Source organism: Lactuca virosa, chromosome 9, assembly GCF_052849685.1.
Source record: "Lactuca virosa cultivar CGN04683 chromosome 9, Lactuca_virosa_CGN04683_v6, whole genome shotgun sequence".
NCBI lineage: Eukaryota > Viridiplantae > Streptophyta > Magnoliopsida > Asterales > Asteraceae > Lactuca > Lactuca virosa.
In genome coordinates, this window is record NC_136434.1 from 10,866,015 (window position 1) to 10,938,103 (window position 72,089).

At 39.3% G+C, this 72,089-nt stretch overlaps 3 protein-coding genes and 1 long non-coding RNA gene across 4 annotated transcripts; 2 read left to right on the top strand and 2 right to left on the bottom strand.

Annotated features, from left to right (window-relative positions):
* Nucleotides 1-20,944: 20,944 nt before the first annotated feature.
* On the bottom strand, nucleotides 20,945-23,382 carry LOC145136498 (uncharacterized). Its single transcript, XR_013720492.1, has 3 exons — nucleotides 23,231-23,382; nucleotides 21,418-21,517; nucleotides 20,945-21,044 (listed from the first exon to the last, which is right to left on the bottom strand). It is a non-coding gene; the product is annotated as an uncharacterized LOC145136498 (long non-coding RNA).
* Nucleotides 23,383-23,728: 346 nt separating this feature from the next.
* LOC145136497 (uncharacterized) lies at nucleotides 23,729-28,911 on the top strand. Its single transcript, XM_079070625.1, has 10 exons — nucleotides 23,729-23,927; nucleotides 24,277-26,375; nucleotides 26,460-26,583; nucleotides 26,671-26,753; nucleotides 26,845-27,083; nucleotides 27,178-27,364; nucleotides 27,459-27,645; nucleotides 27,744-28,305; nucleotides 28,382-28,663; nucleotides 28,762-28,911. The coding sequence occupies exons 2-8, from the start codon at nucleotides 24,288-24,290 to the stop codon at nucleotides 28,283-28,285; spliced, it is 3,450 nt and encodes a 1,149-aa protein (XP_078926751.1). The 5' UTR covers nucleotides 23,729-23,927; nucleotides 24,277-24,287; the 3' UTR covers nucleotides 28,286-28,305; nucleotides 28,382-28,663; nucleotides 28,762-28,911.
* A 32,278-nt stretch (nucleotides 28,912-61,189) lies between these two features.
* Nucleotides 61,190-62,598, top strand: LOC145140896 (small ribosomal subunit protein uS13z/uS13y/uS13x). Its single transcript, XM_079074283.1, has 4 exons — nucleotides 61,190-61,297; nucleotides 61,414-61,574; nucleotides 62,053-62,241; nucleotides 62,325-62,598. The coding sequence occupies exons 1-4, from the start codon at nucleotides 61,295-61,297 to the stop codon at nucleotides 62,428-62,430; spliced, it is 459 nt and encodes a 152-aa protein (XP_078930409.1). The 5' UTR covers nucleotides 61,190-61,294; the 3' UTR covers nucleotides 62,431-62,598.
* A 3,732-nt stretch (nucleotides 62,599-66,330) lies between these two features.
* LOC145138930 (late embryogenesis abundant protein D-34-like) lies at nucleotides 66,331-67,586 on the bottom strand. The gene is made up of 3 exons (XM_079072926.1): nucleotides 67,266-67,586; nucleotides 66,719-67,222; nucleotides 66,331-66,569 (listed from the first exon to the last, which is right to left on the bottom strand). Exons 1-3 carry the CDS (start codon nucleotides 67,584-67,586, stop codon nucleotides 66,411-66,413), a joined length of 984 nt encoding a protein of 327 aa, XP_078929052.1. The 3' UTR covers nucleotides 66,331-66,410.
* Between the last annotated feature and the right edge of the window lie 4,503 nt (nucleotides 67,587-72,089).

Consider the following 72,089-nt stretch of genomic DNA (forward strand, 5'->3'; position numbering starts at 1 on the left):
AAAATTCTAAAGCTTAGATCGAGAAATGTTAATAAATTTAGTCAAGGATACATAGTGCATTCTCAAAATTCGATTATGATTACGGCATCCCTCTTCATAGTTCGAATTGTGGGAACATGGCACATAAAATATTATGGCAGAAGGATGATAAAGTATCACGTCTTTATGTGAGACATTATGCATCGTGTCCAATACGCTTCGGGTATAGGATCGATTGCATATGCTACAATATTTGACCATTCTAAAATTTTCCAAATGCCTAGGGCATTAAGAAGGAAAAAGGACTAGAATTGGTTTTGACTAAAATAATTAAACAACTATCAAAGGACGATCTGAGGTTCACTAAGGATTTGTCGCTTGTGAGTGGTTGGAAGTATAGTACTGGATGGACTATATTGACATTATTATGAATAGATAAGATTCTATTAAGAATGAGTTGTCATATGGCAAATATGGAAATGTTTCCATTAATGGGAGTTGGATATTAAGAAATATGTCTAGATTAGAAACTTTTATGCAAAAAGGATGTTCAAATGAATGTACTTTGAGTGAGAGACATCACATCTATATAATTGTTTTGTAACAATTTCTGATTGAGTACCTTGTGATTTCATTGGCCGAATCTTTGTGACTGTTGTGCTGTGACTTCACGAAAGGACCGTTGCATAAAATGTTAGAATCTGACATATTCTAAAAGTGGCAAGAATTTGGTATTCTTACACTAATGATAAGGATTGGGAATTGTGAAATGAGTTTCATTGGAAATGTCTTCAATTGATCTATTTCACAAAGTAAGGATCATAGGAAACCAAAGTGCGCATGCTTGGAGCATGGGACAATTGTGGTTATAATTCGAGTAATAAGTTGATTTTCTGAAACAGTAAATAATGAATAATGAGTAATCAATATGGTGTTTAAATAAAAGTGTTTTTATTTACGCTCAAAAGTTTTGGGACCATATAGGATTAAGTATTATTTTTGTGTTTCACTTTGCATGTTTTGACATCTAGAATAACTAGGTTATTCAAACATCCACAGTCGGTCATACGTTGGGAGTAGGTGTGAAGGAAGACTGTCATGAATATGTCTGTAGATTGTCTAGAGTGTTTAGACATAGCACAAGTTTGCTGTAGAGTTCATGAGTGCTTTGATAAGATTAAAGTATTGGATTAAACCCACGCTCACTTGAATCACTTCATGGATTTATCACGGGTGATTAGTGAGATGATAACATTGTATATTCTTGAAACCGAGACGTGTGAGTTGTTATTTGCTGGGCGGTTGCACATTGATGATAAGTAAACGCACCACTAACTTGGTGTTATAAAACTTATTGTTGTGTGTGATTCGAGAAGTAGGTGCAAGCGAGCATTTGAGTCAAAGTTTATCCATTCCTTTTACCCAAAGTGGGATAAAAGCGATATATGTGGGCCCCTCGATGATTTAGTGATGACACCTAAGCGCTTGGCCAAGCCGGGACTAAGTTGATGTGTTTAATTGTAGTCTGTTATCGGTCGTCATAAATCGGAAGTCGGGAAACAGTATAGAGAGAATGATCGAAATTCATGTCTTGTGTCTATACGATATCTTGAGAATGGAGGAATATATGATCCCTTATCTATAGGACACGCGTATCTGATAAGATCAGAGTTGACATCAGCTTTTGAAAGCTACGATTGCTGATCAGGTTCTGAAGTTATGTAAAATAGTTATTAGACTTATCCAAGTGGGAGACTGTTGGATTAGTGTCTAAGTCCATAACTATTTTGGTATGTACTTGACCTGATTATGTGCATGGTCCTTTTGGGTTGCCTTCACCATAGCAATATGTAGGATGAATTAAGGAGAGAAAGGTTTAATTATGATTTATTAATATATTAAGAATAATATATTAAAGGAGAAATCATATTGTTTAATTAATATTAGTCAAGAATTAATAAAGAATTAATTTTGTGACTAAAAGAGATTAATTAAACTTAAGGGACTTATTGTGTAATTATAAGATAATTACATAATTAGGCTATGGATCACCTTGGAATAATAGGTTGGACGAATTCTATGGGGAAGCCCATTAGAAATCGTCCAAGGCATGTTCCAGAAGGGGTCCATGGGCTGCTTAGGGCTTAAGCAGTCAGATTAGGGTTTCCTAGCTGTAAACCCTAATAGCCAACATATATAAGGAACCCTTATGGCCCCAAAAACGTGGTGAATACTTCCTTTAGGGTTTCCAGCCGTTTTTGGTGCCTCCTCTCTCCTCCCTCTTCATCCAAGTTGCTTAGTGGTGTTTGTAACTCCATTAGAGGTGCAACACTTGAGGCACTAAGCTTTCTGAAGCCAAGGATTGATTGTTATTGCTATATAACAATCAAAGGTAATTACTAAACCCTTATTTCAGTTCTTATATGTTAGATCTAGGGTTTATAGCTTTGGATATTCGATTGCATGTTCATTAGATAAACTAGATCCAAAAGCTATTAGGGTTTGCATGTACTCCATAGGATTGACGTAGTGCTCAAAACCCATCACATTGAGTATGTGCGGAGTAAGAGTATCCAACAAGAATCTTTTAGAGAGAACTTTGAGTAGAGGAGTAATCTAGGAAAGATACCTATATGAGCATTTGAGGAGTCTACTGAGGGAGTAGTGAGATACCCGCGAGAGGTAGGGTTGCTTGAGTTTGGTGATACCTTTTGAGTGTGAGTAGAGCAAATGGAGTTGTAGCCTAGAGTGGTTTTACGTGCTGGTGGAGATTATCCGATGCCTGAATGCTGCTTGCTTTGTGCTTTGTGGAACTCTCGATGATGGGAGTCAGCTACCGAGTGAATATGACGATATTCGGGAGGTAGATGGTTGGCATCATGAGGAGTTCTTCAACAGCTGATGGCGAAGAAGTGTGAGAACCTAGGAAGAGCCTGGGGAGTGACTTTAGTCAGAAGAGTACACTGATAGAGGAGAGTATTCGCTGGATAGCGACCAGGTATATCAGGATTGGTGATCGAGGAGGTTGAGCAGCTACTTAGGAAATATGGGACGATCTGTGTGGAAAGTATGGGTAGATGTGACAGGTAGTATGGGCCTGTACTACTGAAAGCAGAGGACCCGTACTCGAAACAGGGAGAATTCCAGAGGTTCTAAGTAGCAGATTGAGAGGAGATCACATGGTTCGAGTACCATGATGCGTAGCAGATTGAGAGGAGATCACATGGTTCGAGTACCATGACGCGTAGCAGATTGAGAGGTGATCACATGGTTCGAGTACCATGATGTGTAGCAGATTGAGAGGTGATAACATGGTCCGAGTACCATGATTCGTAGCAGAGTGAGTTGCCATTTTTACCAGTTATCCGACGATGGGTGTTCAGACCGCGAATGGATATGGTAAACTGTGGGGCCAGAGGGCCATGTCGGTAGAGCTTCGATAGAGTGTACCTTGTGAGGGGATTGAGTTTAGACCCCGAGGAATTGACTAGTGGGCTGCCAGTTGGAGTCGCAGGACTTGAGAAAAAAAAGGAGGATTGCGTTCTGGGTTAAGTGATCGACCGATGGTTGAGATGTCACATCCTGTGACGAAGATTACACAATTTCCACTTCTCGTGTGGAGCGAACGAGATAACGAGCTTCCGGTTCCAGAGTTTGGAGGTAATTCCGTGGGGCATCATATAGTTGCGATGTTTTCACTAGAGTAATTGGGATATGTTGCTGCGAGGTATTTCTTATACCGTGAAAGAGTCGTTGGTGGGGACTGAGATAGAAGAGGACAAGGAGTTGCCTTAGTTGAGTAGGGCATACTTATTAGCAGCAGATTCAGGCAATCAAGAGGAGTGTACCGGGGCGTCGGCCCTCATTGTCTACGTTATGTATCGACTGTGAGAATGAGGTCTCTTGCTTCTATGATGATCCACACGATGGAATGTTCATTGAGGGACCGGAGACACGGTGTGTAATAGTGCATTACTTCCAGATGGAGAGTCATGGCTAATTCGGAACGGTTGAGATATCTGGCAGTGTGTCGGTATGAGATTTCGGGATAACTAGAGGCGGTCACGTGGGGAGGATTCCGAGGATTCCATATGAGATTCGGGATTTTAGAGTTGCTTGGTCTATATCGGGAGGATCATCGAGTGTTACTTGATACGGTTCCAAGAGTCAAGTGTGATGTACCTGGTGAAACAATCTATAGAGTAGATTGTGGGTATGCCAATTGGTGATGGTTCGAACCCTAAGTGGGAGAGAACTGGGTATTCTGTTGAGAGGATCAGCGATCTGTTCAAGTGTGGTTAGAGGACTGGTTATGGAGATCTGTGGTACGGTCACATGAGACCTGGGTTATTGGTAGATGAGGCGAGGTACAGAGTGAGATGATGCATGATGTACGTGTTCAGGATAGGATGAGTGTGTCCACATCGAGTAGCTGTTGGTCAGGGACCTTATTGCGGTTAGGGATTCTTCAAGTTTACGAATGTTGAGTTCGAGGTGTTTGGGTCGCTGAGGTCTGGGTGCAATAGCTGAGATTTGCGAGGATAAGTATAGATTGTGATCTATACTCCAGGAGGGGAAGCAGTTGATTTGTCAACCAATTTCAGAGTCGATATGAGTAGGCTCATATGGGTGGTGACCAGTAGAGGATGGAGCTTCGGATTTTTGTCAACGTGTTTTCAGTCATTGACGATTCTTCCATGTTTTAATTTATGAGATTGCAGTATTTCGAGGTGTCGAGTTGCGTAAGTGGAAGATCAGTGGTTGAGGCAAGACATCGTGAAAGGCTGTTATGGTGTACCGAGATACCCGAGTATGATGTCCTAATTTTTGGTCATGTTGAGACTCGAGTTGTGAGATGGCGAGTGGAGTACCGAGTGACTAGTGTTCCAGTGGGAACCCATCGGTTAATTGTCGCCGGAGTGGGACTATCTAAGGGTGTACCTGTGATGAGAAAAGTGCCTTGCCTATGAGTGTTTACATCAGGAGTGGTGGTGTATAAGTTGGGTGGGTGTGTGCACCTATCTATGTTGGGCTGTGGAGCATGAGTTAGTGAACTCAGTGTAGTGATGACTTGATGATGAGATTATGGGGTGATAAGAGAGCGAGTGGATCCGAGTGGGAGTAATCACTTGGGATTATCAGGGGAAAACCATGGAGCGAGCCCATGGTAAGTCAGTAAGTGAGAGAGTGTTGTAAGACTGCGGGGAACCGTAGCATCCATGAGTCAGTGAGAAAGGGTATCATGTGACTGCGGAGAGCCGCAACATACGTGAGTCATAGAAAGGGTATCGTGTGATTGCGGATAGTCGCAGCATACGTGAGTTAGAGAAAGGGTATCATGTGACTGCGGAGAGCCGCAACATACGTGAGTCAGAGAAAGGGTGTCGTGTGACTGCGGAGGGCCGTAGCATACACGAGTTAGAGAGAGTATCGTTAGACTGCGGGGATCCGTAGCATTCGTGAGCTAGCAAGAGAGAAAGAGAGAATATCGCAAGATTGCGGGGGGGGGGTAGCATTTGCGAGGCAATGAGGAAGTGCCATAGGACTACGGGGAGCCGTAGCACTTGTTAGTCGATGAGGGAGAGTGTTGTATAACTACGGGGGTGCCGCAGCCTTACTAGTCAAGGTGTGACGTAGAGCGGCTCGTAGGCTTGGGTAGCCTTACCAGAGGAGTCTGTGAGAACCTGGTGGCCGAATCAAGGACAAGACTGGGGTCTCAGAAGTGGTCGAAAACCGTTGTGTTTGAGTTAGAGAGGGGTTGTCGCCAATCGGATGGATCGAGGTGTAATGCACACGTATAATCATGGAACATAGGTCACGAGTTGAGTGTTAGATTGGGACGAGTGGTTCCAATTCTGTGTCGGACCAGACTCTGGTGGGTGAGTTGGCTCAATCTGTGTGAAGGATGAGCAGGTTGGGATTTCGAGTGGATCTCATTCTGAGAGGGATGTGTTTCCGTCTGATGTTTTATGCTTGAGTAGTCTAGTTCGTTGGTTTAGGAAGGACCGCGAGACGCATGGAACTAGTGAGTAGTAGACGAAAGAGGTCGGAAGTGAGGCGACTTCAGATGGGATGTAGTATTCACTTGGGGTAAAGCGAACTTCATGACTTGTGTGTCACGACAGGACGATATAGTCATTGTGAGAAGGAAGCCGATAAATCGTATTATTGGGTGTGCAGTGGGTAACCTTTGGAGGTTCAACTATTAGGTCGAGAGTTGACCCGGTGCTCAGTGTTGAAAGGGATATGTGAGAAGGAGCTGGGGCTTATGCTCATAGAGTTCGGAGGATACTTCTGAGCGGGCACGATCATTTTCTTATATTGAGAACAGAGTATTGGGTTTCGTTTTGTTCAGATAGGTTCTGATAGAAGTGTATTTGATGGGTCTCTGGTGAGATGTGACCCTTTCGCTCCTTTGGAGTACGATCTGGATCGACTGATATGTCAGGTATGAGTGTTCGATAGTTGTTATGGTCAAGGATCTGATTTCATCAGTCGTATCAAGATGATTAGAGTTGGGGTATGATTTTGAGACTGGTCATTCGATGAGCGAATGACATGATGATATCGTGCATGTGCGGTCGTGCAGGGAGTCAAACTTCTAGAGTCCCAGGTTCTGAAGAGTCAGAACTGGAACCAAAACGGCGGGGGGATCCGTTCTGTGGCGGGATAGAGAGTTTCTGTATGGGTTAGGTGTCTCGAGAAAAAGATTTTTGTATGACATGAAACAGCAGTGGTGCCATTGGAGGATATTCAAACTGATGATAGCATGGATTATTTTGAGAGGCCGATTGCGATCTTGCAACGGAAAGTGAAGGTTCTGAGGAACAAAAAAGGTACCCTGGTTCAGGCCCAGTAGCAACATCGGAAGGGATCCAAGTGGACGTGGGAGCCGGAGTCCGAGATGCGCGAGCAGTACCCATAGTTATTTCCAGAGCATGACTTCGAGGGCGAAGTCTGATTCTAGTGGGGGAGAATTGTAACATCCGGACTCCCAGGTATATTATTTATTTTTGGGGTTTATTGAGTAACTCGGCGAGTTGGTGCCTCAACTCGTCGAGTAGAGTTGTAATTGGCCACGGGGGTTAAGTGACCAACTAGACGATTCAGAGAGCCGACTCGTCGAGTTGGCGCTGTGAGATGAAACCCTAAATCCCCGGGTTTGGGGCCTATTTAAGAGAACTTATGTTCTCATATGCGCCTCACTAGTTGCCCAGCCTCCCCGTGTGAAACCCTAAACGAGTGTAGTGAGCTAAGAGAGTATCAAAGCTAATCTTGAGGAATTTTAGTGCATTTTTGAGGAGAAGGGGAGTTTGTCCGGAAAGCAACAAGGAGGAACTGTGGGATCCAGGGCCAATTCGTCCAAAGCTTCAAGTGGAAGGTAAAAAGCATGAACCTTTCTCATTTATTTGGTTAGATCTCATGGTTATGGAAGATTAGGGTTTCAACCACCTTTTAATTGGGACTTCGAACATACTGAGTTATCATGAGGTTTAGACCTCAGATCCGGACATTGTGAGGTCCCTAAAGTCCAAAGGTCCCAACTTTATTCATCCATATGAGGGTTATTGTGCTTAACACTTTGTGAGAACATGTATTGGTATTTTGGAGCAAAAGTACCATGCATGAACGTAAAGATCGAAGCTTTACGTAACAATCGAGTCATGGGATGCTAGATCTAGTATTTGGAGTGATAGATCTGCTTTAAAACATTTGAATGAGAAATCAGATTGAAGGGACTCGCCGATTCCATGAACTGACTCGACAAGTCGGTTAGGGTTTGTCCCGATGAGCTTGATCATGCGATAACTCACCGAGTTGGAGGTCAACTCGACGAGATGAGCTGGACTTTCATGAGACTTCTGAGGAAAACGAGTGGACTCGACGAGTCACATAGATGTACTCGGCGAGTCGGGTCAAACATAGACTGTTGACTCGGGTGTTGACTTCTGTTGACTTTAGGGGTTTGGTCAAGACAGGGTTAAGAGAGCTATAGAGGGGTAAAATGGTCTTTTACCCATTCCAAGAGTTTGAGAGAAAGAGAATAGCCTTGATTTATTTAAAGTTGTGAATAGAGTACTAATTAGATATAATTATCCTATGTGTTAGGCGGAGGCTAGTTCGAGATTCGTGTACGGGGTTATTACTTGCTTGCTTCGAGGTGAGTCTTCTCACTATACTTACCTAGAGTGGTAACCTTTGTGTGACTGGAGGGTCTTATGTGCTTATTTTGAGTATTTTGATATCCTGCATTATGTCTTTGTGTTTTATGATGTGTATTATCCTGAGCTTGCTGAGTTAGGACTGGAGGGTCCACCCGAGTTGTGGGACCAGAGGGTCCCACTAAGACACATTGACCGGAGGGTCTTATCTAAGCTTCGGGGAACTCACTAAGCTTCGTGCTTACCGTGTTATGTGATATGTGTTTCAGGTTCTTCTAAGGATCGCGGGAAGGCGCCGACTTGATTGTACACACCAGAGAAAGAGTTATGTTCTGAGGATCCTGGGTTATTAATTAAAAATTATGGAGATGAGTTTGTAAATTAAATAAATGGGATTTTTATGAAATGTGTTATGAGAATTATGTGATTTTGAAATGAAAATTTTGTTTGAAAATTTACGGTGTTACACTGAGAGTCATAAAGTTTCCAACTTTATGACTTTGCATGTCCATTGAGTGCTTAATACACAAAATCCCAACTTCATAATGCCTTAAGACCTTATAGAGCATGCATGGAGGAAAACTAAGCACCAATACCACATTTTTATGACTTAAGACCCCTCATCAGGTCTGAAAGGACGAATTATTTGGTCAAGAGCATTCCATGCTCAAGAATCACCATATTTGGGACCAAAAGTGCCATAAATGAAGAAATAGTTAGATCTACAAGATAGGGTGATCAAGCAAGGAGCTTTTTACCTTTTGGAGGTAGCTAACAAGTGAAGAATCCCAGATTCAAGCTTCTCCCAAGCTACAAGGTCCTTGCACCAACTTCTTCTTCTTCAAGAACAACACCAAAGCACACAAATGAGCTCAAAATACACTCTTCTCACTTAGGGTTTGCTAGAGGGGTGTTTTCTCAAATGGGTGTTGATGAGGGAATGATAAATGAGGCTATAATGATGCTTATATATGGACCAAACCCGTAAAATTAGGGTTTGAAGTTTCTCCATGTACGCCCTGTGTACGCGGTGTACGCCCAACGTACTAGGGTCATCCCTAGTACGCTTAGCATACATAACGAACGCCCAACGTACTACTCCACTGCCCAAAATCACCAAAATCCCACTATGGGCCATTTTGCACTCTTTCTTATACTCAAAGAGCAAAGTGCAATATTTATCCATACATAGGGCTAAAATTGAAATTACCTCAACATCGGGATGTTACAGAAACCGAAGTAGAAATTGGTTAATTGTTAGTAAAACCAATCTAAATGAGGGTTGGAGATCTCGTCCATATGGTTCTGTCGATATAAAGACAGTCGAGAACGGATATCATATGAGGAAGTTGTGAATTTTTAATGGACTTTAACAGTCTAAGCCTGTTAAAAATATAGCTTTTAAAATAAATTCAAAACTTTCCGACGGAGTCTAAACGAAAGTTGTAGATCTCGTCGAGAGCTTTCTAGGGATATAAAGAACGTCGAAAATGAAGCTCGTATGAAGAAGATACAATTTTCTGAAGTTTTCCGAGAAGCGTCATGCGTAGTTGGGTTGCACGGTACACACCTTCTAGAAGGCGGGGCGTGGACCACCATATTTGCGACACATGGCAGAAAATGGGAGGAGCAACGTCTTAGGTGTGCGCGGCGCGCACACCAGGTGCGACGCACAATTGTGTTATAAATAGGCTTTGATTGATCATTAGTTTCCTCACTCCCCATCCCCCCCTCTCTCGAAATTCTCTCGATTTTAGTCCATTTCCCTTAGTTATAGCCTTTGGCGAATCCCTGCGATCCCTGAAGAAGTAGTAGCTAGCGAGTAGAAGCTCTGTCGGTTCAATTTCCTAACTTCTGTCAAGAAGAACCTCTGTAAGCTAAGTTACACTTTAGTCTTTTCTGTGTAACTTATATTTATAGTTATAAGTCGCCATTATGAACCTATACATAAGATTTATCAGTAATTCCATGCCGTTATATTGATTCATCTACTTACAGGAGAGGTGTAACGACGTAAATTTTAAAACAATTTTTCATTTTTCCACATAATAAAACTCATATAATATTCTCAAAATCTCATGTATCAAATGTCATCATAATAAAACATATCCCAAAATCTCAAAACATAATCCTCTTCCAGTGTGTACAAATCATGTCGGCACCTTCCCGCGATCCTCGCTGGTACCTGAAACACATATCACAAAACACGGTAAGCATAAATGCTTAGTGAGTTCCCCAAAATACCACATACAACACATAAGCCACTCGAGGCTATAACTCGGTATGACCCTCCGGTCAGTGTGTCTCAGCGGGACCCTCCAGTCCCGTAGCTCGTTGGACCCTCCAGTCCGGTCTAGCTCGTTGGACCCTCTGGTCCGGTCTAAATCGTTGGATCCTCTGATCCGGTCTATATAGCACATAACATACATATATCACAATGCACATAAACTCAACATACACATAACACATAAGACCCTCCAGTCTGCACATAGCTACCACTCTAGGTAATGTATAGTGAGAAGACTCACCTCGGGTAACTCGGATAAACTCGAACTCGAAATACTGATCTAGCCTTCGCCTAATCACACAAAATAATTATCTCTAATTAATATGACTCTCAAAGGCTAGACTAGTCCCTCCCTATATTCTCTCGGAAGGGTAAAAGACCATTTTACCCCTCAAATGGCCCAAAGGTCCACATGTTGACTAAACCCTAAAAGTCAACGAAAGTCAGCCCTCCAGAGTACGCGGCGCGTACCAGCTCTGTACGCTGGGCGTACTCGAAGGCTTCACAGAATCGGGGAGCTCACCCCCTACGCTCCTAATCCATAAAGTCGAAGACTTTACGCCTTTGCATGGCTGTAATGGTCATCAACACCCAAAACACATCACTTCCTTCACTAAAGAGCTCATATCTCATGCATGGCTCACTTCTAACGTCCAAGATTGGATTTTTATGACTCTATATCACGAAATACACTAACAAGGGACAAATCTCGGATTCTTGGGGCTCATTAACTCATAAATTCATCAACTTTGGGGACAAAAATCCTAAAACACCCCATACAAATACAAAAGAAAAGAGTAGGAAAGCTTGAAGCTTTATACCTCCAAGTGAAGCTTCCCACACTGCTAAGCTCATATCCAAGTGCTTGAGCTCTCACTCCTTCTTCTCCAAAGCTTCCTTTCCACTTCTAATGTTCAAAAACACACCAACAAGCTCTCAAAGGCACTCTATAGCTATAAGAACAAGGATTAGGGTTTTTGGTGGACAAGTCTCTGGAAATGGTGGCCAACAAGGAGGCCATAATGTTCCTTATATAGGGCTCACCCCCACAATTAGGGTCTTAATCTGAACCTAGTACGCCCGGCGTACACTATGGTACGCCCAACGTACTGGGTAGACTCTGCGTCAAGAACACGCTCATGAGTACACGCAGCGTACTCCTCCTTACGCCCAGCGTACTCAAAAGCCAAACTTTTCTTTTAAGGGTTAATTTAGACAACTTGGGAAAATAAAATGGTCAAAGGAATATACCTGAATTTCGGGATGTTACAAGAGGCGTTGGATTTTTGAAAAGCTATTAAGCCAAAATGATCCTGCCTCCCAATTGTCCTGCCTGGATGATCCTTACTTGATAGATCTTGATGTAGACATTGAGATTAATAAGGATTTAGACTATTCTTAGTCTCCAGGATCATTAGACTAAAACTTTGTAGTAATTATACTTAGATCACGTCAAGGAATATCTGAGGTGTTAGATGTAGCTCTGCTTAGATCACCAATCACCCATTTTATCAAGTGAGTGCATAGTTACTTTCATTTTACACATAGATATAAAGTATTTAAGATAATTACATGCTATATGTGCCTATTATCAGTGTTCCTAATATCAATGCTAGATGAACAATTTATACATGTTTTACTCGATTTTAAACTGTATATGTATTTTACTACCTATAAATATGTTGGGTAAAGATGGGTAGATATAAGATTACATAGATGATGAGAGATGAAAGGTGATATAGATGATGAGAAATGAAAGATGATATAGATGATTAGAGGCCTTGACTTTAAAGATGATCCAATTGTCTAGCGGAGTATAGATAACGACCACAGACTATTCTAGACAGTCCAGTGGAACGCTAGCAGGCTCGTAACCTGTAGGTGTTTTTGAACTTTGTAACATCCCAAAAATATCAACAAATTTTCAACCTTTTAAAAATTCCCATTTACTAAATAGGTAATTACGAAAGCCATTGCTCCAAAAGATTATTTAAAATCGGAATCGTTTACAACATAGTTCTCAAAACATTTTCATTATCAGAGTTTCCCAGAAATCATAAGTTCCAAAACACGAGGATGTGTACGGTCATGTCTTCACCTTGCCACGATCCACTAAGTACCTGAAACCATAAACCAAAACTGTAAGCACGAAGCTTAGTGAGTTCCCCCAAAGTACCCACACAAACAATTAACACATACAATAACAACATGCAATGGGTCCACAGCTAAAAGATTGGATTACCCTTGATCCCACAGTATGAGTTTGGCTTGCCTATCGGGCCCACAACTCATATCTGGCTTGCTCCTGAGCCCACATCATAAGTATGGCTTGCCCTCGGGGCCCACAACTTATGTCTGGCTTTCTCCCTAGCCTAATCAATCATTAGACTGGCACACAAATGTTCAGCCCTCAGTATGAGTCTGGCATACCAACCGGTCCTCAATTCGTATCTGGAATGTTACTAAGCCCTCAGTATGAGTCTTGTATGCCCTACCCAGCCCTCAACTCATATCTGGAATGCTAATGATCCCTCAGTATGAGTCTGGCATGCCCTCATCGACCCTCAACTCATATCTGGATTGCTCCAGGGTTTGTTGGCTACCGCACGGAGCAATACAACCTCAACCCAACCCAATACGCTGACATATAACAGATAATAACATATACTGATAATCATACAAACAGTGTCGCAGGCAGTCCTACAGATCTACCGGACTAGCATATCAAACTAGCATTCATATCTATCCCATACCCAACATATCAACAAATATCAGGTTATCAAACTAATGGGTCGGCCTTGGTGCCTTCGACCTGAAAGTAAAGTGAGGAAAACTCACCTCTCGATCTGATCCATAGCTGATAAGGTCCCGACTCCGAATCTCAGCTCCAATCAATACTTATCCATCCATGTGACCAATAACCATCAAAATCCTAAAACACCAAAATACCCAAAATACCCCTTTAGGTCAACTTGGTCAAAGTTAAAAGTCAAAGTCAACAATCCATGTTGACTCCAACACGTCGTGTTGACTTGCAAACACACCGTGTTCCTCCCGCATCCAATCAGTCGGGAAAACTCCAGCCAACACGCCATGTTGACATGCAAACACGTCGTGTTTACCAGAGTTCCAGCAGCTTAATCCATTAAGTCGATTCCTTCGATTCCCAGAGCTCCAAAGCTCAGATCTGGACCAAAATGATAAGAAGAAGGATAAAGTTTCCAGCTTTATCCTGTAACGCCCCGTTCCTGGTATGCATTTGAAACATTATTTTTCTTTTTATTTTAGAAGCTACTCGACGAGTCATTGGCCCTAACTCTTCGAGTAGCAGCGAGTTAGCACGTGAAGTAGGCGTGGCGACTCGACGAGTCCATATTCCGGACTCGGCGAGTCCACCAGTCTGGATGAAGCCCTAATTTTAGGGAGTGTACCCTATTTAAACAACATTATAGCCCCAAACCAGCCTCCTTCACCTCTCAGAGATTTATTCCTGAAACCCTAGCCTCCTTGAAGTGTGTGTGAGTGATTTTTGCCCTTGTGAAGGAATCTTGGTGCATTGTTGAGCAAGAAGAAGAAGGAGAAGGTAGAAGAACTCAAGGAAGAAGAAGTAGATCCAGATTATACTCCTCTTTGGCCATCCTTTCTGGTAATAAAGCTTTCATCTTGGTTATTGTATTGCTAGATCTAGTTTGTCCCCAAATTGATGGTTTTGAGCTCAAAAACCCCAAATCCCTAGTGATGAAGCTTTGTAATCAAGCCATATCTCGGATCTAGCCTCTCTTGAGTTCCAGGAGCTCAAGAAGGCCACCTTTTGGCAGCCATGGCCTTGTTCTAGACAAGTAACCCCCATTATAGCCAAGTTTGAGTGTTATTGCTTCATTGCATCATAGATACACGTAAAGTTAGCAACTTTACGTGTTCAGATTGTCCCAGAAACCCAGATCTATGAATTGGATGCACTGAAACTGATTAGAATCGACTGAATAGAAATTGCATACAAAGGACTCGGCGAGTCGTTCTTCGGACTCGGCGAGTCCGGTCGCGAGTCTTAGATTCCCTGAGTCAGTAGTAGCGAGTTAGACCCTAGTCAGTTCCCTGAGTCGTTTTTCGGACTGGGCAAGGCCCTAGTCAGTTCCGGACTTCGGTCCGATGCAGTGGGCGAGGCCCAGTATGTGCTTTATATGTTATTGTATGGTATGTGGTAGTTTGGGGGAGCTCACTAAGCTTCGTGCTTACAGTTTCAGTTTTGGTTTCAGGTACTTCAGCTAGCAAAGGGAAGGGCTCGGGATGATGACATGGCACACACCACAGTTTTAGCCTGGGAGTTAGACTTTGATATTTGATATGATCTTGACACTAGTTTCGATTTGATAAAATTATTATGACATTTTGAGATACACGATTCATAGTTTTATCTTTTAATAATTGATATTATGGTTTAGTAAAGTTTTCAAACAAAAATTTTTGGGTTGTATTTTTGGGATGTTACAAGTTGGTATCAGAGCCTTGGTTTGAGGATTCAGGCGCACTCCCGAGTGTTTCTGAACTCAAACTAAGGAAGTGGTATAAAGTTTTCAAAAGAAAAGAGTTTTAGAAAAGCAAAAAGAATTTTTAGAAAGAAAAGAACTTTGAAAAGAGAAAAAGGGTGTGGTGCATGCAATCAGCCGAGCTCAAGTAAGTACTCCCAAATTATCCATACAAGTTTATGCTATGTTATGATTATCAGCTTTATTAGAACAGCATGTTAGATTAGGACTAAGGATCTAGGAAGGATGCCTTATGTGCCTGTTATATGTGTTTCAGCTCTATGAAAACTGCATGCTAGTACAGAATTGTCAGTATGATAGCCAGAGTAGTATATGATTGATTATGAGTACTCGATGCTCGAATGCTGCTTGCTTTGTGCTTTTAGGAGTCTTAGTTATATTTCACTAACTAGTAAATGAATATGTTATGTTACATATTGTGAGGATTAAATAATTTCAGAAGATTAGGTCTAGCTCTATTGCGCAGCTCTTGTCTGAGTCCAATCATTGTAGGGTAGGATCTCTCATTCGAAGAATTATCTAGTCTTAGTGATATGAAATAGTATTCACGAGCTAGTTAGCGGGAGGTAGCCGGGACTTCTTGTGCAGCTGATAGTGGAGAGTGGGTTGGTGATTACCCTAGGGCAAGCCTAGGATGAGTGTAGCAGAGAGCAGTGGTAGTAAAGGGGACTGGGTGGAGTCAAGGCAGTTCTTGAGGAAAGTACAGATAGATGTGGAAGGTAGTATGGGCCCGTACTACTGAAAGCAGAGGATCCGTACTCGAATCAAGGAAGGTTGAGATGAGACCAGGAAACTTGTAGTAGTAGCGATCCCTCGAGATATATTTGTATTCCTGACATTGTCATTATGTGTTTTCAGAATGGTGGTTTTACGCCCTAGACCAGCAGTCGGCAGTTCAGGTGTCGGTGAGGGATCGGGATCAGGCTCGGGATGTTACATATCCTCTGGGACTACTCTAAAGGGTCCAAAACCCATCTATAAGGCTTGAAGATGCAAGGACTTAACCAATAAGCACTCAATCCTTAAAGTTGATGCCCAATACTTTCCAGAAGATGTTCTAGCACTAAAACCATCCCAAAAGTTGGTGCTTTATAGACATGCATGTCCAATGCATGTCTTGAACCCATATTAGGTCAACAATGAGGATTATGAACTAATCTCTATGCATGGCATCAAAACTCAACCATAAACCAAATCCAACACTCTACAAGGTCACCTTGACCTGGAGATTCATAAAGTTACAAACTTTATGAGATCTAACCATCCTAACATTCAAGAACAAGAAGCTATGGGGACAAAACTCAAAATCTAAAAATATGGAAAGATACAAATCGGATCTTGGACACTTACAAAGGTTCAGAAGGATGCCAAGCTGAAAGATGAGGGACTTGCTTGCTGGATCTTGCTTCCTTCTTCCAAGTCCTTCCTTATTTGGCTCCAAAACACCACACTAGCTCACAAATGAGATGGAAAGATGATTACTGTTTCATTCAGGGCTTGAGGGATGATGGGGGCTGAGGGTGAACAAACCTTAGCCTCCTTATTCCATTAAATATGGGCAAAAACCCGGAAGTTTAGGGTTTCATTTCCAGCGACCAACACGTCGTGTTGCTCTTAATGAGACTCGCGTCTTTTCTTATCTTGACATGCCGTGTTGGTGCCTCCAACACGCTGTGTCAAATCCCCAAAAGGTGATTTATACCCAAAGTTGCTCCTCAAATTCTGGGTGTTACAACTCTCCCCTACTTAAATTAAATTTCGTCCTCGAAATCATTCCTCACTATCTCCTTTATCGGCTAAATGATCCTGAATGAACTCCCTGAATCCTAAAATAGAAGATATCACAAGCCCTAACGAAGAATAAACCTTAACTTTTCCTTAAGCCAACGAGTATCCAACCGATATACCTGAAATTGAAAACCTTGAACAATGTCGGACTCCAAGACAGACATAACCAATCAAAATTGCTCCCACACAAACTCAACTTCGCAACCCGAACTGAACAACCTATCTGGCCTGAACAAATCAACAGATACCCATATACCTCCGACCACCTACCAGATCCCGGATAAAAGTCGACCCTGCCATATGATGGCTTCCATTAATCGAACTCGTTCAAAACAGAACCATACTACTGACAACGGACAAATCCTTGATCCTACTGACGCTAACTGATAAAGTACAACCATCACTACTAAGCTCAAAACCAGGAATCCAATACCTTATCTGAAAAGAACCCAACACATCCATTGCGAATTTCCCACTAGACCCAAATCCATAAGATGCACCAAAAGCCTTTAATTAACTCGTGACTCCCTGACATGTTATTCCAACCACTGATCCTATAAGTAAGGATGAGAATTCAAAAAATTCATCATTTACCCCTAATCCTTAACAATTCACGTGTACCCCAATCTAGCAAAACACCTGATACATAAACGAAGAACTTTTGATTTGAGACTCCATAACCGGTTCCCAACCTTGATAATCAACCCCTCATAACAGCTTGCGAGCAAACGGGATCATAATGCAAACATTCCGAGAGACTTTTTGATATACGGTCGATACCCCCAACAACCTTTAACTGTTCCCTTTATCCAAACCAACTGATTGTGTGCCTATCGAATTTCCTCGATGTACCGATACCGAAAATACCAAAATGAGAAGAAATCAACAACCATGAACACTGGGCCCGCAACCTATGTCTGGAATACCCTCACAGCGTCCTCAACATAGGTCTGGATTGCCATTGAGCCCACAACATGAGTTTGGAATGCCTTACCCGGCCCTCAGCCCATGACTGGAATGCTCCCGCTATTTCGCCGATCTTGTCGACCTTACATATTTCACCTGGAACTCACGACCCACAGTACGGGCCCAAAGACTCTCAGTCTCATCCCACTGCCTTGCAGGGACCTAAGCAACGTCCCTCTCAACAATAACTGCACAACAAGGATAAAATCTTACCATGCATAAATCCTTTCACAGAACATCTTGCTACCAATGCTATCTTTTCCAACCCACATACACACAATGAATTACTACGATGTACATCCTTAGGGAACCCATAACCTCACCCAAAAGGTAGAAATACCAAAGTTCTATCGAACAAAGGACCTCAATCTTAACAGAAGACATCCTGATGATCGATCAAAACAAGATTCCATACTTGATTGAGACTGAACAGGTTCCACCAACACGCAACTGACTCGAGAAGGCTTCCGAAACAACTTTGATCACCACCCAACCCAAGACTGCTATGAACCAAAATCCTACACCGCCAATGAGGGTAAGCATACCTAGAGACCAAAGGAACCTAAAACATACTAAATCTGATGATAAGATAACGCATCCAGAGAATTTCAACTGCCACACTCAAAAACTTCAAGGACCTTTTTTCTGAATGACAACGACACGACTAATAATCGCGAACACATGACATTAAATCAAATGAACCAAGACCCTTGTGGGGCTGAATGCACCAAATTCTGGAACTGATTCCTTGATCGATCCCTACCCCAAACTTAATTATAATTAGAAATCCTTACATCCAACTGACAATTTCCCTCCGCCACCAATACTTGACCTGAGTAATCCCAGCGGTTCTTATTTATTCATTGGCACCCCCGAAAGGAATCAATATCTGCAATGAGCTCCTTGATCACTCCCTTCCCGATGAGCGACAACCCATGTGTCTCCTCCACACATGCATACTATCGTTTCATACTATATACCCCTTCCTTGACCAAACCCTGAACCGAGATTCCACATACTTGCATCGCGGATCCCTAAAAACCATTCCTCAATACCATGAAACTGAACAGATCGAAGATCCTCCAAGCAGAATACCCAGTTCTCCCCCACTTAGGGTTCAAACTACCACCCACTAATGGTGAAACCAACCAATAACTCACCCTGCTCGACCAGGTACAACCATCCCCAGACCCCATGAATGAATAATACACAAATGATGATCTTCCATATAAGGATCACACGAATCCAAGGAGAATCCTGAATTCACCTGAAGATCTCCAAAATTTCCCAACCATAACCACTTATCACTAAGGATCCCTTACAAGGGCATAAACCAATACCGACTGACTTATGATCCCAAAACATACACTCCTCGCCTACACTTCCAACCGCCAAACTGATGCCCGTATTGCTATAACACAAGAACATTGACCCTTAATCACATCACAAAGCATCCATAATACATCAATCCGTTTGCACACTACCGCGTTGACATCCTGTCTCCAACACTGCGACCAACAGACCCCAAGCTGGGCTTACATCTCAACCTTGAAGGTCACAAGCCTACTCACTCCTTCCATGAACTCTGAAATTGAAAGGGAAAAATATCCACCATAGATAATGACATACTAACCATCGATCAACCACTCAACTTTTGACTCCGATCCCCAGGCCGCTCATATCAATTGTTTCCTCCTTGAGTCCAGCGACTCGAAAGCGCGGCCTTGAGCAAAACCCTCGAGACCTCAAAACCAACAAGCTCTCTGCACCAATCGATCCAAACCAATTTCGCTACTGGGGTCGAACCATTCCAGACCCATCCTCATATCTGAGTAACCATAACCAAAGATCAACAGATACGAAGCTACTGCCACGGATAATGGTATCAAACCATGCTAATCTCTCCGTACCGGTCCTTAGAATCCCCAAAACTCTCCCTGATTTGAGTATGGATCATGTGCTTCCAGTAGTATGGGCCCATTACTACCTTCCACACCTATCCATACCTTCCTCATAGATCATCTCGGGTCCTCTAAGACCTACTCATGATAATACCTCCAATACCCGCTCAACAGCGAAACAACCACACTAAAATACTTCCTAGACTCTCCTAGGATCCCCCATCTCCCCTGCCACCAGCTGCTGAAGAACTCCTCATAATGTCAGTTAGCTACTTCTTGAACACAATCACATGTAATAAGCTCAGATAATCCTTCAAGTAAAAGACTCATCCCTACAATAGTTGGACTCAGACAAGAGCTGCGCAATAGGGTCAAAACCATCACTATGAGATTATTCAAGCTTGATTACATGTGACATTACATATTCATGCAACAGCTAACTCACCTCACTCAAGAGTCCCACAAAGCACAAAGCAAGCAACATTCGAGTAGTGGATCCGACTGGCACTAAACATAATAAAATCAGATGGATTCTCAAACGAAATTACGATCTCAATCTCCCAATATCTCGGATACACACTACCAAACTCATTCACTCTATCCTTACTCCCTAAAGGAAGGCTAAACATATCGCGACTGGCCGGCTGACCCCACATAACTCATCCTACCACCAACTGTCCCACGACCCTCCATTGGTGCTAGATAACTATCACATGAACACTATAACATAAGCACAACTTAAATAATCTTAGGCTAAAAGATTCAATCCTGCAACGATTAGACTTAGACAAGAGCTGCGCAGCAGGACAAAATCCCTTACCATACGGCCATTTAACTCATGCAGTATGTTACTTAGCGCATTCACTCAATAGTTGGTTCACACACGAAAGAGTCGTACAACAATCAATAAGGCATTCTACAAGAGATAAGACATCATATCAGGCAATTCTATCATACGATTCCTGAAGATCATTATCCTATTACTAGCATGTTGTTTAAACATATCACAACATAATCTCAAATAACTGTGTGGTAATTTGGGGTCTACTTACTGGCTCCGACTAATCGTACACATCGCATCCTATTTGATTATTCTGAAAACCATTTGAAAATCTTTTTCCTTAGTTTGAGACTGGATTCACACGAGTGTTCCTCCAATTCACTCAAACCAAGGCTCTGATACCAACTTGTAACATCCCAAAAATCTCAACAAATTTTTAACCTTTTAAAAATTCCCATTTACTAAAGAGGTAATTACGAAAGCCATTGTTTCCAAAAGATTATTTAAAATCGGAATCGTTTACAACATAGTTCTCAAAACATTTTCAGTATCAGAGTTTCCCAGAAATCTTAAGTTCCAAAACACGAGAATGTGTACGGTAATGCCTTCACCTTGCCACGATCCACTAAGTACCTGAAACCATAAACCAAAACTGTAAGCACGAAGCTTAGTGAGTTCCCCCAAAGTACCCACACAAACAATTAACACATACAATAACAACATGCAATGGGTCCACAACTAAAAGATTGGATTACCCTTAAGCCCACAGTATGAGTATGGCTTGCCTATCGGGCCCACAACTCATATCTGGCTTGCTCCTAAGCCCACAACATAAGTATGGCTTGCCCCCGTGGCCTACAGCTTATGTTTGGCTTGCTTCCTAGCCTAATTAGTCATTAGACTGGCACACAAATGTTCAACCCTCAGTACGAGTCTGGCATACCAACCGGTCCTCAATTCGTATCTAGCAATATGGAAAGATAAAAATCAGATCTTGGACACTTACAAAGGTTCAGAAGGATGCCAAGCTGAAAGATGAGGGACTTGCTTGCTGGATCTTGCTTCCTTCTTCCAACTCCTTCCTTCTTTGGCTCCAAAGCACCACACTAACTTACAAATAAGAGGGAAAAATGATTAGGGTTTCATTCAGGGCTTGAGGGCTGATGGGGGCCGAGGGTGAATAAACCCTAGCCTCCTTATTCCTTTAAATAGGGGCAAAAACCCGGAAGATTAGGGTTTCATTTCTAGTGACCAACACGACGTGTTCCAGGAGGTAACACGTCGTGTTGCTCTTAATGAGACCCGCGTCTTTTCTTATCTCGACACGCCGTGTTGGTGCCTCCAACACGCCGTGTCAAATCCCCAAAAGGTGATTTATACCCAAAGTTGCTCCTCGAATTTCGGGTGTTACAACAACTTAGTGTTCACCAAGTGTACTCCATCCCCCCATGGTTGCCTTACTGACATATATTGTTATGGACTCCCCTAAGCATTATTGTCTATCCCAAAGATGATCCATATGATAGGTCTCTTGAAATTAGATGGTAAGGACATAAAGTGAGGATAGCGGGAAGGGGTAATCGGGCTGATGATTTGATAATAATAAATAAATATTTAATTATTGTGGGTTGAAAACTCTATGTGCTCACCAGACCCCCAAGCCCGACCCACTCGGTTTCTTATATTATAGGTAGTGGCATAAGAGCACAAGTGTGATGATATGATGAGAGATTTATGGATGTCTATAGGCCAGTAGTTTAGATAAACTACTAAACTAGTGTAAGGCCTGTATTATTTCGTTTATGCTTATGTACTGTATCGACAATGTCATCCCAAGTTTTTTAGTATAAATAAAATACGTTTCTTTGGAAATGTTTTAATAATATAATTATCATGTTTTTGGGAACAAATTCCGCAATATTATTATTTTAAGGATACTCTGATTTCAAAATAAACATAAATAAATCGGTCTTTTCTGATCGTGAAATTTGGAAATATCACAGATGAGAAATTAATATTCTCCCAATATTTTTTTTCATTTTAATTGCTCAATTGGGTTTTAAGTGTAATCCTTAGAAATATTACCAATAATTATGACCTTAGACACTATTTTCAACAATGAGTTCAAAAGGTAACATAATCTCTTGGGTATTGACTCGTTATAAAGAGATAAAAAATGAAAATAAATGGATATGTGTCAAAGTTCATTTTAGTTTGTGACTAAAGATCGACGGATGAAAATTGTTGCTATGTTTTCACAAAATTTATTGTTTCTAATAATGAAAATTTTGAACTACATCGGTTTAGATTGATATTTTGCTTCGTCGTGAAAGAACTTATTATAATGTATAGTTGAATTTGTTAACTTTATAATGATTGGTCTGATATATTATCCAATGCTAGCCCGTCTAACTGTATATTAGATCGATCAGGATGTCTATTAACATTATTGTTATTATTTTTATAAAACATTATACACTTAGCCATTTAATTTTTATGGTCGACGTTTTCGATTGGTAAAATAGTTTACAAAAGCTTTGTGTAATTAATAAAAAATGATATTCAATATAGTTGATGTGATGTAGCAGATAATTAATCAAAAATATATTTTATAACTATTATTTAATTTATTATTAATATAATAATATTAATAGATTATAATAATAATATTTAAAAGAAAAACAACTGGACAAAAAAAAAACATAAACAAATAAAAAACAAATTAAAGAAAAATAATGGAAAAAATCACAAATAATATAAGGATGCATAAAGAAAAATTAATATTAGCATAAGACTGAAATAAGTGATGGTGAGCTTACCGAGCTCCATTTCCAAATAACACTCCGCCTCAAGATATTGTAAAATTGTGAGAAAGAGAAGGAGTGGGGTATCGAATGAGGGAGAAGAAAAGGAAAATAGGAGAAGGATTAGGAGGAGGAGAGAGACTCTCTTGTGTTTACAATTTGTGTTGTCGAACTTGACATATCGAAATTGAGGATCGGTGTTTGCTGAGCTGACTCAACAACTTCGTCTAATAACAAGATATTATAAATCATTGATATTGAAAAAGTTAAAAAAAATCATGATGGCATTTTGCAGATAAGGAGCGCTGGCATATACCCTTTGAGTGATCAAGGCACTTAAAGATCAAATTGTAACCCAAAAAATTGATTATTTTCTGACATTGAGGTCCGGAATTAAGAGAATTAAATATATCCAAATGCATAAAAACCCTGTAAATCACAAATTCTGAGTAAAAGAAAAAAGAAAAAAAAAAAAAAAAAAAACTCGTATCAGAGCTAAATAATAAAACCCAAAAAAACCAAAGGAAAGCACACACAAACAGATACCGATTCCCCACTCTCTTTCTCTCACTAAAACCCTCAATTGTCTCTTTCTCTAAAATCATCACCCACCGAATTACTCCCCCCTTCATGTACGCTTCGCAGTATTGTGTTTCCACCATGAATCAGTAGTGAAATTCAGTTTCTCCAAATTCCTTGATCCAGTTAGCAGGTAAGAAATTTCATGTATTAAGCTGTTATATTGGGATTTTGCTCTGATTTTTTGGTACACAAATTGGCTTTGGTAGTTTAAATTGGGCGTTTTTTTTTAAACCGAAGCGTTTAAAATTCTACAGTTTTCTTGTCAATTGAATGTGTTGTATTTTTTATTGAATGATCTCGAAGTGTGTTTCACTTTCTTGATTCGATAGTGCATTGGTGCAATTCGACGATCAGATAACCCTACGGTTCGATTTTTCTTGATTTTTGTACAATTCGTGTTTAGATGATCATGAATTTTAACAATTGAGATTTGTTTTAAGTTAGAAAAAAGGGTATTAATGTTAATTGATTGTGTGCAGGGTTTGTAGGGATGGAATTGAGATCGAGTAGGGTGTTAAAAAGTGGGAGACATCGTGTTGTTTTGGGTCTTGAGAATATCAAATCTCCGATTGCAAAGAGGAAAAGGAGCTCTGGTAACAAGGTAGCAAATGAGGCTGAGAGGTCATCACTGAGATCTCATCTATCAAATTCTGGTAAAAAAGGAGCAAATGAGGCTGAAATTGGGGTATGTGTTGATAATCCTGATGAATATGTTGAAATGGGCACTGTGTTTTCAGAAGGTATAAAAGTTGGATTAAATACAGATGATAAAGGTTTGTTTTTGGGATCAGAGGTGTTGGATCCTATCAAAGATTTACCAGTTTCTTGTTCCGAAGGAGAAATCGAAGAGGAAAGTGTTGAATGTGTTCCTGTTGAAGAAGGAAATAAATCATCAACTAGTGAAACTGATCATTGTTTTAAGGAGGAAATTAAATCACCGCAGGACTGTGAACACGAGTCTGAACATGTAGAATCTGAAAAACTTGCTGATGGTACAAAGATTGTCCATGGTGATGACTTGTCAATGTTGAATGCTTCCAAGAATGCTGATAGTGGTATTGATAAAGTTATGCAAAAAAAGGGAAGAGGAAGGCCCCGAAAGAAAAAGAGAAAAATTAGCAACTTAAACAAGAATGAAGTAGAAGATGTAAATGGTGAAGTTGTTGAAAGTGGTATTGTAAAACAGAAAAGGGGAAGGAAAAGGAAAAATGTTAAGAAATCGGAATGCAATGGAGATGAAAGAGCTAAAAGGAAGAAAGTTGGGGTTCGGGTTAATGAGAGGGTGTTGCGGTTGAGGAATACGGTGGTCAGTGGTGGTGGCACGGTGGTTGATGGTGGCAGACCGGAGAAGAAGATAGAGAGGCGTGGAAGGCCTCGTAAGATACGTATTGAAACTAATGAGATTCCTTTAAAACCCTTAAAAAAACGGGGAAGACCACGCAAAATAGATGTTGAAAACAGTCAACCAAATGTGAAACCAAAAAACAAGAAACTAAAACAGGGGAAAGAAAAGGTATCAGACAAGAAAAGACTCAAAGATATGATTTTGAAGAAACTCAAAATGAGAAAAAGAAAATTGAAGCTTGTGGCCATTAAAAACAGCAACAGTGGGTTAGAGGCTAATAAAGTGAAAAGAATAAGAATTCGTAATAGGAAAAGTGTTGTTACTGAGGGCATTATTGGAAGAGGAGAACGTAAGAAGTTATTGAGAGAGAAACTTCTTGATATACTTTCAAAGTCTGGGTGGACATTTGAGCGTAGACCAAGGCTCAATAGGGTGCATCAGGACATGGTGTATATTGAACCTAATGGGAGGACACATTGGTCAATCACAAGAGCTTATTCTAAGCTTACAAAAAAAGTCAAAGATGGTGATGCTGATACTAATGAAGTCTCTGCATTTATGCCAATGTCACATGTACAAATCAGTATGCGATCCAAACGCGTGGATAAAGAATTAGGCTGCAAGAAGAAGAAAAACAGGATACAGAAAGATGGAAAAAGAATTAAAAAAGTATTCACCACCAAAAAGAAGAAAAAAGATGGCAAACCGAAACGTGAAAAGGGTATTATTGTCAAAAACAGAAAGCCACGCCTTTTAGTCCGTGGTTCAGAAAAGGGAACCAAACAAGATAACAATGGCTGTTTATTGTATAACAGGAAACGTAACCTTTTATCATGGATGATTGATTCGGGGGTAATTTTGTCCGGTTGGAAAGTGAATTATGGGAAAACTAGAAGGAAGAAAAAGGCATCGGAGGGGACAATTACAAGTGATGGGATCGTTTGCAGCTGCTGTAATCAAAGTATGAGTATATCAGAATTTGTAGGTCATTCTGGAGGGAAACTTAATCAGGTGTTTGATGATATATATTTGGAATCTGGAGTGTCTTTTAGGAAATGTTTATTGGATTCATGGAGGAAAGAAGAGGATTCTGGTAGTATCAGATTTAATCTTGTTGATATTGAAGGAGATGATCCGAATGATGATACATGCAACATTTGTGGAGATGGTGGAAATTTGATCTGTTGTGATGGTTGCCCTTCTACATTCCATCAGAGTTGCCTTGACATTCAAGTAATCGCAAGTTTCTCAATATCTGTTCTTCTTGTAATCTATTAAAAATTTGTTTCTCACTCACTTGGTTCATGTAAATTGTAGAATTTTCCTCCTGGTGAATGGAATTGCTTCTACTGTTCGTGCAAATTCTGTGGAGTGGTTTCCGTTATTGCCCCTGACAAACCTTCATCTGAAATGCTCTCATGTGGTTTATGTGAGGAAAAATGTATGTAATCTTGTACATGATAATTAACTACCAAAAAATGTCTTGGTTCTTGCTAATGTGTTGTGTTTTTAACAATGTAACAAACAGTTCACCAATCGTGCTCGATCGAAGTGGGACCCATTGATATGGATTCCAACAGACCACCTTTTTGTGGGCAGAAATGTCAGGAGGTATGCTGAAAAGTGAAAAAAAAAAGAGTGCCATTTGTAATTTGACTAATTTCTATGCATGAATTTGATTTTGATTTTTTTTTAAAAATAGCTGTTTGAGCGATTGCAAACATATATTGGGGTGAAGAATGAACTTGAAGATGGATTCACATGGAGTCTGCTTCAGCGTTGTGATATTAGTCAAGATTTGAGTATTCACGACATTAAATTAAAGGTGGAAAATAATTCGAAATTGGCTGTTGCATTTTCTGTTATGGATGAATGTTTTGTGCCAATTGTTGATGGGAGAAGTGGAACCAGTATAATCCATAATGTTGTATACAACTGTGGGTAAGTTCCAAATAACTATACGTTTCTTGAATATTTGATTAAAAATAGTATATATATGATTATGATATCTCATCTTCTTCCGGAAACTTTTCAGATCAAACTTCCGGCGGCTGAATTACGGTGGATTTGTTACGGCTGTACTAGAAAAGGGCGATGAGTTGATCACAGCAGCATCTATACGGTTACATGGGTCCCGGTTAGCTGAAATGCCATTTATTGGGACCCGCCACATGTATAGACGTCAAGGGATGTGTCGCCGCCTTCTCGATGCAATTGAATCCGTATATATATATATATCTTACTTACTTACCCAACCTTATTTGTTACATTTCATTTTTTTTTAATTGTTATTTATATATTAAAAAAATATTTCAGACTCTTTCTGCTATTGGTGTGGAAGAGCTGATCATTCCTGCAATCCCTGCACTTGTGCAAACATGGACCAAGGTTTTTGGTTTTCTCCCACTTGAAGAATCAAAGAAACAAGAACTGAAGTGCATGAGCATGATTGTGTTTCCTGGTATCAACATGCTTCAGAAGCCTCTTTTTCATCCATCTGCAGGTAAACTCACAAATGATTGTCTTTATTTTTCTAAAAAAAAAAAAAAAAAAAAAAAAAAAATTTAAGTTTTGATTCTGAAATCTGTTTAAACTCTGTAGATTCTGGCGAGAAAGACTTGGAATGTACCACAAACCATAAAAGTGTCTCTCAAACGACACCAAGCAATGCAATAGATTGCAATGAAATGCCTGCTGAAAATGCCATTGATTGTGAGAAATTGGAAACCACATCATCAAATGCAGTAGTAGATTATGAGGAAAAGCCTGCAAAAGATGCTTCTGTTGGTTATGAACAAATGGAAGAAGATATCATGATAATGGATAATGGCGGATGTCCAGAAGATGATAAATTAACTAATTCTCACAACCTGTACGACTTAAATTTTCCAGTAAAAAACATTCCGGATTGTACTATTCGACCTTGTTCTACAATGACTTGCGGGCCACACCAATCGTCGGAATCGGAATCACACGTCGAGAATCGTGATTCTGTTTCTGCTGTGGTCAAAGAGTCTCCATTGACTTCCCAATTGGTTCCCAAAATCACCTTTGACTTGAATCTGCACCCTACAACAACTGTGGTTGATTTCGTTGGTGACGATTCCAAGCCTTGCGATATTCGGCCTCTTGTTTTGCTTTGACTCGGTTTCGAGAGCCTAAGGTCAGATTATATTATTCATAAAATTTTGAAAAATGTGAGGTGATGTCTTTCTTATTCCAATTCCATTAATTTGCAGGTAGATCTGACTCCGGTACTGGATGGAATTACATGGTTGCATGTTAATAATAATCAACCGCTCCCTTTCAGATGCTCTAGATATGCAATGGAGAACCTTTTTTTTTTTTTTTTTTTTTGTAGATTTTAGGTTTGTAAATTAATCTTTCGTTGAAAGGTTTGTAGGGGAATAATTTAACTCAAGTTAGGAGATGGAATCCAGAATTCCGACGGGTTTTGTGACTCCATGACAATGTTAATATATGAAAATATAGAGGCTGGTAAAGTGGATCTTCATGTTAAGGTAAATTTCACATCCCGTTTCTTGTCACCTTGATAAGTGGTTTTCTTTTGCAGTATGTTGGTTTTAGAGTGCACTAATTGGTAATTTTGCAATTGTAGGCGGGAGCTTTTGGTAATTTTGCACTAGTTTTTTTAGCAATAGCAGTCGTAAGGTAGGCAGGAGCAACTCATGGGGACAATGGTTGTGTCTTGGAATTTGCTGTGTCTGAATAATCATAAAGAGTTTGTAGAAGTTGTGTTGCCCCTTTCCATTTGCATTACGTCCCTTTCAAAGTGTGATTATGTGTAGTTGTTAGCTTTTTTGACGTAGCTGTTCACATTAAAAGGATAACTCCTTTTAGAGTACTTAATGAGTTAATTCCCAAGTGATCACCACTAAGCTTAACCATCTTAAGGATGAATGGGTGGAGAACAACTTGAGATCAACACACACGACACACCAAAAAAAATGTCTCATCTTCATTCCCACCGGCTTCAGCTATATTTGAGTTGTTTGTAGGGAAGCAAATCAACAATAACCTAAACTTAATTCAAAACTAATGTGATGATTCTTATGATTTATACGACTACACCAAAGTTGCAAAAGCCTTATTAAGATGACGGATTCTTCATATCATGACTTCTATTTAAGTGCTTTTTAGATTTTGCAAGCCAATTAGCAAGATGTGAGTTTTAGTTATAAAAAACAGAGTAAATGACACAAATGGTTCTTGTGGAGTAGGGATGAGCTCGGTTCAAAACCTATCCCAAATTCGGTTGGAACAAAAAAGCCCAAACCAAGAACCTAGGACCCAGGACCATATGGTACATGTACTTCGGTTCTCGTATTCGGTTCCATTACCCGCAAACCCACTTTTTGTATGATGACCATATGTTTGTGTTCTTGTGTGGTTTACTTGATGTTCTTGAAGTATTTTAGTTAAGGTTAAATATGTCACTTATGGCATACTAGAGGAACCATAATAAACCAAAAGAAACCATAAAAGTCCAACATATTTTTTATGTATCATGTTTTCAACACAAAAAAAAACAATAATATTATGTTTGTTCCAAAACCCAAAAAAAAAAACAAAAAATTAAACATCAGTTGACATTTTTCTTTTCCTACCCGTCTTGATCGTGTATTCAGTGGCGGACCTTAGTGGTGCCCGGAGGGTCCCGGGCCACTGCTCCTATTCCGGCACATAGTGTAATTTTTTTTTTTAATGTTTTTTTAATGTTTTTTCTATTAGGTGCACCGGCTTAAAATACGAGCGTCACTACTAAGAGGGTGTTTGGCTAAGCTTTTTAAAACAACTTAACATGGTTCCACACCACTACAAGTTAAAAAAGTGTTCGGATGAAAGTAACTTATCCGGTGGAGAACCTCTAATAAGTCATTTTTTAATAAGTTACCCTATACTTACTTATTAACTCATAAGCTAATAAGTTATAAGCTATAAGCTAATAAGCAATGCCAAACACCCCCTAATTTAGATTTTTTCGGAAATTTTTTTTAGTGTCACCCCTACTAAAACCTTCTGCGTTCGCCACTACGTGTATTGCTTCTTTCCATAGTAGTTACTATCTAATAATTCTAATTTATGGTTTGTAACAAATAAAACAAGAAATGTTATGAAAAATAAAGTAATTATCCAACGCTACATCGTCATCTTTTAAAATATCGTCAACATTACCAATAATTGGTTTATTTGATTTTTAATTCAATTTTAGGTGCAATCCAATGCCTCCGCTATCGGTACTGTAAAATGAGTTTGATACTTGTCTCATATGCGACCACAAATGCTAAATGCTAATTCGGATGCCACAATCGATACTTATATGATCAAACATCTAACAAAAAACGATTAAAATTATAAGTCGATTACTTTATAAATAAACTTAAAAAAAATACTAAAAAGAGTATTAGAAATTACATTTGACCATTTGAGAAGCGATATGGAATGCAACATGTTTTGTTTCCACCACTTAAGGATGTTAAATTAGGGGTGAGTAAGACTGTCAAAATTTCAGGCCTGACCCGATACCCAAAAAGCATCGTTTATGTTAATATGAGATGATACTTGGCACTCGAAAATTACGAAAAGTAGGTTCAATATTGTTGGTACCTGTGCTAGTACCGAAAACGAGTATCATATATGGTACTGGTAATGTTGGTTCCGTTTGGTACTCAATATTGTTTTTTTTAACAATTTTTGTGATCCTACATAACATACCCACATAGTCCACATAATAAAAAAGTTTGCGAGAACTCGCCTAAATTGACGACAAGATGAAATCCACAATCTAAAGTTAGTAATATCAAGTCTTCCCTAAAACTACACAATAATTAACCCTAATTTAATAATTATGGTGAGACATTTATCTACACTTCCTTATCGAGTATAGGTCCAAATAAAGCGTACTATTGGCAAAAGACCATTTAGCCCCTCCAAGACCCAAACGCAACATAGTTAACCAAAAGTCAAACTTGTTCAAAAAGTCAACTGTCAACATCATCACGTCGCTACTAACACAGGTTCGCTACGCTAACGGCTAGATGACATGATAGTCGCGATTTGCTTAAAAAGTCGTTGCGCTATTTTGTTGTTTAAGCCAACTTTCATCCAAGGTCTTAATCATTTAAGACCTAAGCTCTAAACCTCCAAATCACGTCAAAATGTATTCTTAATGGACAACGTTTTCAAATTTATCCATTTGCACGTTCTTAACGCCATCATTCCAAGTCTATGCCAAAAAATGAGATTAAAAAGCTCTTAAACTCATAAATGGACCAAATAACAAGATAAACTTCTCATCTTCATACCACAATGGATCTAAAAGCCAAAAAAAAATATACAACCTTTAAGGCTAGAGACTCACCAAACAACAAACAAGAGACCAAAACATGCATAAAACAAAAGATCTAGACCTAATAAATCATAAGACTATGGTCATTGGTGACTAAATGAATATTTGGTTGCTAAAATTGATTAAAAAGAAAATAAACACTTTGAAACCAACCGACGGGGTTGCTGCATCCATGCCCAGTCGCCCATTTTTTTAGAAATATAGTTGCCACGTAGGTAGCTCACAATATGACATTTGGATTCTTCTCAATGGTTAACTAATTTTAATTATTATACAAAACGTATACTACATATATTTGTATGTTATCTATATGTGTATTTATAATTTTACACAACATTAAATTATATCAAAATTTATAACTTTATTTTCACTACAAATCAAGACCAATATTGGTGTATCTATAATAAAACTTTTTATAATAAAATTATAAATAATTTTTAAGTTTTAAAATAAATATATTACTTGTATTTTATAAAATAAATGTAACATACACGTTTTGAAATCGTGTTTTAAGTAACTAATATTATGAAATATTATGTGAATTTGAGTAATTGAGTTCTAACATATGGTTTTTACTAGAATTGAAGTAAAAACTATGCTTAGAATCATTCAGAAAGTATTGGAAGTCTTATGAGATTCCAATCAAATGTCAAATAGTGAAATTTAACGAAAATATAAAGTTTGAATAAGTAAAATTTTATTATTCAGAGTTTTAGATAATCTCATTAGAAACATTTAGGCGAAAACCTCATCGAAATCCGAGTTATAACGAAGAAGTTATGACCAATCGAAGATCCGCGACAAAACCGGCACGGCGCCGAATGACGTAAAAAGTGAGTTTTTGATAAAATACTTTTTAGTCTTATTAATCTAAATGAAAGTCGTAGTATTCGTTAAACCGAGAAGTTCGATAAAAAGAACGCCAAAATCTGACTTCGTATGAAAAAGTTATGATTTTTCTAAGTTTCAGCTTAACAGTAAACGACTAAAAACTCGAATTTTAGATCGAATGATTTTTATCCGACACAACCTAAACAAGAATTGAAGATCTCGTCAATAGTAGTACAACGGTAAAAAGTCTGACGAAAACGGATGTCGGATGAAGAAATTATGAATTTTTAACGGATTTTCCAGTCCCGGTCTGTTAAAAATAATAATATTAAAAATAAAGTCAAAATTAGCCGACGAAGTCTAAACGAAAGTTGTAGAATATATTCCCGCCTACGCGTGCATATAAAGAACGTCAAAAACGGAGCCCGTATGCGAAAGTTATGGAATTTAGAAGATTTGGGTCCATTTTCCGAGGAATCTCACAAGGATAAGGTCCGGAATAGGCCACGCCATCGGATCCTCGCATGCATACCCCGTGCCCGCCATGCGTGTCACTTGCTGATTTGACCGAAGAAGTGGTCCAATGGCCTTCCGACGTGCCTCGCTTCTGACTCTGCCCCGTGTTCGAAGTGTTGGATCAATCCGAAGCCTGCACGCAGCCATCTCGCATCCGAGCCTCGCCCCTTCTGCCATGTGTTCCGAACCTCGCAGCCATCTTCCCTCTCCCTCTTGCTTCGGATCCGAGGCTCGCACCTATATAAGGGGTGCGAGACCTCCCGGGTAAATGTTAGAAAATGTGTCGTTTTCACCCCTAAACTTATATTTCTTCTACTTCCACTTCCCCCGAAGCCCCGAGATTATTTCCAACGCCCGAAACACGCCCCGAAGTTGCCGAGAAGCCCGAAAAATTTATCTTTTCAGTTTTGAAGCCCAACCCTCGCAGGGCCCGGTTTTCAACGAAGAAAGCTAATTATAGTAACGAAGTGTTGCCCAAATTACTATTTTAACCCCCGGTTATTTCACGGTGAGTTTAATATATAGGAACAATTGTATGTTATGTGTTATATGTCCTATGTGCTTATCAGTGTTATTATTCCGGGTTATTTTCTCGTGTTATTTTTATTCGCTATTTTTTTAATATCAAAGTAATACCTTTGACCATGTGATCAGTGAAATGACTTAAATTCACATTGGTACTGGTAGTAGCATCTGGCCATGTAGAACATGTCTCCGTAAGAGAATGACTTCTATTCTATGGTATTGGCAGAAGGTTAGTCAGGGCTATAAGCCTGAAATCTACCAAAACGTTAAACTGAAGTTGTATGTCTTCTATGCCATTTGGGCCAAAGCTTTATTGATGTATATCAAGTATGGAAATTGTTATGTCTTATTGATGGTATATCTTTGGATCAAATCAATGATTCATATGGAAAGTTTGTCACATGATTCACATATGCCTTTGTTGTTCCTTGTTCCTTTTTGCTTCTGCCATATTGAAGTATATATATGGCATAACGTTATATTGTATCTATTATTGAACTCACTAAGCGTCACCGCTTATCCTCTCAATGTTTAACAAATTGCAGGAGATAAGCATCCAGTATAGTTATATACTGATAGAAGATTTTTGAATAGTTTGAAACTGTGACAACCCCATTTTCACGGTCAGAAAAGACCGATTTTGTTTATGCTTTATAAAAATTAGAGTACCTCTTTTAATAAAAATGTTGCGGAATTTGTTCCCGGAAAAACATGATAAATACGTTATCAAAGCATTTCCGAAGAAATGTATTTTTATTCATTTTAAAACATTGGGATGTCATCGTCAATACAGAAACATAAGCATAAACAGAACTTACATTCATTATCACTAGTGATCTACACCTCTTTAATTGCTCAGTGTAATGTAACTTCGTATCGGCACCTGTGATTCAAATAAGCTTGAGTGGGTCAGGTTGGGAAACCCGGTGAGTACATAGGGATTTCAATCCCACAGATATCATATATACAATTTAGAACTCACCAAAATATACAATTTTACCATATATATATATAATAGCAACTCTTACCCCACCCCGTTAATCCTCACAACGAGACTATCCATACTCCCGGACCTTAAATTTTACCTCCTACTTAATCCATACTCTCGGATCTAATCCACGCTCTCGGATCAATAATTGTGCCCATTCCATACTCTCGGATTAGGGACAAGTGTCTATGTGTAAATCCATTCTCCCGGATTAACGACGAATGACTATGTCCTATCCATACTCCCGGACTGAGGACGACTGACTAGGTCTTAATCCATACTCCCGGACTAAGGACGATTGACTATGTCCGATCCATACTCTCGGACTAGGGACAATGACTATGTCTAATCCATTCTCCCGGATCAATGACATATACTAAATTTCTATTCTTTGAGTATAACTCACTCGTACTCATAAGAAAATACTACCCAATATTCCTCATAATTAATTTAGGTTTACTCTTTATCCTAAATCATCATATATAATCAGGTACGTTCTTTAACACGTATTTCAGGCAACATCAATTAACTCGCACATAAACATATAATTAATACTTCAATCAATACTTGTATTAAAATCATGTTCATGAAAGGGACTACGCACTCACTTGATTAGGTGGTGACTCGGTACTCGGACAGCACTTCGTTATCTCAAAACAATTTTCCCTTGACAAAACCTAGTATCAATACCACTAGGGTTTAGTCTAACGTTAACCGCGACTAATTAATAGTCTAGCTATTATTATTATTATATAAGTGTTAAACAACACTATATAACTCATACTAATAGCCCAAATAATTATTATAAAGTCCTAATAACATTACTATATTAAAACATAAGCTATACTAAAGATAGGGTAGGCATAGCTCACTTTCAGCGGGTTTTTCGCAAAACCGGGCTTCGCTGGAGCAGCATTCCCGAGCCAAAAGGCTCTTTTCTCGGGACTCCGGGAGCCTCGGGGCTTCCTTCGGGTGCTAGGGGGTTTACCTAGACTTTAGGGGGGCTTAGGGAGCTTAGAGAGAGAGAGTGTAGAGAGAGAAAGTTGAAGGGTGAGGTGTGAGGAAGTTGGAATGCCCGGCACCTCTATTTATAGTGAAAATATCTGATGGACTCGTCGAGTCTTGACTCAGACTCGCCGAGTTGGTGCATGTGGCAGCCTTCTGGTGGTGCCACATGTCCAATTCTGGTGGTGCCACGTCACCCAATATCGCGTATCAGCCTCCCGACTTAGAAAAATCATAACTCTCGCATACGAGCTCTGTTTTTGACGTTCTTTTTTTCAACGCGTAGGTAAAAACAAGATCTACAACTTTCATTTAGACCCCGTCGGCTATTTCTCGACCGATCTTAAATTTAACAGTAGGCGGATATTAGACTGCTAAATGACCGCGAAGAATTCGTAACTCCTTCATACGGACTCCGTTTTCGTCTGTCTTTTTACCGTTGAGTTCCTATTAATGAGATCTTCAACTCTCATTTAGGTCACGTAAGCCAAAAACCGCTCGAACTAAAATTCGAGTTTCGGGCTGTACACTGCTAAGTCGAAACTTTTGAAAAATCATAACTTCCTCATACGAAGTCAGATTTGGGCGTTCTTTTTATGGATTTTCTCGGTTTAACATACTCTACGACTTTGGTTTAGGTTACTAAGGCTAAAAAGTCTTCTATCGTAAATTCACTTTTTACGCTTCCCGGTGCCGTGCCGGTTCCGTCGCGAAACTTCGACGGGTCATAACTTCTTCGTTATAACTCGGATTCCGGCGTTCTTTATGTGTACGGAACCCTTGGAACATATACTACCACTTGGTTAAGATTACTCCTTATAAATAATCTTCCATCAAAAACTCATTTTTGATGCTCATTGTCTCTAAATTGACTAGCCCGGATCTACGGGCGTTACAGAAACTATTGTATTGATAGAAGATTTTCGAATAGTTTGAAACTATTGTATTTTGCACTCCCATATGTATAAAACTACAGAATCCTGGGAAGTTATGTAATATATAACGCTTGAAAATAGTTGGTTTGTATCTAGTAGTTTGTAATCACTTTATCAATATAAAATATTGTTTTTATGAATATGCATGTAGCATGTTTCTTAGTAACAATTGTCAAGTATGAAAGTGTGGGTCTTTCAATCATGGTATCAGAGCAGTAGTTTACGTGAACTAAATTCCACAGATTGGTATTTAGACTTAAACTATTGGAAGTTCAATATATGAACTGAATCATTGTAAGTATATGGATACAAACTTTAGGAAATACTTAAGTAGAGTATTAGGTAAGCCCTAATATATTTTAAAATACAATGTTACTCCATATTGCAGACCAATGGCTGAACAAGTGGCTAGCCATACCCCTGAGGTTGGTGGAGGTCCTCAACCTGAGGAAGTGAATACTCCAGTATCTCCTCGTGAGGAGCGACTCTTGGGTAAACTTACCGGTGTTATTCGAAAGACTCTCGAAGAACACAAAAAGAATGGTGATAAAGGAAAAGAGAAAGCCACTGGAGAATATTCAAAAGGAGAGGTGAAGCGTCCCTCGTTCAAAGATTTCAAGAGTAGTGGTGCTACAGAGCTTTCTGGTGTTCTTAATCCCATTGTTGTTCTTACCTGGATCCAGAACACAGAGAAAGTGTTTCGTATTTCTCATGTGGATCATGAAGACAAGGCTAATTATGCTTCCGCAATGCTCATCGGAGAAGCCTTAGTCTGGTGGGAAGCAACATATGAAGCTCCCAACGGGTTTGACCAGGAGAATTTGGCCTGGGAAATGTTTAAAACTCGTTTGCTAGAGAAGTATTGTCCTCTATACATAAGGAGGAGATTGGAGAAGGAATTCCTCGAACTTAAACAGGGAGGAATGACTGTGAATGAGTATGAAACTCAGTTTAATCAAAGAGCAAGGTTTGCTACAAAGTTTATTCCAACTGAAGACGAGAAAATTCAGTTATTCATGGAGGGACTACGACACGAAATCCACGATTTCGTTGCCAATCGAGAAGTTCTGTCATTCGATAAAGCCGTTGAGTATGCTCGAAGACGCGAGCATGACTTAGAACTACGTGGTGCCACTCTTACTGTTCCGAAGCATCCACGTACTGAAAGAATTGTTCCTGTTCCTTCTTTTCTACCAGCTCAATCCGTTTGGACTGAGCCTGGTAATCAAGTGCAAACTCAAAATGTCTTTCGTGGACGCGGTAGATCACAATCTTTTTCTATTCAATCGCCTTCATGTCGTGTTTGTGGAAGGAATCATCCGGGCCAATGCAAAATAGACAAGGAATCCATTGTCTGTTATGGATGTGGAGAAAAGGGTCATATAAAGCCAGCTTGCCCAAGAAAGGATGTTACTTGCTATGCATGTGGTATTACTGGCCACAAGAAGCGTTTTTGCCCTACTCTTACTAGTCAGATAACGGGAAGTCAAGCTTCTGTTCAACAACCGGCGAGAAGTCAAGCTCCTGTTCAACAATCAAAGGGTACTCCAACTAAAAAGAAGGAGGTGCCAAAAGCTAGGGGCCGTGCATTCCCGATTACCTCAGAGGAGGCACGCGAGGACCGGAATGTTGTTACGGGTACATTTCTTGTTAACTCTAGACCTGCTCACATCTTATTTGATTCTGGTGCCTCAGATTCTTTTGTGTCTTATGAATTTGCGCATTCCTTTCAAATTGCTTGCTATGTACTCGCGCAACCATTTCACGTAGATACTGCGGGAAGTATATCATTACTTGCTGATAAAGTCTATAGGGATTGTGTTATAGAAATTGAAGGCTATAATTTTCTTGCTAACCTGATTCCTATCTCCTTGCCCAACTTTGACATTATTCTCGGCATGGATTGGTTGTCAAAGAACCACGCAGAACTCTTGTGTTATGAAAAGATAGTACGTATTCCCATTGAAGGGGAGAATCCTATCTATGTCTACGGTGAACAAAGAATCTTAAAAATAATCTCTTTCCTCAAAGCTCGTAAATTCATATCGAAAGGGTGTTCTATCTATCTGGCCTACACATTGGATATCTCAAAAGAGGAGAAGAAAACGGTGAATGATGTTCCCATTGCTAAAGAATATCTAGATGTTTTTCCTGAAGAATTGCCTGGACTTCCTCCGGACAGGCAAGTAGAATTCCGAATTAACCTTGTGCATGGTGTTGCTCCGATTGCAAAGACTCCTTATCGTCTCGCGCCAGCAGAGATGAAAGAAATGATGATCCAACTGCAGGAATTACTTGACAAATGCTTTATTCGATCGAGTACCTCTCCCTGGGGTGCTCCGGTATTGTTTGTCAAGAAGAAGGACGGATCGATGTGGATGTGCATTGATTATCGTGAGCTGAATAAGATGACTATCAAGAACAAGTACCCACTACCTCGCATTGACGATTTATTTGATCAACTTCAAGGTGTTAGCTATTTCTCAAAGATTGATTTGAGATCTGGCTATCATCAGTTGAAAGTTCAACAGCAGGATGTACCGAAGACTGCTTTTCGTACTCGATATGGGCATTATGAATTCCTTGTCATGTCGTTCGGTCTTACAAATGCTCCTGCTGTATTCATGGATATGATGAATCGGGTATGCCGTCCAATGCTCGATAAATCTGTCATCGTATTCATTGACGATATTCTAATCTATTCCAAGTCTGAAGTTGCTCATGTCATTCATATTCGTGCGGTATTAGAACTTCTTCGAAAGGAGAAACTATATGCTAAATTCTCAAAATGTGAATTTTGGCTTCGCCAAGTTCAATTTCTCGGCCATGTGATTTTTGGTGATGGTGTATCCGTAGATCCTACCAAAATCGAAGCTATTCAAAATTGGGAAGTGCCCCGTAATGCTTCCGAAATTCGCAGTTTCTTGGGTCTCGCGGGATATTACCGGAAATTCATTAAAGACTTTTCTCGTATAGCCGTACCTCTCACGAGTCTTACACGGAAGGAAGTGAAGTTCGAATGGGGTGAAGCCCAAGAAAAAGCTTTCTCAACTCTAAAAGATCTTTTGACTCATGCTCCAATCTTATCACTCCCAGAAGGTGATGATGATTTATCCGTATATAGCGATGCTTCAAGATTGGGACTCGGTTGTGTGTTGATGCAACGTGGTAAAGTGATAGCCTATGCCTCAAGACAACTGAAAGATTATGAAAAGAATTATCCCACTCATGATCTCGAACTCGCTGCAGTGGTATTTTCCCTAAAACTTTGGAGACATTACCTTTTTGGTACAAAATGTCAATTGTATACCGACCATAAGAGTCTCAAGTATATATTCAGTCAGCAAACTCTGAATATGAGACAACAACGAGCCATGGAGCTGATCAAAGACTATGACCGTGAAATCCTATATCATCCTGGAAAGGCTAATGTAGTTGCCGATGCACTTAGCAGAAAGGTTTATCGTAATAGTATGTGTTATGCTATTACTCACACTACAGTAAAGTTCACTATTCTAGATGAACTAGAGAAATGGCAAGTAGAGGCCCTAAAGCCAGAAAATGTGAAGAAAGAAGGGATTGTACATTATACCGATGTTTTACTTGATGATCCACGAGGATTGAAGGTATTCAAAAATCGACTATGGATTCCAAAGATTGGTGGATTAAGAAAGAAGATTTTAGATGAAACCCATAAATCTAAACTGCCAATACATCCTGGTACATGTAAAATGTGCTATGATGTAAGGGCTAACTATTGGTGGCCTGGATTAAAGAGAGACATTGGAAGATATGTACAGGAATGCTTAATATGCTTACAAGTCAAAGCAGAGCACCAAAAGCCTTATGGAACCCCAGAAAGTCTTAGTATTCCTGTATGGAAATGGGAAGAACTGTCCATGGATTTTATTACCAAATTAGCAAAGACTGCTAGACAGCATGATAGCATTTGGGTAATCGTCGACCGCCTGACTAAAAGCGCTCATTTTCTTGCCATGCGTGAAACGGCTCCAATGGAGAAATACGCACAAGTATACTTGGATGAAATTGTTGCAAGACATGGTGTGCCACTAAAGATCATTTCCGATCGTGATACTCGCTTCACATCTCACTTTTGGGCAAGTATGCAACGTGAATTGGGATCTCGAGTTGCTCTCAGCACAGCTTATCATCCCCAAACAGATGGTCAGACAGAGAGAACAATCCAAACAGTAGAAGATATGCTTCGTGCATGTGTCTTGGAGTTCGGTGGTAACTGGGATAAATACTTACCTCTTGTCGAATTTTCGTATAATAACAGTTACCACGCTTCAATCAAAATGCCACCATATGAAGCCTTATATGGTCGCAAATGTCGTACGCCATTATGTTGGCGTGACATAGGACAGAAGATCCTTGGAGGCCCTGAAATGATTCAAGACACCACCGACAAGATTCAAATTGTACGAGAAAGAATGAAAGCCGCCCAGGATCAACAAAAGTCCTATACGGAAAAGAGGAGGCGACCAATAGAATTCCAGGTGGGTGATATCGTAATGTTGAAGGTATCCCCATGGAAAGGTCTTATGCGATTTGGAAAGAAAGGAAAACTAAGTCCTAGATTTGTTGGTCCTTTCAAAATCCTCCAGAGGATTGGTAAACAAGCATACCGCTTGGAATTGCCTGAAGATTTGGCAGGTATTCATGATGTCTTTCATGTGAGTTATCTGCGTAAATGCTTGAGCATCTATGATGAGACAGTTTCATTATCCGAGGTGAAATTGGATAATAAGTTAAGATATGTAGAAGAGCCTGAAGAGATTGTATAACATCCGGATTCCCAGGTATCTTATTTTAAGTATTTATCTTGAGTTTTAGGGAGGGACTCGGCGAGTAGGTGCTCAGACTCGCCGAGTAGGATCGCGCATTTCTTGTCTGATTTAATGAAGGACTCGACGAGTCGATGCGTGGACTCGGCGAGTCCGCGCTGTAAATTGAAACCCTAATTCTCGGGGTCTGTGCCCTATTTAAAGGCCTTTATAGCCTCCATTGCGGCCACTTCACCCCTGAGAAACCCTAGAGAGCAGAGAGAGCGTTTGTGGTCCAAGAGGAAGGCTAATTCACTATTTATTGTGTGTTTTAGCAAAGGAGAAGTGGTTTCCAACAAGAGGAGGTCAAGGGAGCTGTGGATCCAGGGTTTTCAAGTTCAGATCTACACTATTGAGGTATCAAATCAAACTTCCTTTCTGTTTCGGGTTAAGATCTATGATTTAGGGTTTTCTATAACCTTTTAGGGCTTGAAAAGTTGAGTTTATGGTCCCTTGTTGGGTTAGACCTCAGATCTGGACCCGTAGAGGTCCATAGAACCTTCCCCATTCTGCTTTATGTTTGTTCATGGAGGAAAGGAGACTAGGTTGCCATTTTAGAAGCCATTTCACCAAGGAAAGCCTTGGGTGCATTGCATGTGAGTCAAGTTTCGACCTTTACGTGGTTATTGGTCGTGGGGAAGTCAGATCTATAGTTTAGAGAAGCAGATCTGACCTCAGAAGGTCATTTGAGAGTTGTTATGGGGGCAACTCGCCAGTCCATAAGTGGACTCGACGAGTCGAGTCGGGGTTGCCCCGCGATTCGTGACAGGTGTAACCCGTCGAGTGGAGGGATGACTCGACGAGCCAAGGTAGGATAGAAGGATTCAGAGGACCCGAATGGACTCGCCGAGTCGCCCATGTGCACTCGACGAGTCGGGTCAAAGTTTGACCGTTGACTTTCGTTGACCATAGGGTTCTGGTCAAGACTGATTCAAAAGAGTTCAGGGAAGGGTAGAATGGCCTTCTACCCAATCTTTAGGGATGAGACTTTGAGAGAATATTGATCGGGGATGTTATTTGAATAATAGGAGGAGGCTAGGTCGGGACGTTGAGCACGAGAGTTTATCCGACTTCGTTGAGGTGAGTCTTCTCACTATACTGTACCTGGAAGGGTACCTATGTGTGACCGGAAGGTCTTATATGCTATGAGATGTATGAGCTGTATGTTGTTATGTGATATGTATGTGTTATGAATGTTATGTATGATAAGGACCGGAAGGTCAAGAGGTTGCGGACCGGAAGGTCGATACGGGTAGGACCGGAAGGTCTACCGAGATTTGGGACGGAAGTGTTGGATTAATGTCTAAGTCCATAACTATATTTGGTATGTACTTGACCCGACCCGGCATGGTCCATTTGGGTTGCACTTCACCGGCACAATTTATATGGATAGTCTTTTGAGAATAGTATATTTATGATTTATATTAATATATTATAAGTTCTAATATATTAATATGGAATCATATTATTTAATTAGTATTGATCAAGAATTAATTTAGAATTAATTAAGTGATCAAAAAGAACTAATTAAATATGGACTCTTATATATATGGAATGGGCCAAGTTCATTTAGGTTGGGCTAAGCTTTCATGGATGGTCCATGGAGCTTTTAACCCATGGATCCTATGTAAATGAAAGGTCATGGGTATTAGGGTTTACATGGATGTAACCCTAATCCTCCATAATATATAAAGGGGTCCTTGGCTCACAAAATTGGCACAAGTGTGTGAAAATAAGAGTGGGCCGATTTTAGTGTGCATACATATTCTCTCAAGTTCTTCCAAGGTGTTTTGGTGATTTGTGATTCCATTTGAGGCTTCCATACTATTGGGGCTAAGCTCTTAAAGCTTGAAGACATCAAGCTACATCAAAATGTATGTCATCTAACTAGAACTTTGTAGTATAGGTGCTTCATAATATGCTAGTTAGGATGAAACCTTGGAATAGTTAATATTTGCATGTATAATAGAGAAAACATAGATCCAAGGTTTATAGGGTTGCATGTACACCATAGGAGTGTTAGAATGCTCAAAACCCAACAGTGGTATCAGAGCCGTGGGTTGTTTTTTGTTATATTGATGCAAATGTTTTATTTTCAAGTTGAAAAAAAAAAGGAAAAAAAAACATGACGTTTGTCAAATTTTAAGATAATTACTTGTTTTGTGAAAAACGAATTATTTGTAAAATTTGAATCATTTGTTATATGAGTTGAATTAGGTCAAATTTAGTAAAAGATAAAATGATATGATTATTTTATTAGTTTTAAAAGATTGTTCTAAATGTTTTAAGGAGTTACATATTTTGTCATAAAATTTTGGAGCTCAAAAGTTTTTTTTAAAGTTGTGATCTTAAGGGTTTTTGAAACTTCCATAAGTTATGGATATGAAAGTTTTTTTTAAAAAAAAAAATTGATTCAAAGTTTTTATGGAGTTACAAAATTTGGTGTTAATGTTTTAAAGAATTCCATAACTTGTTCTTAAGTTATGGAACATGGAAAGTTTCATCATAAAACACCATTAATTCCATAAGTTATGGAATCCAAAGGTTTTCAAGAATTACAAAACTTGTCCTCAAGTTTTGGAATTTGAGAACAGTTTTTTATGAAAAAAAGAATTGAATTCTAAAACTCTTGGGTTCATAACTTAAACAATTAATTAAATGGTTTTAATTTTGAGTTTAATAATTGAAATTATGATGTTTTGTTGAATAGTTCAAATTAACTCTTATGGACTTTATTAATAGTTATTAAAGCGTTTAATTAAAAGAGTATTATTAATCCATAAATATATGGTTTGAGTTTAATTAAATTAAAAGTCTAGTTTAATTAATAGATTAAACCACCAAGTATTTTAAATGTCTAAAATACACCCTTATACTATTATAATATTAAAAGTTTAATATATTATATGTATAAGAGCAAGTCGTCTTACCATTAGTAGGCCTCATTCACAAAGCCGGTCTATAAGGGGGGTATAAGGTTACTGCCTATAAAATGGCAGTTTAATGGATGTCCACTCTCACTCACCGCTTCCTTGACCGGTGGAGGGTCGTTAGCCGAACATGTAGGACAAGGACTATAATTCTCCCTTCATTATAAGTATAATGATAAATACTAAGTAACTAAACACTTATAAATTCCCAATCTTAGTTACTTAGGAAAATGTGAATAAGGTGCTAATCCTTGAAATTACACTTTGCACTTTGTTTAAGCTGTTAGTGGAGCGTGTGTGGTTAACCGGCGCACTAACCTGGACTTAACAAGGTAGGCAAAGGGTAACTTAATGTTTATCATAGTATCGTTGGAGCGTGTGTGGTTAACCGGCACATCGATTGAGGGGTAAATATTAAGGGTACCAAGTATATTTGCATGGTTACTTCACACCTTGTTTTGTGATCCTCGGCATCCCAGTCACAAAACCTGAAGGGCACACTCGAGATTGAAACATGCCATTGAAAAGTTCAATGAATCTCAAAAGAATCTAGGAGTTTCAAAACCAATTAAAACCTAATAATACATTTCGTTTATCTTGGTGGAAATTGGTGAATCGTCATTCACCTACCTTCAGATATTTTATAGCTTGGATTACGGCATCCCTCTTCCAAGTTATAAAATAGTTTGTTGGGTCCTAGCCTTAATATATCATATTGAGTGTTATATTAAGGACTTAAATCAACTTTATGTGAATTTCTCCCATTGTTGATGTCTGGTTTAGACAACAATGATCTTCCCAAACCAAGCTTTCCTAATAAATATGACTTCCCGAGTATGACTTCCCAAACCAAGCTTTCCAATTATTCTCCCTAACCCACAGGTTCAAGGTCACTCAAGCCCTAATGGCAAGCAAGGTCTATGTGTGATCACATCTTAGAGATGAAGTCACATATTGACAAGCCGGGAGAGTTGGGTGTCAAAGTCTTGAGAAAGTTGGATGTTCAATCACTTTCTAAGTCACACAGTGAGTTCCTTTGGGACTACTATGAAACAGATTATGACATGAACCTTAATGATCATATCTATTTGCTTGGTGCTGCTGAATCAGCAATGATTTGGAACGATAGTAAAGCAAATTTGATTAGAAGATCAACTTCCCAAAAACTTTATGGACAGTGACAATGGTGACACTGGAAATCCAGAAAAAGCATTCTCTTCCCAATGGAAAGGGATTGGCCATAGTCAACCCGGTTGACCAAATGGTAAAGAGAAAGGCTAAGTCTGAGATAGTCTCATTACCAAAGGGTCCATATGTTTATTTTGCCAAAGGAAGGGGCGTTGATTGCAAAGCTGCCAAATTTACCTAAGGATGTTAAAGTCAATAAGTTTGACTCTACATCAGGTAGAGCCCATTATCTAACTCTGTTAAGTTCTATTCTGAGATCCTCATTACATGATGTGACTGGGTCACATGTTGATGTTTTAAGAATCAAAGAATAAAGAGAAATATTAAAGGAAGTATATGTTGATTCTGATCGTGAAGATGGATTTCGATCGCATCAGAATTTTGAGCAGTTGCTTAAGAAGTTATGATATATTGCTAAGGAATAGATAACAACAATTTTCCATGTGGATTGTAAGGATAAGTTTTTCCGCAAAGTTTTAAAATAAAAGAAAATTGTTTAATTTTATTTATTTGAAGTATCCTTACAATGGCATTTGTGGAAAATTGTTGCTTATATGATTCCACTGACAGCAATATTGGAAAATGGATTTGATTCTTTCATTTGTGGTAGTGTCTAAATTTACCAAATCAGGAAAGTTCCTCATCACCCAAGTTTCAATTGGACCGAAACTTGGAATCATGCAAGTTGAATAGTATGATGAATGAGAACTTTCAAGCATTGGAAAATCAAGACTAATTACTTGTTCACATGGATGTGTGAGTCAAGTGAAGGACTAAAGGGGTCGAGTACACATTCTTGTGCACTGGTCATGTCCACCACAAAGCTCGTTAAGACTATTTGATTTACTAAAGTTTAGTAAATATGGTTATACTTACAAGTTTAAGTATAATTCTGAAACATTGGAAAAGTCTCAATGTATGGCAGAACGAATGGGAAGAATCAAATTAGGCAGAAAGATAAAAGTTTCTCAAATCTAAAAAGATGGGAGAGTACTTTAGTATCATGTTTGTGATCATCTTAATGATTTAGAAATCATATCACAATTAGTCCTCTAAAGGTCATCTTAGTGCATTCTTATGACTAAGAAGAGGAGTCATGAATTGTTGAAATGGTTAGATCAGGAAGATTAGTCATACTTCGTTCCAAAACAATTCTTAGAGTCATACTCCAAGATTGTAACTTGAGTGACATATCTTAAAGAAAGGTTTAAAACACTTGTCAAATGTAAGAGTAAAAGTGTCCTACTCTTGTACATTTGAAATTGGTAAGTTGTGATGTTTTGGATAAAACAAAGACCAACTAAGTCCAATTGTGTGAAGTGTTTGTCTTGATAAAGAATCCGCACTATCTCTTGAATATTTGGCAAGATAGTCTTATATGTCAAGAGGACAGTGGGAGTCTTAAATATCCTAAAAAGAATTTCAAGAACTAATCAAGAATAAAACCTGAGGTTCTTCACTAGCACACGACTTGAGGTTTATAACCTATCGTGTTGACATATTTTGTGCCCATTCCAGTTAAAGTTGGCTTTGCATAGGAGTTCTGAAAGTTCTCAGTTGGTTGCATAACAACTTGGAAGCAATGGCAGGCCCTGTACTGCCAGGTGGCAAGAAGTTAAGATTGCATAAGTTCAGTCCATATGAGTTTGGATTTGTCATTATCCTTGTCTTGTGACTATGGTTTTGATGATTCACATGGATAAGAACACATACACCATAAAATCTAAGGGTCATAAGGTTTCTCTCCGATTCATGAAAATGATGGTGAGGAAACACTTCCACCAAGTAGATTTGAAGCAGATGGCAAAAGGTCTATACAATTGAGACTATGATTACGACATCCCTTTTCATAGTTCTGAAATTGTTTAGACACACATGCATGCTATCTAAGGAAAGGTGTATGATTTTGATAAAGTTTTATCGAAGCATCTCGTATTAGAAATCTGAACTTTGGTAAGGAAGTCAATAAAGTATTGATTTCTAGAAGTCAAGCTGATTTCTGAGTACATGTCAAAGCTAGTGGGAGCATAAGTGTTATGCTAATAATTATTATTAGTGTTGCAAGTTAGCAATGTTAATTATAGAAAACAAAAGTTTCAATTCGTGAGGCTGCAGGGATTGAAAAAGTTGTTTTGCTATAATTAAGGGAGAGGATATACTTCATTTCAGTTCTAAAGGCTTAGATTGAGACCTTAATCATCTTTAGTCAAGAATATATATATGAATTTCATGTTGGATTGGTTCAACTTAAGGAAATTCTATATATTGTGTTCTCAAAATTCGATTATGATTACGGCATCCCTCTTCATAGTCAAATTTTGAAAACATGGCAAATAAAAATATTGTAGCAAAAGACTGGTCTAGAATCATGTCTTTATGTGAGCATCATGAATCGTGTACCATTTGCTTTGGGTACAGGATCGATTGCATGTGCTATAATATTTGTCATTTCTAAATTTTTCCAAATGCCCAGAGGCATTAAGAAGGGAAAAGGTCTAGAATTGGATATGACTAAAATGATTAAGCAATTGTCGAGGACAATCTGAGGTTTACCAAAGATTGGTTGCTCAGGGACAGTTGGAAGTATAGTGCTAATTTTGGAAGGACCATATTGACATATTCTGAAAAGAGGCATCTCTTATTCAGAAGTGATAGTCAAAATGAGAATATGGAGTTGTCTCCATAGGTGGAAGTTATCTGTGTAAGATTAGAAAACTTAATGCAAGAAGCATGTCCAAAGCAATGTACTTTGAATATGAGACTTAGTTTCCATGGAGTTGATCTCCATTAGAATACCTTATAATGACTGTTGAAAAGTCTTTGTGACTTTGTACATATTCATTACAGGAGGGTCAGTGCATATAATTTTAAAATCTAAACAGATTTCGATAAATGATAGGAATTTGAAATTCTCACATTTTTCGATAAGGATTTGGGAGTGTGAAATTAGAATCATTGAAATTATGTTCAATTGGTTTATTTCACAAAGTAAGGATCATAGACAAACATAGAGTGCATACTTGGTGTATGGCAAAGCTATTGTTTAAGAAAAACATAGTGTACATGCTTGGAGCATGGGACAACTAGTGTTTTTAATTCAAGTATAAAGTTGATAAAACCGAAACAATGAATAATGAGTAATCAGTATGGTGATAAATAAAAGTGTTTATTTATATTCATAGGGTTTGATACCATATTTGATTCATTTATTCTTGTGTTTCACTTTGCATGTTTTGACTTCCAAAATAACTAAGTCGCTCTTCCTGAATGATTAAGTTATTCAAACCATCCATAGTCGGTCATATGTTGGAAGTAGATATGAATCAAGACTGTCATGGGTTGGTTTGTAGAGGTCCAAGTTGGTGGACAAAGTGGTGCTACAACACTCATGAGTGCTCATAAGTTCTGAGTATTGGATTCAACCCGCGCTCATTTGAATCACTTCATGGATTTTATCACGAGTGATCATGAGACGATAATATCTTATATTCTTCAAACCTAGAGATATGAGTTGTTACTATGAGTTGGTTATACATTGATTGCATGAAAACGCATTTGGTAACTCGATGTTATAAAACGTGCCTTTGTGTATGATTCAACAAGTAGTAGAACAAGCCATATGAGTCGAAGTTTATCCATTCCTTTTACCTTCGAGATAAAAGCGATATCTGTGGGCCCCTCGATGATTTAGCGATGACACATGTGAGTGCTTGGCCAGGCCAGGACTGATTTGATTTGTTCAATCAGTCAGTCATCATAAATCGAAAATCGGGAAACAACAAATGGACAGAGAGAATGATTATAACCCATGTCTCAGTCCATATGATATCTAGAATGGAGGAATATATGATCCCTTATCTAATGGACAAGTCATTGACAAGGTCAGAGTTCGACAGCGGCTTTAAGAGCTACGATTGCCAGTTACGTTTTGAAGTCATACTCAATAATAGTTTTAGACTTATCCAAGTGGGAGACTGTTGGATTAATGTCTAAGTCCATAACTATATTTGGTATGTACTTGACCCGACCCGGCATGGTCCATTTGGGTTGCACTTCACCGGCACAATTTATATGGATAGTCTTTTGAGAATAGTATATTTATGATTTATATTAATATATTATAAGTTCTAATATATTAATATGGAATCATATTATTTAATTAGTATTGATCAAGAATTAATTTAGAATTAATTAAGTGATCAAAAAGAATTAATTAAATATGGACTCTTATATATATGGAATGGGCCAAGTTCATTTAGGTTGGGCTAAGCTTTCATGGATGGTCCATGGAGCTTTTAACCCATGGATCCTATGTAAATGAAAGGTCATGGGTATTAGGGTTTACATGGATGTAACCCTAATCCTCCATAATATATAAAGGGGTCCTTGGCTCACAAAATTGGCTCAAGTGTGTGAAAATAAGAGTGGGCCGATTTTAGTGTGCATACATATTCTCTCAAGTTCTTCCAAGGTGTTTTGGTGATTTGTGATTCCATTTGAGGCTTCCACACTATTGGGGCTAAGCTCTTAAAGCTTGAAGACATCAAGCTACATCAAAAGGTATGTCATCTAACTAGAACTTTGTAGTATAGGTGCTTCATAATATGCTAGTTAGGATGAAACCTTGGAATAGTTAATATTTGCATGTATAATAGAGAAAACATAGATCCAAGGTTTATAGGGTTGCATGTACACCATAGGAGTGTTAGAATGCTAAAAACCCAACAGGAAGTCCCCTGAGACACTTGGATCGGAAGATCCTACAGAGTTATGGCCTGGAAAGGCGTATATGTGGTGTGTGGTATTTTGGGGAACTCACTAAGCATTTATGCTTACAATTGTGTGTTATGTGTTTCAGGTACTAGCGAGGATCGCGGGAAGGCACCGACATGATCCGTACACACTCATAGAGATTATGTTTTGAGATTCTGGGATTTGTTTGTTATTATGACAGTGGATACAGTTTGCTTGATATTGTTTTGATGAATAAAAGTATGTTTTAAAAATGAAAAATTGTTTTGGAAATTTACGTTGTTACAAGTTGGTATTAGAACATTGGTTTGAGGGATTCAGGTGCATCTTCGGATGTATCTGAACTCAAACTGAGGATTTGAGGAAGTTTTTCATAAAACAAACAATTTTTCTAAGAGAGTAAAAGATTTTGAAAAAGACAGAACAGAGCAGTGTGTACGATCAGCCAGCGCCCGAACGGTGATTTCCCAAAATACCCTTACATTATGTGTTATGAGATGATATGTTATGAATGCTAGAGTAGGCTAGGTATTCATATTAGGACTAGAATGGCCTGATTTGTGATGTCTTAGCCTAGGAGATTACTGCTGCTATGAGATGCCTCGAGAGTGAGTAGGTAGCAGTGAGGAGCTTATGAGAAGTTTACCGAAGGGTAGCCTATTCTTAGCGAGATGTAGAGTACTTGTGATCTGGGATCCCAGGAGGAGGACTTGGAATGAATGTTGATGCGGTGTGGAAGGTAGTATTGGGCCCGTACTACTGAAAACACCGGATCAGTGCGCAGTCCAAGTAAGAATCCTTGGGATATTAGGGAACAAGTAGGGTTGAGTTATCGAGTGCGAGTATGCTCGAGCAAGTCTCTGATATTATTATTATGTTGTATTTCAGAGACATCATGGTTGGGACACGCCACAGACCTGAGGCGAGCGGCGTGAGTGACGAGGAGCTTCGTCAGATGATCCACGATGAGGTGGCAGCGACAATTCGAGCCGAGATTCCGGAGATGTTTGGGTCTATCAAGACCACGTTGATTGAGACTTTTGATGAGCGGTACGCAGCGGTGACTGAGGCTGCGGCTGCTGCAGCTACTGCAGCGGTGGCTGCTGCCAGGCCTCAGGGAGGTGACTCGTTATTGCTTCGAGAGTTCAGCAACACGAAGCCACCAGAGTTTGACGGGACGCAGGATCCGATCGCTGCGATGAGATGGATTTCTGATATTGAGGGATGCTTCTACACGTGTTCATGTCCGGAGCATCTGAGGGTACGGTTCGCGCTGAACCAGCTTCGCTTGGGAGCGAAGGACTGGTGGAAGTTCGTGACGGCGAGCTTCACTCTTGCAGAGATTTCAGAGGTGACCTGGGAGAGGTTCACCACCATGTTCAGAGACGAGTATGTTCCTCCGGTGGAGAGGGAACGGCTGGCTCAGGAGTTATTGACCCTCAAACAGGGTACTGATTCTGTTACTGTGGTTACCAGGAAGTTTCATGAGAGGGCGATGCTCTGCCCTGAGCAGGTGTCTACTGAGCAGACACGCATGAGCCGGTATTTGGGCATTTTGAGGAGGAATATTAGGGAGTTCGTGTCGAACTCGACTTACCGGACATTTGCTGAGCTCCAGGCAAATGCCCGGAAGAGGGAGATTGAGTTGGAGACTCAGGCCAGGGAGGAGGCCGAGTCTCAGGGGATGGATCGGCATCCGACACAGTCTCAACCGGCAGCCAAGCGGGCAAAGCCCACCGATTCGAGATCTGGAGGCCAGAAGGGCCGCACTTGCGGAATGTGCGGCAAGGGACATGACGGGGTTTGTCGATCGGGTGCTTGCTACAAATGTGGCAAGGAGGGGCATATAGCCAAGGATTGCCCCAAGGGGTTCATGGTTTGCTTTCATTGCAACCAGACTGGACACCGGAAGGCCGAGTGTCCGCAGCTGCGGGGGACAGCACAGGGAGCAATACAGGGATCTGCCCCTGCTGTCGTGCGAGCTACTGAGGTTCGGCCGATGAAGGCCAAGGCACCGAAGGCTCGCGGGAGAGCTTTCCAGTTGACAGCGGAGGAGGTCCGTGCAGCGCCCGATGTGGTGGCTGGTACGTATTCTTTCATTTATTTATGCTGAGTTTGGGATATTGTGCTTATATTGTGATATGCGTAGGTACTTTTCTTGTGAGTTCTGTACCTGCGTTGGTGTTATTTGACTCGGGTGCGAGTCGGTCATTTGTGTCTTTAGCGTTTAGTCAGCACATCAGTATCCATCGGGAGGCGTTGAGTCGACCTCTACGAGTTTCCATAGCTGACGAGCGAGCTGTGTATGCCACAGATATGATTCGAGGATGTGTACTCGAGATCTTCGGTGTTGAGTTCCCGATAGATCTAGTCCCGATTGCGATGGGGGATGTGTGTGTTATAGTGGGCATGGATTGGTTGAGCCGATTTGGGGCTGTTATAGACTACGGGCGACAGTTGGTGATGATATGAGACCCTAGTGGGGGAGTACTTACGATATACGGCGAGGGTACCCGATCTGGGTCCGTGTTCTGTTCGGCTGCTAGGGCGACGCAGAGTCTACAACAGGGCTGCAGCGGGTTTGTAGCTTATGTGATGGATACGCGAGTGGCCTCAGGGAAGCCGAGTTCGGTTGATGATGTTCCGATAGTGCGTGAGTCCCCGGATGTTTTTCCCGAGGTTTTGTCGAGTGTGCCTCCCTAGAGGCAGGTGGAGTTCCGCATTGATTTGGTTCCGGGAGCGGCGCCTATCGCCAAGGCGCCCTATCGCCTTGCGCCACCAGAGATGCAGGAGTTATCCTCGAAGCTTCAGGAGCTGCTGGGGAAGGGGTTTATTAGACCGAGTAGTTCCCCTTGGGGAGCGCCGATCCTTTTTGTCAAGAAAAAGGATGGTTCACACCGGATGTGCATTGATTACCGGGAGTTGAACAAGTTGACGGTCAAGAACCGTTACCCATTACCGAGGATCAATGATTTGTTCGATCAGTTGCAGGGAGCGTCTTGGTTCTCCAAGATTGATCTGAGGTCTGGATATCATCAGATGAGAGTGCGTGATGAGGATATCCAGAAGACGGCGTTCAGGACTCGCTATGGACATTACGAGTTCGTGGTGATGCCTTTCGGGCTCACCAATGCATCGACAACGTTCATGGATCTCATAAACAGGGTGTGTAGGCCGATGTTGGATCGTTCGGTGATCGTGTTCATTGATGATATTTTGGTGTATTCGAGATCCAGAGAGCAGCATGAGGAGCATTTGAGAGAGATCCTCAGAGTATTGAGGTCGGAGAGGCTTTATGCCAAATTCTCCAAGTGCGATTTCTGGTTACGAGAGGTCCAGTTCTTGGGGCATCTCGTTAACTAGAATGGGATATTGGTCGACCCGGCCAAGATTGAGGCTGTGATGAGTTGGGAGGTGCCGAGATCCCCCACCGAGATAAGGAGTTTTCTGGGCTTGGCCGGCTATTATCGGAGATTTATCAGGGATTTCTCCAAGATCGTCGTGCCTCTCACCAGGTTGACCCGGAAGGGTGTTGCTTTTTCATGGGGTCCGGAGCAGCAGACCTCGTTTGAGACACTTCGCCAGAGATTATCCAAAGCCCCGATGTTAGCCCTCCGAGAAGGGATGGAGGATTTTGTCTTGTATTGTGACGCATCGATATCGGGGTTGGGTGTTGTACATATGCAAAGGGGGCATGTGATAGCGTATGCATCGAGGCAGCTGAAGCCTCATGAGACGAGGTATCCCACCCACGATCTGGAATTGGGGGCAGTGGTGTTCGCCCTCAAGATTTGGCGTCACTATTTGTATGGGGTTCGGTGTACCATATACACGGACCACAAGAGCTTGAAGTATTTGATGGATCAGCCCAACCTGAATATGCGCCAGAGGAGATGGTTGGACGTGGTAAATGATTACGATTGTGAGATCCTGTACCACACGGACAAAGCTAATGTTGTAGTTGATGCCCTGAGCCGTAGGGCGGAGAGTGCCCCGATACGAGATGTTTGCTTGAGATTGACAGTGATGACTCCGGTGTTGGACACCATTCGGGAGGCCCAGACAGAGGCCGTGAGACCGGAGAACCGCAAGAGAGAGCGGGTGATTGGACAGGTACCTGAGTTCGTTACCGATAGCCGTGGGCTTATGACCTTTCAGGGTCGGATTTGGGTGTCGTACACAGGCGGGACGCGCACCACTTTGATGGAGGAGGCGCACCGATCGAGGTTCTCGATCCATCCCGGGGCCACTAAGATGTATTTGGATCTGAAGAAAGATTACTGGTGGCCCTGTATGAAGAGGGATATAGCATGGTTTGTTGAGAGGTGCTTGACCTGTCGCAGGGTTAAGGCTGAGCACCAGCGTCTGCACGGCAAGTTGCAGCCACTTGAGGTTCCCCAGTGGAAGTGGGAACATATTTCAATGGATTTTATCACCAAATTGCCAAGGACCGTGAGGGGTGTCGATACGATTTGGGTGATTGTCGACCGGCTGACGAAGAGCGCTCACTTCCTTGCTATCAGTGAGAGCTCTTCTACAGAGATATTGGCAGAGTTGTATGTGAGGGAGGTGGTATCGCGGCATGGAGTACCGATCTCGATTGTGTCAGACCGAGATATACGTTTCACTTCCAGGTTCTAGAAGAAGTTCCATGAGGAGTTGGGTACGAGGCTGCATTTCCGTACCGCTTACCACCCACAGACGGACGGATAGATTAAGCGGACGATTCAGACGCTCGAGGACATGCTCCGAGCATGTGTGTTGGACTTCGGGGGAAGTTAGGACACGTATCTGCCGTTGGCTGAGTTTTCTTATAACAACAGCCACCATTTGAGTATTGGTATGCCTCCCTTCGAGTTGTTGTACGGAAGGAGATGTCGGAATCCCATTTGCTGGGGAGAGGTAGGGCAGCGCGTGATGGGCAGCACTGAGATAGTGCTTCAGACGACCAAGCAGATACAACAGGTTAGACAGAGGTTGTTGACGGCTCAGAGTCGCCAGAAGAGTTATGTGGATAGGCGACGATCCGAGCTTGAGTTCCAGGTGGGAGACTTCGTACTCCTAAAAGTGTCTCCTTGGAAAGGAGTGATTCGATTCAGGAAGAGGGGCAAGCTGGGGCCCCGGTATATTGAGTCGTTCAGGGTGACCGCAAGGGTGGGCAGGGTGGCATATCGGTTGGAGCTACCTGCGGAGCTGAGCCAGATTCATGACACCTTCCACGTGTCTCAGTTGAGGAAGTGTATAGCCGACGAGTCGGCAGCGGTACCACTGGAGGATATTCAGGTAGATGCGAGCCTGAATTATGCTGAGAGGCCAATCGCGATCCGGGATCGGAAGATCAAGGTTCTGAGGAACAAGGAAGTGTCCCTGGTGCAGGTCTAGTGGCAACATCGGAAAGGGTCTGAGCTGACTTGGGAGCTGGAGTTGGAGACGCGGGAGCAGCATCCAGAGTTGTTTGCCGAGCAAGACTTCGAGGGCGAAGTCTGATTCTAGTGGGGGAGAATTGTAACATCCGGATTCCCAGGTATCTTATTTTAAGTATTTATCTTGAGTTTTAGGGAGGGACTCGGCGAGTAGGCGCTCAGACTCGCCGAGTAGGATCGCGCATTTCTTGTCTGATTTAATGAAGGACTCGAGGAGTCGATGCGTGGACTCGGCGAGTCCGCGCTGTAAATTGAAACCCTAATTCTCGGGTTTTGTGCCCTATTTAAAGGCCTTTATAGCCTCCATTGCGGCCACTTCACCCCTGAGAAACCCTAGAGAGCAGAGAGAGCGTTTGTGGTGCAAGAGGAAGGCTAATTCACAATTTCTTGTGTGTTTTAGCAAATAAGAAGTGGTTTCCAACAAGAGGAAGTCAAGGGAGCTGTGGATCCAGGGTTTTCAAGTTCAGATCTACACTATTGAGGTATCAAATCGAACTTTCTTTCTGTTTTAGGTTAAGATCTATGATTTAGGGTTTTCTATAACCTTTTAGGGCTTGAAAAGTTGAGTTTATGGTCCCTTGTTGGGTTAGACCTCAGATCTGGACCCGTAGAGGTCCATAGAACCTTCCCCATTCTGCTTTATGTTTGTTCATGGAGGAAAGGAGACTAGGTTGCCATTTTAGAAGCCATTTCACCAAGGAAAGCCTTGGGTGCATTGCATGTGAGTCAAGTTTCGACCTTTACGTAGTTATTGGTCGTGGGGAAGTCAGATCTATAGTTTAGAGAAGCAGATCTGACCTCAGAAGGTCATTTGAGAGTTGTTATGGGGGCAACTCGCCGAGTCCATAAGTGGACTCAACGAGTCGAGTCGGGGTTGCCCCGCGATTCGTGACAGGTGTAACCCGTCGAGTGGAGGGATGACTCGACGAGCCAAGGGAGGCTAGAAGGATTCAGAGGACCCGCATGGACTCGCCGAGTCGCCCATGTGCACTCGACAAGTCGGGTCAAAGTTTGACCGTTGACTTTCGTTGACCTTAGGGTTCTGGTCAAGACTGATTCAAGAGAGTTTAGGGAAGGGTAGAATGGCCTTCTACCTAATCTTTAGGGATGAGACTTTGAGAGAATATTGATCGGGGATGTTATTTGAATAATAGGAGGAGGCTAGGTCGGGACGTTGAGCACGAGAGTTTATCCGACTTTGTTGAGGTGAGTCTTCTCACTATACTGTACCTGGAAAGGTACCTATGTGTGACCGGAAGGTCTTATATGCTATGAGATGTATGAGCTGTATGTTGTTATGTGATATGTATGTGTTCTGAATGTTATGTATGATAAGGACCGGAAGGTCAAGAGGTTGCGGACCGGAAGGTCGATACGGGTAGGACCGGAAGGTCTACCGGGATTTGGGACGGAAGTCCCGTGAGACACTTGGATCGGAAGATCCTACAGAGTTATGGCCTGGAAAGGCGTATATGTGGTGTGTGGTATTTTGGGGAACTCACTAAGCATTTATGCTTACAGTTGTGTGTTATGTGTCTCAGGTACTAGCGAGGATCGCGGGAAGGCGCCGACATGATCCGTACACACTCATAGAGATTATGTTTTGAGATTCTGGGATTTGTTTGTTATTATGACAGTGGATACAATTTGCTTGATATTGTTTTGATGAATAAAAGTATGTTTTAAAAATGAAAAATTGTTTTGGAAATATACGTTGTTACAGATTGTGAATGAAAGAACAACTAATCTACGTAATAAAGAAGTAGAGTTGGTGCTTTTCAAGTGGAAACACCATCGAGGCCCAAACTATACTTGGGAGAATAAGAATGAGATAAGAGCGAAATATCCCCATTTATTTTAATCGACGTAATTTCGGGGATGAAATCCTCAAAAGGAGGAGGTATTTGTAACATACACGTTTTGAAATCGTGTTTTAAGTAACTAATATTATGAAATATTATGTGAATTTGAGTAATTGAGTTCTAACATATGGTTTTTACTAGAATTGAAGTAAAACTATGCTTAGAATCATTCAGAAAGTATTGGAAGTCTTATGAGATTCCAATCAAATGTCAAATAGTGAAATTTAACGAAAATATAAAGTTTGAAATAAGTAAAATTTTATTATTCAAAGTTTTAGATAATCTTGTTAGAAACATTTGGGCGAAAACCTCATCGAAATCCGAGTTATAACGAAGAAGTTATGACCAATCGAAGATCCGCGACAAAACCGGCACGGTGCCGAATGACGTAAAAAGTGAGTTTTTGATAAACTACTTTTTAGCCTTAGTAATCTAAATGAAAGTCGTAGTATTCGTTAAACCGAGAAGTTCGATGAAAAGAACGCCAAAATCTGACTTCGTATTAGAAAGTTACGATTTTTCTAAGTTTCAGCTTAGCAGTAGACAACTAAAAACTTGAATTTTAGATCGAGTGATTTTTATCCGATACAACCTAAACGAGAATTGAAGATCTCGTCAATAGTAGTACAATAGTAAAAAAATCTGACGAAAACGGATGTCGGATGAAGAAGTTATGAATTTTTAACGGATTTTCCAGTCCCGATCTGTTAAAAATAATAATATTAAAAATAAAGTCAAAAATAACCGACGAAGTCTAAACGAAAGTTGTAGAATATATTCCCGCCTACGCGTGCATATAAAGAACGTAAAAAACGGAGCCCGTATACGAAAGTTATGGATTTTAGAAGATTTGGGCCCATTTTCCGAGGAATCTCGCAAGGATAAGGTCCGGAATAGGCCACGTCATCGGATCCTCGCATGCATACCCCGTGCCCGACATGCGTGTCACTTGCTGATTTGACCGAAGAAGTGGTCCAATGGCCTTCCGACGCGCCTCGCTTCTGACTCCGCCCCGTGTCCGAAGTGTTGGACCAATCCGAAGCCTGCACGCAGCCATCTCACATCCGAGCCTCGCCCCTTCTGCCATGTGTTCCGAACCTCGCAGCCACCTGCCCTCTCCCTCTTGCTTCGGATTCGAGGCTCGCACCTATATAAGGGGTGCGAGACCTCCCGGGTAAATGTTAGAAAATGTGTCTTTTTCACCCATAAACTTATATTTCTTCTACTTCCACTTCCCCTGAAGCCCCGGGATTATTTCCAACGCCCGAAACACGCCCCGAAGTTTGCCGAGAAGCCCGAAAAATTTATCTTTTCGGTTTTGAAGCCCAACCCTCGCAGGGCCCGATTTTCAAGAAAACTCCTGGTTTTCAACGAAGAAAGCTAATTAGAGTAACGAAGTGCTGCCCAAATTACTATTTTAACCCCAGTTATTTCACGATGAGTTTAATATATAGGAACAATTGTATGTTATGTGTTATGTGTTATATGTGCTATGTGCTTGTCAGTGTTATTATTCCGGGTTATTTTTCCGTGTTATTTTTATTTGCTATTTTTTTTAATATCAAAGTAATACCTTTGACCATGTGATCAGTGAAAGGACTTAGATTCACATTGGTACTGGTATGTAGCCTCTGGCCATGTAGAACATGTCTCCGTAAGAGAATGACTTCTATTCTATGGTATTGGCAGAAAGTTAGACATGGCTATAAGCCTGAAATCTACCAAAACGTTAAACTGAAGTTGTATGTCTTCTATGCCATTTGGGCCAAATCTTTATTGATGTATATCAAGTATGGAAATTGTTATGTCTCATTGATTGTATATCTTTGGATCAAATCAATGATTGATATGGAAAGTTTGTCACATGATTCACATATGCCTTTGTTGTTCCTTGTTCCTTTTTGCTTCTGCCATATTGAAGTATATATATGACATAACGTTATATTGTATCTATTATTGAACTCACTAAGCGTCACCGCTTACCCTCTCAATGTTTAACAAATTGCAGGAGATAAGCATCCAGTATAGTTATATACTAATAGAAGATTTTTGAATAGTTTGAAACTATTGTATTGATAGAAGATTTTCGAATAGTTTGAAACTATTGTATTTTGCACTCTCGTATGTATAAAACTATAGAATCCTGGGAAGTTATGTAATATATAACACTTGAAAATAGTTGGTTTGTATCCAATAGTTTGTAATCACCTTATCAATATAAAATATTGTTTTTATGAACATGCATGTAGCATGTTTCGGAGTAACAATTGTCAAGTATGAAAGTGTGGGTCTTTCAATAAAAAAGTTATAGATTCTATTTAAAATAGAATAAACATAATTACAAACTTTATTTATATAGCAAAAGGTTAGGTTGGTTTTAGTTGTTAATGTGTGTGAAATTTTGGTTTAGTTGGGTTACATAGGTGGGTGAGAGAGAAAATAATTTTTTAATAGATAATTGAGTTGGATTCAATTGCTGATGATAATAGTCTAAAGCTTTAAGCTTGAAGACTTACAATGGTCCAACAGGTGCTCAAGAGGTTGGATCTAGCTTGCTTAATGCTTCCTTGCTTCACAAATACAATTCATTATCCTTCAAAGTGCATAAACAAGCAAAAAAGGCTCAAAACTTGAGAAACAATGCTAGTGGGATAATATGGAGGCTAGGGTTTGCTCTCAAGGGGGTCTCTGATAGGATGAGGTTGCACAATGACCTAAATCTCGGAGATAATGGCTTTAAATACGGGATAGAACCCTAATTTCTGGGGCTTGAATTGTACAAACTTCGCTTCACGACATCTCATAAGTCGCGTCGTGAAAGTTCGATCCAACAAGGCCTAAACCCAACTTAAGCCTAAACTGCTTTTCAGCCTAAAATTAACCCTGTAATCTGAAGTATTTTACACTTAGCCCAAAAACCTTATTCCTTTAAGGTCCAAACTTCATCCCTTAAGACCCGATACCTTCTGATGATTAAATTAAAGTCCAATTTTCCAAATAAAGAAACATCCCAAAATCGGATGTTACATGACGATACAATTTCCATTATTTCTTGAATTTTTCAAGAAACTCCACTACATCTTTTATGACACTGAAATCCGAGTGCTCTAGAACTTTACCCAGATCTCATGTACATGAAATATATATACAAAAATACATAAGTTACTAATAAAAAAAATTGAATTAAAAAAAAAAATTAAAAAGAAATCATTTTTTTTACCTTGCACTTCATATTCGACAGAAATCTATCTTAGTTCGACGGTCTTCTCAAACAACCGGAAGATTTAACCCTTAAAGAAGATTGACGACATAAAACAATAATGAGTTTGATCAACGAGATGAATATGTTCGATTTGAAAAAAAATAATAGTGTTAAAATCAATGGCATTAGGAAGGTTGCCAATAAAATAGTTAAAATCAAATTATTTTTTATAAAATGGTGTTCGGTTTGAAAAAAAATGATAAAATGATATATAATTTGGAAAAAATAATAAAGTGTAAAAATAATAAAAACTAATAATATAGAAACTTTCATGTTATTTTCCTTAATAAGAAAGGCAAAAAAATACCCAGTTATTTTTGGTAATATGTCTAACATATTGTTTAAATGGTAAAAAGAAATGTTCGTTTGTAATATTTAAATGACTAAATTTTTATGTCATATGGAAATTTATTAAATTAAATGATTGAAAAAATTATGTGTTATATGTTCATAAAAATAATAAAACAGCTTATAATTTCTATTAATTAATTATCATAATACAAATACAACTATTGTATTCAAGAATTTGATGAACATGTAAATGGGCTTTTTTTTTTTTTTTTTTTTTTTATATATATTCTTTTAAACAATAGGCCCAAGTTTATGCAGTCCAATTTAACGTATAATATATAATGTGCCTACAGGCGATCTAGGGTTTACAATTCTCGGCTATTAGAACTTACGGAGCACCAGCTGCCGATACATTCCGACTGCAATAATGGTGAGTCACATATCCTCTATCAAGTCTCAGTCGCCATTTATCTCGTTGTTTAGCATGTTTCAGTTTTTGAAGTCTTTTCTTTTGTGGTGTTGTAATTTTAAAAAAAATTTATGCAGTCGCTGGTAGCAAACGAGGAGTTTCAACACATTCTTCGTGTCCAGAACACAAACGTTGATGGCAAGCAGAAGATTATGTTCGCTATGACCTCAATCAAAGGTATTGGTCGTCGTTTTGCCAACATCGTTTGCAAGAAGGCCGATGTCGACATGAACAAGAGGTACTTTATTTTCGTGGTCTCTGTCTTTTTCACTTCTATGAGATCTGATTGAATTGTTTCTGTGGCTTTTAGATGTTAGATCTCTTAGTTATTTGAACATCAAATAAATGTTCATTGTAAACACTAATCCTGTTGCGAGTAGCTCATATTGTTAGTGTTTAAAGATATAAGACAGCTGAATGAACGCCTTATTATAGTTTTTCGGCTGAATGTCAATGCAAGTTTTAGCAGTAGGTTGATTTATGTTGTTTATGTCATCCATTGACTCTGAGTTCCCATATTCAATTTCTTTCTTGACTGCTACAATAGGAATCTCCTTGTGTTTTTAATGTTTGTATGACCAGGCTCATGAATTTGTTGAAAGCTTTTTTTGATGTTTAGATAATAGTTTTCTCTCTTCAATGTGGGACATATCTATCCCTTTCATTCTTGGATTCATTTTCACCATAGAGCAATTTCTCTAATCTAATATATGCAGGGCTGGAGAACTTTCAAATGCTGAGATTGATAATCTGATGACAATCGTGGCCAATCCAAGGCAATTCAAAATCCCAGACTGGTTTTTGAATAGGAAGAAGGATTACAAGGATGGGAAATATTCCCAGGTGACATCGAATGCTCTTGACATGAAGTTGAGAGATGACCTTGAGCGTTTGAAGAAGATCAGGTTAGTTTTTCTATTTTCTTTTATTTGGCCAAAAAATTTGATTTTTTTTAGTTGTTTGAAATGGTTTTTTTTTTATATGGCAGAAACCACCGTGGTCTTCGTCATTACTGGGGTTTGAGAGTGCGTGGACAGCACACCAAGACTACTGGGCGCAGGGGAAAGACTGTTGGTGTGTCAAAGAAGAGATAAGTTATGTTTTTGTTTTCATCAGTTTTGGATGTTTGGGGTTATGTCATGGTGTTATAATTTTACTTTCTTGGATGATGTTTTTGTTAGTCTGTTTTTCAGATCTCATGTTAGAAATTGTTGTTCCGGATATATAGATTATTGATGAATTTTGGCTTTTCTCTGGATTTACATATTACTCTGTGATGTTGCATATTCATATTAAAGCTCATGGTATAATGTATTCATGTTAGCGGGAAGAAACAAAGTCATGATTACAAAACTTGGTTAAAAATTATCCACGTATGGGTTCTAACTGAAAAATTCAAGTGTCATTAAAACACTAGATTAAACAATCTGTGCTCGTATGTAGGGCGTGAGTTTGGATGTATTGGTTTAATCTTTTAATCTGATCAAGTGAATCCAAATTCATTTTGGTTTTTAAAAATCGATAATAGCCCAAATTAAATTCAAATCCAATATAATTAAATTATAATTCAGTAGGTTTGGTTTTGATAATATGATTTTCAAGAAGGAAGAAATTTAAATAAATATATAACTTTAGTCTTAGTTATATCTATAAAAGAAATTAGAGAAAATTATTTAAGTAATCGTGAATTAAAGGTTATAAACAGGTACCAAGAAAATTATAATATAATTTAATATTTAATAGACAAAAAATATTTAATAAGGACTAATTAAGATATTATAATGGTTAAAAAAATTCTAATATTTTAAAACAAATTTAATAAAGTTATATAATATTAAAGTTATATATTATAATAAATAATATAAATAAATAAATAGTACATTTAATCTGTTTTTTTTTCTTCTTCTGAAACTATTTGATTTTTATTTTACAAACCAAAACCAATCATAAATCTAAAAGACTAAACTGTACAAATGGTTTCTGTGGTTTGTTCAAAATTGTCACTTTGGTCCAAAAAAGTTTTGACTAGCACCACAAGTCCAAAGTTTTCATTTTGTTGCGATTTTAGTCAAATTTGATTTAGAAATATTTAAAATGACGGATTTACCCTTTTTACTTTCTTTTTCTATTTTTTTTATTTATTTAAATGTTTTTTCTGATTAAAAGAAAAATAAAAACTAGGTGACCATCCATCGTGAAGAAAAACCCCAAAGTGATTGGGTCGACATACTCTTTGGATCTCGAACCTCCTGAGAATCGACGAGCACCACTGGTGGCATATCAACAACTTCAAATCAAGGCTTCGGTGATTCCGGCAGTGGAGGAGCATTCACCGCCAATCTACAAAAATCGATTTTAGGTTTAGGGTTCACATCAGATTTAGCGATTGTTGTGGAGGAGCATTCGCTGAATGTGGTTTGATGTCGATTTTTGGATTTCTCGGTAGAGGCGAAGGCGGTGGTCGACGAATTACAGTTTCCTACCCTCCAGATTTAGCGATTATTGTGGAATTCGTCTTGATTGTTACGATGGAGAGATCCATTTTGGTGAAGATCATCCCTACATCTACAAAAATCGATTTTAGGTTCAGGGTTCACATCAGAAATTGATTCAGGTTAAGCGATGGTTGTGGAATCCATGTCCTCCCTCTTTCATCTAGTTGATTTGCTCCTGTCTATCTCTCTGATCTTTGTTGAACCAGTTCGTTTGATGTATTTTCGATGGATTGCAGCGGATAACAGATGAATGCTGGAACGGAGGCAACAGGTGGAAGAAAGCAGTGACGTTGGGGTGTTTGATGGCAATGGGTCACGACAAGAGGGGGGCGGAGTGGGCTGAGAACTACGGTGGAAGCCGGTGGTGCTCGTTTCGGCAACTCCTGCTGCTTCTGTTTATTTCTTCCGACGAGGTCGTCGCGTGAGCGATGAGGGGAGGAAGGAGTAATGGTCGAGAATGTTTGGAGCTGTTGTACTTGACTGGAACGAAAATAGAGAGAGAGAGAGAGAGAGAGAGAGATTATTTTTTATTTTTCTTTTAATTAGAAAAAACATTTAAATAAATAAAAAAAATAGAAAAAGAAAGTAAAAAGGGTAAATCCGTCATTTTAAATATTTCTAAATCAAATTGGACTAAAATCGCAACAAAATGAAAACTTTGGACCTGTGATGCTAGTCAAAACTTTTTTGGACCAAAGTGACAATTTTAAGCAAACCACAGGGACCATTTGTGCAGTTTAGTCAATCCAAAATAATAATTCAGTGTTACTGAAAAAATCAAATAGTTTGATCTAAATTGTTTAATTAAACGATGAGTCTATCCAAATAATAAACAACCTCAAGAATAGGTTCAATGTGCTTTTCTAGCTTTCAAGGATATTGAAAAGTTTGCAAAAATTACCATAAGGCTCTTATGGAGGAGGCAGTCATGGCGGTTTGGGGAGATTGGTTGGGGCGGTACTGCCGGGTTCTGATCCCTTGGCCGGCGGGTTGAGGTGGCTCGAGCGTTTCTTCCTCTAAAAGCTGCCGGAAGAGGAGAGACAATCTTTCATGAGAGAGGGGGGTTTGTATAACCACAACTTTTCTCTCTCTTTCTCTTTCAATTCTTCCATACATTAGTTAATTGTACCTTGAGCTTTAAAACTTATATCAAATTGTGTTTGTTTTTAATTAGTTTTGGTGTTTTTATTAGATATTTTGAATGATTTTAAAGACTTTGTATTTACTTTAAAATTGAAAATTGAGTGAGTTGGAAAAAATATCGTTTGTGTTGTGGGTTGGGAGGGTTACAGTGAGTTAGGAGTGAATGATTACCTCCTCCTTTATCAACATGCTCTTATGGGTTCAAAGGAAAAACCCAAATGCCATAGAATAGAATACACGGCCTACATTAAAATATTTGCCAAAATGATTATCTTTAACCATACACAAATCATGACAAAGTGTGGTTAGACTAATAAGAGAATTGGTGTGACCAAACCTTAAAAACCTCTTAAGATATCAAAGTCCAAACAAAGTCAGTGACAAACTCATGCATATTATGCATTATTCATATGACAAACTCAAGCATATTAACATCATTTATCATATATTTATATAAAACACAAATTTATCATTAAAGCATTCCAAACATCATAATCACTTAAAAGTAATATACTTAATATCTTTACTTATAAAATACAAATGTATTTTACATCTTTCGGTAACAATACAGTAATAACTAAGAGATTGGTTGATAGTTGTCAACTAAATTAGATGTTTGACTCTATCAAGCTTTGGTTAAATATGACCACTTTACCTTTCTGTTATGTACTGTACTCAATAAGATATTTTAGTCGATAAAAATTGTTTAATAATTTATATATAAATCATTTCAAGTTAAATCAAATATAATCAAATCATATCAAATAATCCTTGTATTGATCCAATTGTATGGAGCTTCATAAAATATTTGAGGTGGAGGTGACTTTAAGGGCACTACGCCCTCTTCATCTAATAACTTTAACCATCAACCATACTTTCTTAGTTGGATTAGTAGTTGAGATTACATTGATGCTACTTTTTATGAAAATATAATACAGTAATAAAACGGATGCGGCATGCCATATAGACAATAACCATCGAGATTTAACATCGAAACAAATTAAATTGGCCAAACAAAACTATATAACCACTCCAAAAAACAATATTTAAATTTAAGCCCCAAAAGTACCAAAATATAAAATATCTCTTATAATTAAACTCAATATCCACACTTGCCAAAGTAGGATTGACCAACTAATATTTTAATTTAGTTCGATAAATTGTTAACAATAAAATATCATTACTAATGAGGAGTAATGTTTGAATAAATCTATTCAAACGTCAAAAAGATAACCAAATCAATGAAACTAATAAACATTGATGAATCAAAATTACCAATTAGAAATGAAAAAAAAAACATCTCTTTTATTTATATAACCATCACAATCACAAAACACTTTCTATTTATACCTTTATCATTTCTACATCTAAACACATCCTCATAACAGTCATACATCTTTCTATTTATATCTCAACACCATATCTACATCCCCACTTCATTTCTGTTGGTTGATCTTTGCCGCCGCATCTACCGCCGAAGCTACACCACCAGGATAAGTCGCCAAATCCGGTTTGTTACTTATCTCCGCCGCTATCACCCCTTCAGCATCCACCCTTGTTGCCGGCTTGTCTTTCGGCAACAGTGATGTCGCATCCTGCACCCTCAAACATCAGTCTAATACTCAGAAATATAAAACAGTATCAACTAAACAGAATTAAGATAAGCTAAAGAATTGAGCTTTCAAAAATTGTTGGAAAAAATCATAAAAATGAATTTATTTGCAATCAAATTAAGAACACTTGCCGCCACGACATCTTTAAGCGTAGCTTTGTCCTCCTCTCGCATGGTTCTAACATTCTGGGCGGCGGCTGCCTGAGCTTTCGCAGCTACACCTCCCGGAACCGCCTGCATACGTCCGGTTGCTCTGACTTCAGCTGCCTGTATCGCCGCTGCATCACCCTCGTCCACCGGTTTGCCACCTGCTGACAACCCACTTGCCTCCAACGCTTCTCCTACTGTAATTGCGTCATCGCCTAATTTCGCCGGAGCCGGAGAAGAAGCCAAGTTCGTTCGGACATACTGTCCCAGAACCTGTGAAAATTTACAACTCTGATAAACAAATCTCCGGCAAAGAGTAAAACGCATTAATCGTATATAATTAAGACAGACATAGAGCCAAGGAGGGATGCGATATGTTCTTTGAATCTCTATAGATAACGGATGTTTTTGCAAAAGTTTAGCATAAAAACGTCTCTTAAAGGAAAAATATAGCGGATATTTAAATTCCGTTATCTCTTCGTAGATTCGCTGGCTCCGCTACTTGATTAGAGGTGAGATTGATGAAAGTTGCCTCTCCACCGACGGACTCGGTCACGATTCGGTGCCCGGCGTATTCGGTGTCGGAGATGGCGATGCCCGGGTCACTAAAATCGTAGAGGCCAACAAGGCCACGGTTGTTGTTGACGGCGGCGGACGACTGCATGACGGCAGCTGGACCGCCTTTCTGAGTCTCCCCAAGAACCAAGTTCTCGGCGGCTTGCATGTCGGCTGCATCTTGTGGAGTGATGGGTTTTTTGGCCAACTCGCCGGAGACGTTGAAGACGTCGCCGTACTTGATGGGCTCTTGTGGCTCTTCTTGAGGTTGTGGTCGCTGTGGTTGTTCCTGACTCATTGTCGCCGTGAACGGAGGTGGTACGGTGGTTGATTGAGTGGTACTTCGGAGCCGGCCGGTGATCTTATTGCAAACTCAGAAGCAGACAAATGACACGTGAAAGACTCCAGGATCCGCCATGTCAGCTTTAATGTATGTTGGTTGCTACGTGAGACTACAGATTGCCACGTGTTGTCTACGGTACACGTGGCTCAAACTGGGTTTTCTTGTAAATCAAATTGAGTACCAATGCTACACCTCATTTTTTAAAACATTGCCTCATAATTGTTAGGGTGTCCGGAGTGGTAATAATTGTTAGGGTGTCCGGAGTGGTAAGGAGAAGACACGTGGGAGGCTGACGTGTCAGCCCCCAAGACAAGTGAACACCGCCCCATCTCCGATGGGTTGAGTGTGGCGTCCTCACGGAGACGGGATAAGACGATTGCTCTGATTGATTATTCCTTTGACCGTTGTTGTGACCGTTTGACGCATTAAAATAAATTAATTATTTAATTATTACAACTTTCTCTATATATAACACTCTTTTTTATTTTTATTTCAAACACACTTTTTCAACACAAACACGCATATTCACCAAAAAATATTCCTTCGTCACATATTGTTATGGATCCAAACCAAAATACATTACCCACCCCGAACACTCCAAATGATCCGTAGCGAATCTTAGCTACATGCAATTGATATCATCTTCAATTCAACAACCTCTATTCACCAATCTCCCATACCACCCACACTACTACCAACAATAACAACCACCACAATTCATTCAATCCAAATTTCAAGTCTTTTAATAACAACCTTCTCCGCAATTTCAACCCCAAACTTCCCAATGCAACAAACTTCACAACCATCTCAAGTTTCATTATCTCAATCTCAACCTATAAACCTCGACAATGACGACGACGACGAACGAGTTGAAGAAACACAACCAAGTCGTAGAAAGCAAAAGAAATCAAAAGATCCAAGGACGCAAACGTCAAACCCAAATACTTGGATGTGGTGCTTTCGCATACGACCCACGTTCGTGGTAATTAATACAGGCTCAAAGATTTAATCATGTGCGGCGAACTTCCATGAACATAATTTAAGTGAGTTTTATTATTTATTTTTGTTTATTTTGGTTTTTTTATTGTTTTTATTTTTCGTTAAAAAAATCAATTTTTTTTTAAAATAGATATATGTTCGGTTTTAACGTTTTTATTTTTTGTTTTTTTTTTTTATTTTTTTTTATTGTTTTTTTAAATTATTTTTTTATTGTTTTTTTTAATATATTACTACATACTTGAAGATACTAGTGTTTTTCTTTATTTATTTTTTATTCTTTAAACTAAATATCAGTTTGAGTTTTTAATGTTTAACAATTATAAAATTTTAAATAGAATATTAAAGACCATAATATTTTCCGTTCATACTTTTTTTGAATCATATTATTTTTGGATTATAAAATTTTGAATCAAATTAATTTGAATCGTAGTATTTTGAATCAAATTTGTTGATGCATGGAAGTGACCCTCGACAACTATGAAGTGTATTGAAGGACCGAAGACTTGTTTTGTTGGTTGTGGTAGTGCTCCTGTTTTTAGATCAGTTGCGAAGAGTTTTGAAGATCAATACTAAAGACTTAGAATACCATAGTGAAGGATACTGACCCGAAGAAGACTATGATTTGTCTTGTTGTATGTCAAAATGTCAGAAAAGTAATGTTCAACTTTTCTATCATTATGTGTTAGATGAGTTTTGTCAAACCAAGCGTGGCAAGCATGGCCGCTTGACTTAGGAGTATTCTATTGTTTATCATTGTAACACCCTTGATCCAGGTATTTTCCATTTATACCCTTATTATGAAATTTATTTGCAAATTAGTTCCTTAGCTCCTTAAGTGAAAAACGCGCGTATGCCTAGTACGTTGGGCGTACTTCAGCTTATGTCGGGCGTAAGTGGTTGAGGGTCAAACCCTATTTTTTAGGGTTTGAGCCCTATTTAAACATCATTATTTCTTCAAGACCTCTTCCTTCATCAGCCTCCATCTCCTAAATCGCCCCTTGCCAACCCTAATCCATTGTGTGAGCATTTTAAGCTTGAAAGTGTGCTTTTGGTGATCTCGAAGGAAGAAGAAAGACGTGGAATTAACTTGGAAAGCTCAAGGCATCTTAGATCCAGAAGTATCTTGTCCTCAAGCATCATTTGAAGGTATAAAGTTCGGATCTTGATGCATGTTTGCTTTGGATCTTGCTAGTTCTTAGCTTTTTATGCTTTTAGTCCCATAATCTTGGTGTTCCTGAGTATGACTTACTCTAACCCATAAGGGATGTCCTTCCAGACGTTTTTAGGTGCTTAGAACAATAAAAATGTGATCTTGGTCCCTTTCTTTTCTTCATACATGAGATATGAGGTTTTGGTCTGTGTATTAAGTTAGGGTTTAGTTGTTGGACCCTTTTTAGCCTGAAAAAGTCATAAAGTTGTAAACTTTATGACTTAGAATGTTATTTGGAACTAGATCTGAGTTTTGGACGTGGTGTCTTAATAGAATAAGCACTTAATAGAGAAAAAGGAGGTCATCCAAATATGATGGGCGTACCTAGTGGTACGCTGCACGTACCTGGTAGGAACCCCGTAATCGGACCAAGGGTGTACTACGCTGGGCGTAGTGGCTGAGTACGCCGAGCGTACTCAATCTAAGTTGACTCGTCGACTTTTTGAATTTTGACATTTGACCAGGATTTTGACCAAGTTTGACTTAGGGGTATTTTGGGTATTTTAAGTTGTAGTTTGAGTTAGGTCATTGTTTTTTGTATAGGTGACATGTAGAGTTGACTTTTGGAGTAACGTTCTTTTCTGCTATTTTTTCAGACTCTGAGGTGAGTTTCCTCACTGTACTCGTGGGTCGAAGGCACCAATGTCGGCCCATTCGGTTCTGTATCCTGATATATATCTGTTAGATCTGTATGATTATCTGTTTGCTGGTTATATGTTTATCTGTTGTATATGTCGACATAGTGCGGTTGGGTTGAGGCAATACTACTCTGTGCGGAAGCCAACAAACCTAGGAGCAAGACAGACATAAGTTGTGGGTCAGAAAGGAAAGCCAGACTTATGTTGTACGCTCGGGAGCAATCCAAACATGAGTTGTGAGCTAGGAAGGGAAGTCAGACTCATGTTGTGGGCTTAGGGGTAATCCAGCCTGATGGTTGTAGGCCTAATATGCATGTTGTTATATGTGTGTGTGGTGGTATTTTGGAGAACTCGCTAAACTTTGACTTACAGTTTAAGTTTTATGTTTCAGATACTTCAGATGATCGGGGAAAAGCAAAAGTGTGATCGAACACATCCTTTAGTGACATGTTTTGGAGATGTTACGATACATTGATTTTGAAACATTTGTATTTGATCTTGGGTTCTTATGATTTGGGATGATTGAAAAACAATGATTTTTTTTAATTAAAAATGAAAATTTTTATTGTGATTTTGGGATGTTACACATTGATATCAGAGCCCTGGTTTGAAAGAATTGGATGAGCATTCGTGTGAATCCAGACTCAAACTATGGATCTGTAAAAGTTTTCAAAATAATAAATTCCAAAATTGTTTTTAGTTTTATTTTTTATTTTTTATTAATTTTTTTATGGATCTGTAAAAGTTTTCGACTGCTACTATTTTCATCAAAGATAAAATATTAAATGCAATGGCTCGTTTCATCATGATCCAAGCAAGCTGCCAGCATGGCATTCCAAGAGACAACCACCCGAAAGTCACCTACACCATCACATACGCTCTTGGCATCTTTGATTGACCCACACCCTTGGAGTAAGCACTAATTGTAGCATTAAGTATGATACCAAAACCATACCATTATTTAGGGGTTGGCTAAATGGACACCTAATTTTACCATTTAGACACCCTATATAATTTTTAAGGTTTTTACATTGGTAAAAATTACATTGTTTTTTGAAAAAGATAGATTAAAAATAGTTCTCTATTGGTTGACTTTTGATAAAGATGTTTATAGGGTGTCTAAAGGGTGTCTTAATAGCAACACCCCATTATTTATGATTAAAAATAATGGACCTACATTATCAGCTCTTACAAGTCAAGGGCTCAAGGCTATTGATTTTAATTGGTAAAAGTACGTTTGGTTTAAACACAAAAAAAAAAGGCTTTGGTCATTTTTTTAAAGAAATAATTAAATATCTTTTTAGTTTTTTCTTTGAAACGAGTGATTTAAAATATCATTTATTTTATTAAATGTGACATTGAAATAGGTAGGAGATGAGTAGGAAGATAAATTATGAAGATATTTAATTTCTCTTTTTAAATTAACACAATCATAAAAAAGAAAAATATTTTGGTAAACAAAACAAATTTTAAAATATAGTGGTTTTTATAATTATTCAAAGTTTCATATGATAAATAACATATGATTTTAGAAAAAAATATCAATAGTTCAATTAAAAAAGTATCATTCCGATGGTTAGACCAATTTTTTGCCTTTTATTACCGGTATAT

Excerpts from the sequence above, each read along its gene's own strand:
- LOC145138930 (XM_079072926.1), bottom strand. The coding sequence starts at position 67,586 with ATGAGTCAGGAACAACCACAGCGACCACAACCTCAAGAAGAGCCACAA. Across the intron at positions 67,223-67,265 it reads CCGAGTCCGTCGGTGGAGAG|CGAATCTACGAAGAGATAAC; the intron begins GCAACTTTCATC and ends TAGCGGAGCCAG. Across the intron at positions 66,570-66,718 it reads CGCTTAAAGATGTCGTGGCG|GATGCGACATCACTGTTGCC; the intron begins GCAAGTGTTCTT and ends TTGAGGGTGCAG.
- LOC145140896 (XM_079074283.1), top strand. Across the intron at positions 61,575-62,052 it reads GATGTCGACATGAACAAGAG|GGCTGGAGAACTTTCAAATG; the intron begins GTACTTTATTTT and ends TAATATATGCAG. Across the intron at positions 62,242-62,324 it reads GAGCGTTTGAAGAAGATCAG|AAACCACCGTGGTCTTCGTC; the intron begins GTTAGTTTTTCT and ends TTTATATGGCAG.
- LOC145136497 (XM_079070625.1), top strand. The coding sequence starts at position 24,288 with ATGGAATTGAGATCGAGTAGGGTGTTAAAAAGTGGGAGACATCGTGTT. Across the intron at positions 26,754-26,844 it reads GTGGGCAGAAATGTCAGGAG|CTGTTTGAGCGATTGCAAAC; the intron begins GTATGCTGAAAA and ends TTTTAAAAATAG. Across the intron at positions 27,084-27,177 it reads AATGTTGTATACAACTGTGG|ATCAAACTTCCGGCGGCTGA; the intron begins GTAAGTTCCAAA and ends GAAACTTTTCAG.